Consider the following 72089-nt stretch of genomic DNA (forward strand, 5'->3'; position numbering starts at 1 on the left):
TGAGGACACTGAATGTTGAATGCGGTCCAGAGTTTGCTTATATTAACCCAATAATGCTGGTTAAACAAAAATCACTCCCAGAATGCCGTGTGGCCGATGGGATGAGTAAAAAAAGTACTTCGATTTTTATTTGGAGAGGCAAATGTGGGAAGGAGGCATACAGTCTGCTTATGTATTAGGTTGTGTACAGCGCATTATCATCACCACCATACATTCTAAATTCCTTCGAATCAGAACGAGTAATTCCTCGACGAAAAATGACAGAAAAAATACTCAAGGTATTGCTGCCACTGGCAGACTTACTCACAAATGCACACCCCCCCCCCCGTCAATGTAGATCCCTTAAAAACAACTCTAAAATACCAGAAGGTTCTCTGTGCTCATTCCAGAAGTGACCTCAGCGCTGTGAAAGGCACAGAGGGTGCCCCCCTTCGATTTCCATTGGCAAAGCAGCGGCGAACCAACACCAAACCTCTCCCGCCGACAGCGCCCCTCCCCCCCGCACGCTCTCACTACCTTCACGTGTTTACATTCCTCCTTTGAGCCGCTAATCTGTGGCAGAGTCGCGCCTCCCGCCCCGTCCACCACCCCCCCACTGTGGATGAGTTATGCGGCGTGCGCGCGGGTGGACTCAGGCAGATACGGCGCGCACGGAGCAGCCCCGATGCGCCGAGTTCGTGTTCTGCGTGGTGCCAAACGCGCTGTTGGTGTGGTTGGGAGTCGCACTGTAGATGAGGGTTTGGGGGGGGGGCTCTGGCTTGTGGCTGCGACGACGACGGAAGAATGAGTTGTGGGGGACGGTGCAATAATTGACACCTTCGCATCAGGAGCTGTCGCGGGTTTGGGCAGGGGTGTCATTATAATCGAAACGAGACTCCCATGCGAAATTTTAGTTCTCGGGAGCGGCTGCTGCGTTCGTTGGGATTTGAGCCCCTGTCCAACTATCCGCAGATCTGGGCACCTGCGGGTTTGAGTCTGTTACTTTCTTGGTTGTCCTGTGCTAGAACATCCAGAGCGCAGCAATTATCATGCAAAAAGGAACACAGAGTCAAGGACAACGCCTCTGAAATCAAACGTTACCTTCGATGGAACAACTGGCACTTGTACTTTTATATATATTTTAAAAATTTAACTTACGCTCGTTTACTCAGGAGAGTCTCGCGGAGACTCAAGACTCTTTCTCAGGAGGGTCCTGCGTGGCCCTCTGCTCGACACACAGCGGTTGAACATAGGAATGTGTTTGTAATGGTACGGGCTGACACTCGGGCAGAGCGAGCACCGCAGAATAGCGCATGTTCGCTCTCTCTTGCTGTTTCGCGTAGACTTTGAAGCTGTACAACCCCACGCCATCGTGTAAAACACCAACAGGAAATCCAAATCAGCATTACGTTGAAATGTTGAACTTCTTTCGCACCGTACGTAGCCAACCGTGCTAATCGTAGGTGCGGGGGAAGGACAACACACTAAACACAAAAAAAACAGTTCCAAGTTTCCTGCCATTGTAAAGCGATGTTAGCAAACGTACCCCCACCTCTCTCGATCCAAGTAATCTATAAATTCTGTTTTCCTTGCCGACTCCTGATAATGCCTATCAGCTTCAACGTTGGCCAACTCGTATTTTTATTTCTATTACTCAATCCTAATTTCTCTGTATTTGTGATAGCCATCGCTTGAGCACAACTGGTTACTCGGTGTGTGTGTGTCTGAGCAGCCAACACCACCGCTGCACCTGCTGATGTTAACGCAGCAAAGCAGCACGCGTTTGAAAAACAAAATGCAACGTACACTGCATGAGCGCGTGGTGCAAGTCACACATCGATGCCCGAGAAAGACTTTCATTCGTACTGCGACTCACAGGACCGATTCAAGATCGCGTGGTTCTTGCGCAAATTTTGGGAGTTGACGTCGTTTAAAAAAAATATATAATGTAAGAAACATTCAAAACAACAAAAATGACAACAACCTTCGAAGCCACGGTGATTTTGTTGTTTCATTCTCCATGCGTATAAACGCAAAAGAGTTCGGAATTCTGACTTTAAAACGTTTCTCTCCGCCTGATGACGACCGCTTGTGTCGCGATCGAAACGTGAGTTTTTTGTTTTTTTTCTTATTTTTTTTGTTTATTATTTTAATTTTATTATTTTTCTATCTACGTGACTTTACCGAAAGAGCCGAAGAGTTTGTGAGTTGGGAATTCCTTCGCGTTCGTCGAGGCCGCGTGGCGTGTGCGGACCTGGCTGCACCGCGACCTCACGCTGCCAGGCGCGTAGGCAGGATGGGTACACGCGCAGACAGACGGGCAGACAGCATCCGCTGTTGTTGCTGCTGCTGCTGCTGTTGTTGTTGTTGTTGCTGTTGTTGTTGTTGCTGCTGCTGCGTCGTTTCGTCTTCGCAGTTGCGGACGGAGTTGAGTGGAAGTGCGCGAGGTTTTTGTGGAACGCGTCGGTGGGAGGGGGAGCAGAGAGGGGCGAACCAAAGGAGAGGTGCTGGAGGATGAGGGTTAGGTTGTAACTTAGGACATTAAGTACTGCCAGTCGCACGGTCGTCCGCCACATCGTCTTTGACGAGGCAAAGGCGTGCCGGGCCACGCCGCGGAATTGCGCTCACATCGCCGTCCAAGCCGCACACTCAGTCACTCGTAGCTTGGAGGGAAATGTTTTTGGATGGTGTAGTTTAAAAAAAAAATTTCCCTGCAAAATCCTGGCATGTTGTGAACACCGCGGCACGCTGCGGGCATAAACAACTCATCGGATGTCAATAAAAATCTAGAAGTTTTTTTTTCACGGTCCGTATCTCCTGCATTTTTGAGGGTCGCGTTTGATTAAACGGCGTGATTGTTTGGCGATGTCCAAATAAATATTTAACTACATCGACAAACGAGTTAATTGTTGTTATATGCGCCCGGAGTAGTTTATAAAGGAGCGCCGCATTTATGTATTCATGTACCTGTGGAGTTAGCATCGGGTTATGCAACACAATTTCATATTTAATAATTAAAAAGTTACGGATATAATGTATTCGGTTGTCAGGTCACCCAGCAGGAATTACTGTAAGGTTTGCAAAGCCACTCCATTCAGGGAAACCCGTGGTCACTAGGTTTTAATGACGATTACCAGCATTAAAAGAACACATTGAACGCCGAGGGCATAAACTACTAATCGGATGTCAAAAACAAATCTAGAACGACACGATCCCGTCTCTGTATTGTGCGCCGACCAATTTAGAACAACATCTCAAAGTGGATAAAAAACATCTTAACTCTGCAGCAACATGCGGCTTTTGTGTGTCACCCCTTTCCTGATTTCCCTTGGCCTGTGACTCCCTCCCAAGCTCTATAAGTCCCGTATGTATGCCCGCTGTGTCTGTTACGGCTTCTTGAGATGTCGTCGCATTAAGACAATAACGACCCAAAATGGTTTTACACTTTGGGGGCAGAGCGGTGGCGCAGCGGTTAACGCACTGCGCCATGAAACCCGGCGACGTGAGTTCATACATTTAACGTGCCGCTTATTTTTACCCAGAAAAGCCTCGCTGAGTTTAAAGTCTCTCATTCTGGAAGGTACTGCCAAGTTTTTGCATCGGTGGGGGGGGGGGCGATGTTGCAATGTGTAAATCCGCATTGAGTAGCTGACAGGGATATTGATTGATTCCGGGTCACGGCTAACATCAGTGGCGAGTGACATCTCGCGCAGAGCCGGTTCTGGGACGCCCTTTTCACAAATCCGCACGCACATACCAGCGTGGCAAAGTATGCTAAAACAGCACCCAGTGTGGGGAGGGCTTCATCCAGCAGTGGATTAAACGAAAAAATCGCGAGTATAGTATTCGTGTGGTTATGAATAGTTGCTGCAGTTTCATTCCACTCACCGACAGGTCTCGACGGCCCATGTGACAGGACGTGTGTGTCTTGCTCTCACCTCCGGATAAATCCCATCAGACCACCGTCAGCTTCTGGATGATTTACCTCCATTTCACAGCAGATGAAAGCTTTTCCGTTTAATCCATGTACACCCAGTACCGCAAGTATGATGTATTTATTATATGTGGTTGTCATCTACATCATCAGCAGACGTGATGATCTATCCGATGCAAAATGAAAGCCTCCGATTAATCACGGCCTTGCGACATAACGATCTGTCTAGCTCCGGCACACGAGCCGATCTCATCACTCCATCTCTGGAGTGGAGCTCAATTCCCTCCTTTGCCCATGACCCTGTCGTTAGGTCATGACGACCGGCTATCATCACTTCTGGCAACGTGTCCTGCCCAATTCTACTTGATCTTTTAATTGCCAATGCGATGTCTGTAACTTGACTGATTTAACACTTTCTCCTCGAGGCAAATTGCTACGTTGCTTTTTCACCATCATTATTATGATGATTAATCACTGTCACTATGTGGTCGGTTGGCAGAGTGAGAGGTTGAACAACTTGAGTACAGTAACTTAATCGGAATCGTACGAGAAACTAAAAAACGTCTGTTTGAATTGATATTTACTCTTCAGAATATGTGTATACCCAGGGGAAAATCCCACCGTGCTTTGAACCCTGAACCCTGAATCCGATTCTCGGGCCATGGATGACGTCACTTTGTCGAGCGATATCTGATCAAGTACTGGGTCACCGCTTCACCAACCCACATTGACCAGCGTGGTGAAGTATGGTCAAAGATCCCCGGTCACTCACACGGCATGGGGACGCCTTCATCCAGCAGTGAATTGACAGAGAGCTATCGTCGTGTTATTATTTTTTTAGAACCCAAGTAACACACGCTGCCCCTATTTTTGAGTGCGAGATCTGTGACGCGTACAAGCACAACACAGCATGTTGAGTTCACTGCTAACAAACACGCAGAAACAAAACAAAAACATGCGCTTCGTAACCTTAGTTGCGTTTTTATTTTCAGTGCATTTCCTCGCACATTCCCAATCTATCAATGTACATTTTTTGATAAATTAGCGCCACGCAAGTTACAAACAAAGAAGCTTGATGTTCAGCTGTTTTCCGTGCCGTGCGCCGTTACAGAGCCCCTTGAATGCATTCAGCGCCACGACGTCTCGCTGCCGATAAAGGCAAGTTGCACAAGGCTTCACGTGTTGTTTTTTACGCGAGCATGTTTTCATGTTGTTATTTTTGAACATGTATTTTCATGATACATTTAATTGAACAACTATGCGTGGTGTAGGTTTTCTCAGCGGTGCTGTCCAGCTCGCGAAGTCAGACATCGCGCCACGCAACGTGCGGCGCAGCCGGGAAACACATCACACAAATGTAAAGGGAATCGCACAGCGCAGTAAAAGTATCACTTCAATGTTTTCTAATTACAATAGATAAGGTGTCCGTTGTTTAGCACGTGCAGATAGACGTAAGACATTATGGTAAATGTCTGCTTATTTCGAAAGGGGTACGATGGCATAACAAGTGCCATCACTCCTCTGACCAAGCCGGAGCCGAGGGCCATGTGCTGGAAGAGACCCTGTTAAATAAAACATTTTGGATGCAGTAAAACTTCAAAACAGTGGCAGAGAGGAGTCTCAACTTCCTTAACGATTGTTTCACGAATTTACAATGAAGCGGCTTCAAGAATTTGGCATCGCAGAATCTAAGAGAGGTTTCAAAACTCTGTAGGAAGCTGCGGATAGCCACCCAACGTTACTGCGTTTGTTTATTTTGTGGATGGCCATGCAGTCAGACGCTCAAAAGTAAGGATGGTACCTGACTGCCACGCAGGCATAAGCAGCATTTGCTCTCCCTTTTTAAGAGGGGCCGTATTTGCTGAAGCGTGCCTGCACCTTGCTATTCTGTCATCGCGACGGTGTTTTGGTTTTCCGAAGTCGTGCGGTTTTCGACATGCCATGCGTTGCCAATGCATCTCATTGCTTTGCTGTGCAGCCATACAAAACACTCAGAGAGGAAGAAAACACAATGAAATGCGAGTGGAGTAATGGATAAGTGTGTTGTGAGTGTGGTTCGAGTCGAGTACGGTGTGAATGATGCGCCGGAGGAGTGGCAGTGTGAGTGCAGGGCTTCGTTTCTCACTTGGTGAGGCCCCAGGACCGGTTCAGATTTCCCCCACTGATGTTGACCGTGGCCCGGAATTGAACTAAGGTGGCTGAGTTCCATTCCAAATGTCACTAGAAGCCACATCCAAAGCGAGAAGTAAACTGAATGTGTTGTGCAAGAGTTTCCCAACCCACAGACAGACCCGGCTGAAATTAATCCCTTGATTGGCGTGTTGTGAGTGCCGTTCGAATGACACGTGGGTGCGGCGTGAGCGTGAGTGTCAGTCTAAATGTGGGCGTGGGTGCCAGCGTGGCCAGGCCGGCTTCACTAGACCTTGGTGGACTCGGAGTCCCGGCGGTTCTGCACATGCTCCAGGTGTCCCTCCAGATCGGTGATGTCGTAACTGATCTTGTACTTGGCCAGGATCTTGAGCATGGGGCGCAGTTTCAGCCACCACTGCTCCTTGGGAATGCGGCGTCTGTTGGGACACACACATTCACAAACCAGCTCCTGTACGGCTGTCCGTATATCTATCAGTCTATCCATCCATCTGCCTGGCTGCCCATCTGAATAATCACGCATTCCGTTTGTACTTTGATGTCGATATCTTTCCGTGTGTTTGTCCACCTGTCCATCCATACATCCATACATCCATACATCCATACATCCATCCATGCGTCTACCCATATATTTTTTTCCGTCTGTTCGTCTGTCCATCCATCCATCCATTCATCTGCCCGTCCGTCCATCCTGTCCGTCTGTGTGGCAAGCCGCTATCTGCGGTGCGCGACGAGCGGTGGACGTAAACGTGACGAGGTCTGCGCGAGGCGTTGCTGCGCCGTCGGTGCGGCGTCGGTGCGTGGTGCGGCCGAGGCGGGGAGGCTCACACGAAGTCGGCCTGATCCTTGAGCGAGTTGATGGGCTGGAACATGAGCGCGCGGCGGCGCATGCCCAACAGGCACACCGAGTCATCCGAGTTGGCGAAGACGCGGCCTGTCGGGAAACAGCACGGGCAGCGATCGGTCGTGTCACAAACCGCAGCTGCTGCGGGGGATGAACCGTTGAGAGCTGAGGCGTGGCTCCATTCGCTAAGGCGGAGGGCCCCTGATGCTGGAATGCCAAGCTTTGGCCACTTCAAAATGATTTGCAATTGTTTTCCGCTAAACGAACGAAGATCATTTCTGGACGGGCACAGCTGGAATCGTACGTACTCCTAGAATTGGCGTTGAAGGCGGACTGCGGGGGATTATAATGCTGACTATAAAAAGGAAAGAAATGTGCGGTTGGAGTGCTGTTGCATAATTGGAACGTGATAGTGAAAAATAAGGGGGTCTCATATTTTTTTAGTTTGAGCTTCAGATATTACTCGCAAATGATATTTGCTGTTTGCTGCGAATCGAACCCAGGTTGCCAGGCTAATAATGCACTGTTACAACCAACCACTGCCCAACACCGCTAAGTGTATCGTGATGCTGAATGACTTACTACATTTGCAGGTGGTGCAGTCTTTAGTGCTCTCCACTATAAATCCGGCAAGCGAAGTTTAATTCTCGGCCGAGGCTCCTCTGTTCACCAACCAGCACTGACCAGCGTGGTGAAGTATGGTTGGACAAACCCACGATGCCCGACACAGCACGGGGAGGCTTCCATCTCTGCAGTTATTATTAATGACTTGAGAATTTAAATAATTGAGGTGAATGATGACTGGCATTACCAGTTCTCTGTAAATGTTTTGATTGTGTGGAGTGTTTTGATTTGGCTGGTATTTTGACCTTCCTTGAGCCTGCAAGTGAGGCTTCGCTGAGGAATGTGGAGATAGGGGTTCGGTGTAAGATCTCATGCGGTTATATATATCCATCCATCCATCACACCATCCATTTAAAGGGAAATGAGGAACCCACAGAAATACAATATCTTTTCTCTCTTCTGCACAAAGCCTATAACCAAATCACTTGACATCAGAAGCCAAGCAGGCGTGAGCCTGGATTGTGCTTCTGTGGGTGACCACCATGCACAACACAGATGGTATAGACTGCTGTAGGGCAATGCTCTTGGCAGCCGAGGGCGGAATAGCAAAATCCATTGGTGGACTGTACTTCTATGTCCCCACGGTGTACGCTCCCCACATTCAACTCCCCATACTACACAGCGTGCGGAATTGCAGACAAATTGCCTCCACGAACTGCATGGCACGGAGGCCCTCATCCAGCAGTGGATTGACAAAGGCCTGTACATGTACTGCACTCAGGGTATGGGATGCATGAATGCAGGGTGTGATTTGATGAATAACGTCTGCTTCATCCCCTGGAATTGCACCTTCAGGGTAGATCATTATTTATCCCCCTGGATAAATGCATGCACCCTCATAATAAGTTTTGAATTTACAACGGCAGGCTTGAGGCAGGTGAGTGTTTTATTGAGGGATGGCTTGGGATTAGTAGCAAGGGGCCTGAACACGCAAAATCTGACCTTTCTGTATCCGTCTTCACTCCTCTCCAACAGACACAAAATGCCTCGGCCTGTTTAAAACCTTCCCCCACAATTCCGCTCGACTTTCCCAACTCCACTGACTCCCTGTCTACTATCGCTGTCTTTTTTTGAAACTCATCACTCTCGTCTACAAATGTCCTCCCCCCCCCCACCTCCCATTGCCTTGACCCACCATATCTTGCTTCTCTCATCTTTTACTTAGTCTGTCCCCCATCCCGTCCTCTACGCTCCCAGTCTCTAGCGTCCCTCTCTGTGCCTCCCTCGCACTGTGCCCAGCCTCGCTCTCTCGTTCATGCTCCCTTCCCGCTCCGCTTCCACGGGAACAACCTCCCACTGCAGCACATCAAACATTCATCTTCACCATAACCTGCTTCCGTCCCTCCCTAAACACATTCCTGCGGAGGGAGCTGGTAGGAACGTTGGGTTGCTCGGTCAATGGCCAGGGTCAACGGCGGCGTGGTGTATTCCGCAAATATGCCTGACTGTGAGGGCGGGCACAAGCCGGCGTGAGTAGGTTAAACGTTGAGTTTTATAAGGGCACCACGGGGTGACCAGCCCCTCCCCACCCAGCCCCACCCCTCCCACCCAGCCCCTCCCCACCCTCACCACCCAGCCCCTCCCCACCCTCCCCACCCAGCCCCTCCCCACCCTCCCCTCCCCACCCACCCAGCCCCTCCCTCCCCTCCCCACCCAGCCCCTCCCTGCACGACGGACGGACGGACACAATAATCCCCTGTGGGCTGATGTAACCAGGAGGTTCCAACCAGTAACAACCCCCATCTCTTATCCTCTTGCCAAATCCTACGGCTGCTACTCCCTGACCTGGCCCCCAGCTATGATCAGGCCTTCCCCAACCACTGTCACTACTCCTATCATTACTGTCACTATAACTACACCACCACTTTTTAACTCTTTATGTTCACTACTAGCATCGAATGTACAACTTTAGAATTAATGTATTGTAAAGCGCTGCATGAATCTATATAAGACGAGATAGTAATATCGTAAATGTCGCAAGAGAAAACGTAAACACATTCAAACGAAATTCAGGCGTCGTCGTGTGATTGCAATGCTGTGGGCATGGCATGGTTGCGACGGATTACGTCATCACTCCCCACTGCACCGGCCAATCAGCTGCCAGGAACACCTCCCCCCACCCTATGACGTCACAAAAGCAATATTGCCGTCATGACGTCACAAAGCAGCCGTGACATCACCCCCCCCCCCCACTCTGCGTTTTAGCCAGTCTAGGGCAAGTAGATACATTTTGAATGCTAATTATATTTGTTATTAATGGTATTACTTTTAGAAATCTTAGTGATGTTAATGTTGTCATCAATGATGTTATATTAGTAGTATTCGGTTGATGTTTTTTGACTAACAAATGACCATCCCTAAGTTCCGTTTAAACAAGATGAGGTGTGTCTTAATGTCTTTATCGGATGTGAGTTACGACGAGTCTCAAATCATGCCGTTTCTAGCATTTGCACGCGTTGTTCTGGACTCAGACCCGAGGTGTCGTAGGGTTGAGGCTGGCTGCGAGAACACCAGCAATGGATTCTTGAATCTATCTGTACGGATCTTTGAGTGTCACCCCCTCCTATGCGTGTGGGGTTTCCCCAGGTTCTGTTTTTTTTCCCACAAGAAGCCAAACACTAATTTCTGGAGTTGGCCACATATCCCAATGTAAACTATTAAGCTATGAACAATTAAAAAAAAATGTACATGGCAATTCCCACTGAACTATATCGCTATTTTTCAGAAGCGACCTGGCCACAATTGATATCTCAATAAAGTGGCTTATCACGTGGAATTTGTTTCACAACCAAATACTCTAAACGCATGTTTCTAAATGTGGAGGGAAACCCCCGAGAACCCGGATAAAAATCCACGCGACCACGGGGAGAACACGCAACCTCCAAATATACAGCAGGCATCGTCAGGGTCGAGATCGAACCCACGACCTCCTGTATACCAGGCGAGGTCGTTAACATCTCCTAGCCACCGTGGCGCTCTGGCAGCAGGAACCTCCTGAAAAATAGTCACTGGACTCCGCGAAGCTTCCCAAGGTAACACTCGTAATAATTATTAACATAATTATTTCAAAGTGCATGTCACACATTCAGGCAATACCGCCTCTCCACGTGTTCACGTGATATTATTTTCAGTTAAATGTCAATAGAAAAATATTGGATGAAGACATCATGCTGTGTCGGTCATGGGGATTGTTTGACCATACTTCACCACACTGGTCAGTGTGGGCAAGTGAACATTCTATTTCACCCTCCGTACTAGAAAGTTGATCGCACCCTGTGCGAGTCGAACCCGATCAGTTCGCGGTCATCGCCACTAGAGGTCGCTATTGGCGAAGCGTCCATCTACTTACGTAACAATTCCATTCAAATGTCAATTTAAAATGTTGGCATTGCGATGACCGTAGCGGTCTCTAGCGGCTGAAGAGCTCACGCGAACTGCAAATGATTTGGTGGCACTGCGCGTTGGCAGTTGCAAACAATTAACCAAAATCGTATCACATTCGTCAATAGCAGTGAATGGGGAGGCCTGCATCATCCAGCAATGTATTGATGTGAGCGATGATTTTGCGTGTGTGCGAATGCGTGAGACTTGACGGCTCTACTCGGCTTGAGGGATAATGTAAGTCATTGGTTATATTATCGAGCGAGCCCGCCCTCTGGTGTCTTCTGTCCCTGTGTCGTGCCTTCAGAGACACGCCAGGGAATTCACTGCCACCTGCAGTTCGTCTCATCGATGTGCACCGTCACATTCGGTCTAGAGTTGCAATATTAGTTTCGCCTTGCATGGTTAATGTACTCGATGCCGCTGGATCAGGGCCTCACAATACCCCCACCGTGTTCTTAATTTCCACTCTGGCCTGTGGCATGCTTTTCCTCTTTGACTGCTCAAACAAAACCCAACCAAATGGTTGTCAACATCTCTGCACATGCACGAGACGGCGTGTAGAATAAGGGACACGAGGGTGACGAAGAAACACAAACTTGATTGATAAACATCAAGGAGCGGAGAGGTGTCAAGACAGAAGAGAATGTTTGAGGACGGCGGAGGACAAAGATGGAGATCTGTGGGCACAAAAACTCTCACTCCGAGACGGCACGATCTGTTCAATACCATCAGGCACGATAGCAGGCTGCTGCTGTGCCTAAGGTGAAAGAGGAGAGCGGTGGTGGGTCACGTGGGTGGGTGGGTGGGGGGACAGTTGCTGTCATTCACCTTGTCTGAAGGTTTCATCCAGCTTCTTGGAGATCCACATCACCGCCTTGGCAGACAACTTGGTAGCAAAGTTCCTGTCGAAGGGGGTTGGGCGGCCACCCTGTGGGCACGCAAACAGCGGTGCAGCAGAAGGTTAACGATCGCCCAGGTCGCTTCTGACAATAAAAACCCCCAATAGCTCAGTGGGCTTGACCTGGTAAAATAAACATATTTTTTGTGATGTGTTTTCCTTTCCTACACTTTACACTCCGATCGTGTTTTCGTATTGATTTGTTGTTGTACATTTCTGACTCGCCCCTACTGGGCATCTGTGAAAAAGAGCTGTATATATGTATATATATAAAAGGAAAATGTGTGAATGTGTGTGTCTGTTCGAAATGTTTAGCATACTTCCCGACATGCAACAAACTTGAAATTTGACATGTGGGTAGCTTCCAGACTGTATACATTTTGTATTGGGGGGGGGGGGGCGCAAAAATGGATATATTTTGCACGGCAAGTGAGCGGTGACGTCACATCTGTGATGTCACTCGCATGCGGCAGCGTCATGCAGTGTGCCTGCTGACGTCACGCATACCCCCCCCCCCAACCCTCCGCGTAGGCCGTGTATTAATCCAAGACAAAACTCCAAGTCTCGGGCGAAGCCGGGTAGTAAAGCTAGTAGCTCATATTATTCCCCCCAGTATTCTGATTGTGTTTACTCCAGCGAATAAATCATGTTACGGATGAAGCGGTACTTTTACTGAGCAATGGCGATGCACTGACTGACTTCCGTCACGATGTAGTGAATTGTCATGGTGTCAGGGTCATGATTCTATCAATCCATAATTTTTTCAAGCAAGATAGGGAAATGAATAAAAAGCACACGGCCATATGTGCGTAGGCAAAAAAAAAATAATCATCATCATCATCAGCACTTCAGGATGGAATAGACTTCAGGAAATGCTGATGGGTATTTTGTTTCTCCCCATGTGCACAAACGGCCGCGTGCTTTTCACGCACACTTTGTGTGTTGTCTGAAACGTATGGCTTTCCGGCCTGCGCTGTTATTACGAAAAGATTGTTTCATAATTGTTTATCCACGGCCCAGTGCAAGCAGAATATGTAGTGGCCACACAGTTTCCACGAAGCAATGGCGATACACTGTTAACATGACTCGATAAATCTATTTTACGTGCGTATTCTGAGCATGAAGTGTAGTTTTCAATTTGCATACCGCGGTAATTGAGAAGTAATCATTCAAACGAGGCTTTCCTGAATAAATCAATTACATTGCTGCTATTGTTATGTCAAGGGTAGCAAAATGCAATTAGGTTCAGTTCGTAGATAACTTAATGATAAAGAGCAGTATGACCTTGCGCGCTTGGCATGAGCCCTCTGTACGACGAGTGAAAATGGGACCTTCTTTCAAATGTCCTCTCCTTCGCATTCCGGCGCTTGGACCATTCTGGCCCCGAGGGCTCCTTGTTCAGTTGCACCGCCTGCACGCTTGATAGCTATGCCACTGATAAATAGGTAAGTGGACAGTGGACCGCTCTCAACTGTGTCCGAACTACACGTGCAAGGTGTCGATATTTTCTCCATAACCGTAACGATCAGGGACCCTACCAAACTTGCGAATGTGGTGAGGTGCAAACCATCAGGCGCACATCACTGATGGCTGCCCAAGATAACCACGTGCTCTCTGGTTGAACTACTCCACTCAGCTACCGCAATACAACCACGCGTACTTTGGTGTAACGAGCAGACGACTCCACTCAGCTTTTCCAATATAATCACATACTCTGGTGTAACTAGAGTGGATTACTCCACTCAGCCACCACCCCGGATGCCGTGAAATGGCTTACAACATTAAAAATACAATTGTAGCCTCTTGCTTTTTTCAAGCGCTAAAAAGTCTAAATTGTAAACTAAAAACTCCATTCTATTTTATTTCACCAGGTAAGGCCCACTGAGCTGTGTAGCTCTTTTTCAGAAGCGACCTGGCCACCAATGGTAGCTCAACGAAGTGGCTCATCGTGGGAACATTTATATCAGCCAAACACTCTAAACACATGCTTCTAAATGTGGAGGAAAAAACCGCAGGACCGGAGAAAAATCCACGCGACGGCAGGGAAAGAGAGAGAGAGAGAGACACGCAAACTCCAAATATACAGCAGCAGGCGTCAGGGTCGGGATCGAACCCACGACCTCCTGTACACCAGACAAGGCAGTTCACGTCTCGCCACAGGAGGAGAAGTCCCCCGCGCACCTGCTGCATATGGCCCAGCACGTTCTTGCGGCAGTCGAAGACGCCCTTGCCCTCCTCCGAGTAGAGGTTGTAGATGAAGTCCGTGGTGTAGTTGGCGTTGCACTTCTCGTTGCTGTCGTGACGAGAGCGCGGGGAGTCAAACGGCGCCAAGGCGACGGCAAAACGCCCCAGCCAAATCCGCGACGCGCGATTGTAACGGCGTTGTGCTCTCGAGAGCGCCACTCACCGGATGATGAGACCGCGACGGACCGAGCCCTTCATTTTATCCGTCAGATGTTGCACGTTGGCCTGAACGCAAAGATAGCAGAGAGGGCCACGTCATGATCGTGGCGTTGATTACTAGCAATGCACCAATTAGTGTCACGTTAAAGTGATGTTCTGTTACAAGTTCATGGCTACAATAACAAGCATCTAATTAAATTTACAGATTGGATTTGAAAATATTTTTTATTGTACCGCTGCAATTGTGCCGTTGCAGTGAACGCCAGATTTATTAAGCATCGAATTTCTCCAGGGTCGTATAAAGCCTCCATTGCGATATCTCCACAGTGGATTTATCGGTTATGAAGAAGAGCCGTTGCCACAAAAGTCACCTAGTAATAAAATGTTTCTATCGCTGTCGTCATTTGCGGAGAGTTACATACAATCAAATGGACTCCAACATTGCCCAAAACATCGCCCATTATACATTTTTCCTTTAAAGTTCCACGGCGTTATCGAGGAATGTGTTGATTTTTTGTTTTTATCAACTACAACATGCGGTACGCGAAAAGAAAAATAACTATTGATCGGTGCACACGCAATTCGATCCGTTTTTTTCTGTGAGATCAAGAACCAATGTCAAGTGGTTTCTGTAATACACCCTGAGTGTTGTTTGCCCTGTACCACTGTCATCGATGCCACGACAGATGTTTTACATCACCGAGCACAGATTCAAGTATGCCATCAGTTGGTACCACATAAGGTTCGTCGTACCAATTGATTAATACGACAAATTTAAGTGAATTACATTGCAGTATAATAAAATGGGGAATTATCATTCTGCGACCGCATCTCAAAAAAAGCTGCACAAATTGCCAGGCCTGTACATAAGGGGTAATTTCAAGGAGGATTTAAAAATTTAATTACGTGTTAGCCTTCTGAAACGAGTCGGTTATCGCATAATTCACTCAATTATAACCACTTTTATTGGTCATAAAAAAAAATTGGTATCACTTAAAAGTTTTGCGACCTCATGTGGTACCAGTTTCTGCTCTGCTGCGTAAGGCTGTTGCAGATGTGCAGCTTTTTCTCTCCAACATTCAGTTCCTGAAGAAGCTGTCCAGGCAGGTGGAGTGAAACGTCGGACGTCGTGCCGAACAACACGCCGAGAGCTAAACCCTACTCTGGAAAATGGATGAACGTAACGGCCTCTCTGAAATCGGGTGGCAGCTTGCACCTGCAGGTCTAGGAGATTTTACGATAAATAAACGTACCATGCTGCGTCCGTGGTGGTGCACAAGCACAATTAACAAAAACCCAACTTGCTCGTCAATAGGTGGAAAGGCAAAATGGTGAAAATCTGGAATTGCCACATTTAGTATGAACGTGCGTTTAGGATATTTGGCTGCGATGCATTTCCACGTGATAAGCCACTTCGGTGAGCTCTCATTTGTGAGAGCCAGATCACTTTGGAAAAGAGCTATATAGCTCGATGGGCCTTATCTGGTGAAATAAAACATAGCTTTTGGTTTTGCTTGCTCAGACTACTGCTGGTGGAAGGGCCTCCTCGAACTAGAGGGAACTCTGGCGGGTATTTGGCCTGCTCTTCCAGGATGGCCAGGTGTCTTTTGAAGACAGCTGGTCGATAACGTTGCCCCCCCCCCCCCCCCCCCCCCCCTTAAGGGAAATGCGCCGTTATCGACGAGAACGGTTCTGGGCTTTTCGTTACCTGCAGGTCGTGGATCGTCAGGGTCTCCTCAAAGATGTACGCGGCGTCGGCCCCAGCGGCCAGGCCGCTCATGGTTGCCAGGTACCCGCAATGGCCGCCCATGGTCTCGATGACGAACACGCGGTGCTTGGTCCCGCTGGCCGACTGCTTGATGCGGTCGCAGGTCTGGAAGCGCGGGGCAGGCGCGGAGATTTCACAGAGATCATGCATTGTCGGCACCACTGTGGGTGGGTGAAAGAATAAGTGCGAGTGGGTTGGGTTGGGTAGGTGGGTGGATGGGTGGATGGGTGGGTTCGTGGATGGGTCGCGGTTGTGTCAGCGGTTGGCGCGCTTGCACTACGAACCCGCCGGCCCGAGTTCGATTCCCGCTCGTGGCCAACACTCGTGACGATTATCTGAACCAGTCCTGGGCCTCAAATGAGTACCTGGTGCTGCGTGTAAACATTGATACTCGGGAGACAAAGGCAGTCGGGCGTGGTGCTGGCCACCCACCCCCTCGTGTGCCGCTTTCGCCTTCGTAGGTGCTGACTATATGGGAGATCTTTGTCTTTGAAAACTCATTTGTTTAAAATAGCTTTTCGTGTTTAGTTTGTTGTCCTTCCCCCGCATTTCCGATCAGCACGGTTGGCTACATACGGTGTGAAAGAAGTTCAACATACATACTTACATGGGTGGATAGGTGCGTGAGTTCATGAGTGAGTGGCTGAGTGGCTGGCACTTCCTTCTGTAAGGTGCCACACCCCTCGCACGTTCCAATGTGACACTCAATCTCCAAGGTCCACTTGGATGGTCTCATCGTTACCATTTGCCATTATTAGGTCCCCCCCCCCTGCTCATTTATATTTAGGGTGTATAGTAAGTAACATGATCTCACCTTTACAGCGCTTCTGTGACCAGATGTATAAAATACGTGAAGCCCCCCCCCCTTAAAATTATACTGCAGCTAATAAGGGGCCGTCCATAAATGACGTCACGCACCTTAGGGGGGGGTCAGACATTTGTGACGATGTGCGACGAGGGGGGGGTGGGGTTTGAGAAATGTGACGTCACATCAAAATGCGCAACTTTAAATAAATATAGAATTGTTATAACAACACTAATTGTTATAACAACACTCCTACAACATCAAAGTACAGCGCCACATTAAATACGCACTCAATGAAAATAGTTTAAAGCGATTTGAAGCATGTGTTATTTTCAAAATGGAAATATGGTTGGGGGGGGGGGCAGATCTTTGTGACGTCATATTTGAGGGGGGGTCTGACTGTTTGTGACGCCGTGTGACGAGGTGGGGTGGGGTCAAAAATCGTTCAAAATCGCGTGACGTCATTTAAGGACGGCCCCTAATGATACAAGCGAAATTCCATTTTAGGTGATTCTTGCAACGAGCCACTGATTTTGCTCTCATATTCTGCGTAGCTTTACCGAACATGAGCAGGCCACACGTTTTCCCGTAGAGTTACCTCTCGATTCCCCGTGCGTGGATTATCTGGGCTGCTGATGAACCGTGCCCCTTCGCACCTTTACGGACCACTCCTCACTCGCCGACGGTTAGTGCCACAATACACTTCGGCGGCTGATCTAAATACTCATCCACATCATTCCAGAATTACCACGAAATTAATGGGCAGTTGCCTCTCTTAAGCTTTTGTGGCATCAGTAACCGGGAGATTGAATGAACACACGGAAGGAGAGGGTGCTTTTTACCTCGACGATGGTGTTGAGGGCGGTGTCGGCTCCGATGGAGAAGTCCGTGCCGGGCACGTTGTTGCTGATGGTGGCGGGGATGACGCACATGGGGATACACAGCTCCTCGTGCTGCCCGCGCCCGCTCGCCAGCTGCATGGCGCCCTCCATGGCCTGGCGGGGACGCCTGCGAGATTAATATCTCGCCGAGCCAGGCGACACTGGCCCACGTGGTGTTCAAGGACATTGACCTCGAAGTTCAAATGAGGCCCCACTTCGACCGGCCACTCAACCAACGCCAGCGCCACTCTCCGTCACGGAGCAGTGGTCAGCAGTGGCTCAAGTGACCGGCATGGCGACACCTCCCATCAAAGTGGACCCTGCCTAATTTGCCTAATGCGTCGACAGCCCCTGACCCAGCTGGAGGCTCGTGAGCCGCCATTCGTCCATAAGTTCCGGCGACATCACCGCAGTGCGTGCGCCAGTCTAGCTGCGCTTAGGAGGTCACGCGTGTCAGAGGCTCGCTGGCAAGTTCAATGGACAGACCCAGGAGGTCATGGGTTCACTGACTGAGATGATGGGCACATGCACCGCCGACGGTGCTCCCCACTCTGCCAGTGCGGGAAACATGCACACACTTGTGCTGTGCGACACACACACACGCACCCATAACACGTGACCCCAGCGTCTTCCACTGCTGTTCTGAGCGTACGACCCGGACGCCAGGAACGACACGGGCGGCCGCTTACGTCGCTCAGCAACGATTTCCAGGGCGCAAGCCAGACGATGCGTCAGCAGGGTGCAGTGGCGCATGTCAGTGACCCAGTGGCTCCCGAAGTTAATTTTGATTTGTTTTGCACGAATGATGGTCCCGTTGAGCCAGTTGCCCGGCTGTCTTACACGGGAGATGCGTGGTGCTGCATGGGCACAGCAGCAACAACAACGAACAAAACGTCAATATTGCTGAAAATGGGTACAAGGGTTGGCAGCGGTGGCAACGGTTGGTAGATCAAGATTTGTGAGAGTCCTGAGTCCACCGAGCTGGGAGTCTGCCAGATGTCGGTGCAGCAAGAGGTGTTCATACACCCATCTGTGTGGACCTTTGAGTCTTGTACTTTTGTAGGCTACTCCAGTTTCCACCCCACACGCAGTACACTCCTGAAAGGCCAAACGTAATTGTCTGGATAATTATTATTAAAAGCATCGGCAAAAAAAGTGCAAATGGCACGCCAAACATGATGGGACGTGACAGCTCACCTCGAATCCACCGATAATGAGGAGGGCTGATATCTTGTGCTTTTTAATCTGCTCCACGATTCCGGCCATACATGTGTTTGGTAGGGTCCTGAAAAAATTACGTAAGATACTTGATTTTTTTTAAAATACATATATATTTATATATAGATTCTTAAACGAATATTCAGGTACCCTTCATAAGAGAAGGCCGGGCAAACAAGCAGTCAGTTTGGTGTGTATATACAAACCTAGCCAGTGCTCTGGGTACACACAGGGTGAATATTCAGCTGGGTCTGTCCCAGGTTAGCCACCCAAAATATATGGATGCATCTGGAACACTTCATCCAGTATACTTCTCACTATGGCTCTCACTATTAGTCACAGCTCCGATAAACGTGGTAGGTTATGTATGGTGCGAAAGAAGATCATTGTGCGTACTCCAGTTCACCAGTCACATAAAAAATATTCAGTGATGATTTTAAAAAAGCCCTGGAAATACTTAAAATATGAATGCAAGTATTATAGAGACGTGCACGCATGCGTATAAACAGCTGCCTTTGTCCGCTAATTGGCGGCGATTTCACCGTGGCATCTGCGCCAAGCCACGCGAACTCGAGGCACGGAGACCACGCGAGAAGGCACAAAAAACAGGCACAACGTACAGAGAGGCACACACAGGCATCGCGCGATCCCTCTTGCATCTCGTGTGGCCATTTGTGAGAGCAATGGACGGGTTTTATTATTACACGCTTTCTATTAACTCACTCTGTCTGTTGTTGTTGTCGCATCCTCAAATCTTGTAACTCAATTTTAATCCACTTCCCAATGTGGTATCGACTGCAAACTTGGTATACTTATTTCACACTGATGACAATACTATATTCTATCATTAAAAATAACAAAACATATTTTTAAACCATGTTTTTTATATGTTATGTTTCGGCTTGGGTCTAATTGTCCACGCTCAACTCACGTTGGCTGTAAATCACCACGGCCCCTTACGTGATGGCAAGCTTCGGGGACACTTTTTGAAGTTCGGCCATTACTCGTACGGTACATTTCATTAAAGCGTGGTTTAAAAAAACTTTTTTTCAATATTACTTATTCACTGCGTACTTGTACAGAGTTAGTAGGAAAGCCATTCGGTGGCGTCTGGGGCGGGGGGGGGTCACCACGTTGATTCCGCAAGCGACACGGCCGCTCACCGCTTAGTCCCAAGGTTGGCGCCACCTTTCCCCGTCCAGCCACCGACGTCTCCCCAGGTGAACTCCTCAATCTAGGGCACGCGTGAGGAGAAAGGGGCGCCGCCCATCGGCAAGGCACCTGTGTGACTTGCGTTTGTCGTGGTCAAATCTTGTAATCAAAAGTTAGTCTACTTCCTGTTGTCCAATCAATTCCAAACTTTGCACACGTGCTCAGATCCCGTGACAATGCATGCCCGAATCAATTGGCTCTTTTAAAGCAATGAACATTTTGTATGGACGGCGTATTAATAAAATATTTATTTGTGTAGGTCAAAAAACGCCGCGGTCCATAAACTCTCGAATCGCCTCGCCCAAGAAGCCGGCGCCACGTGTCTCAGGCGCGCTTGCTCCGTGTGAACGAGTTACAGAAGTAATCAGTTAATTCAAGTGTTGATGTGGGAGCAGGTGTCACATCATTGACGTACTTCTCGACCGTGAGTTAAACGCAGTTTTGATTTAAAGCTTTCGTGACTGCAGGGATTCATATTATTGGTTCTTTCGGTAAAGTCACGTAGAAGGGAAATAATAAAATGATATAAATATAAAGCAATAAAAATTCTCACGACGTTTCGACCGACTGCTTGTGTTGCAGTCGATACGTCGTGAGAATTTGTATTGCTTTATATTTATATTATCTTATTATTTCCCTTCTACGTGACTTTACCGAAAGAACCAAGAATATTTTAAACGAAGTTGTTAATAAATCCGTTGTTTAAAAAAAATTAACTTTTTTTTAAGCAGTTTTTTTTTTGTCAATCCACTGCCTGGATACGGAGACGCAATACGAACGAGTCGAGATTTGACGAGGAGGGCGTGGATGAGGCATCTCATCGACAGCTGGGGGGAAGTGTTGCGCAGATGGCGGCCCCGATTGCCGCGGTTGGGCTACGTATGGCGCGAAAGAAGTTCAACGATACATGAAGACGTGGCGCTGGGGTTCCTGCAGAGTTGAGGTGTGCGGGAAGAGAACGGGAGCTCGGGACCAATGACAACTCAGAATCAGGAATCCGATGGCCTACACAGCTCTCTTTTAACAGAGGTCCAGTGGGGGCAAGTCAGCAGCTACAGAGTTTAGAAGGTGCACGCTCAAACTGGAGTCCTAGTTCAGAGTGGGATTCTTGTCGCTAAACACATTTTCAGCCACAGAGAGATTCACAGCGGTAAATGGCGAGAAACAGGAGAGAGAGAGAGAGTTGTTACTGCCAGTGTTCTATCGTACCACGTGTAGAGATGTTAACTGTCTCGTCTGGTATACAGGAGGTCGTGGGTTCGATCCCGACCCTGACGCCTGTATATTTGGAGTTTGTGTGCTCTGCCCGTGGTTGCGTGGATTTTTCTCTGGGTTCTCAGGTTTTTCCCTCCATTTAGAAACATGCGTTTAGAGTATTTGGCTGCTATACATTTCCACGTGATAAGCCACTTCGTTGAGCTATCATATGTGGCCAGGTCGCTTTTGCAAAAGAGCTGTACAGCTCAGTGGGCCTTACCCGGCAAAATAAAAATAGTTTATAGCCTTATATAAACTCTGAATAGTTGAGAGTTTATCGACCTACGACAGCTGTGCAAACTTCCCTGGTTGATGGGAACGGGCTGTGCTGAATGAAAGGAAGGTCTGGCACCTGGACTTGAACAGGAGCAGGGTGTCAACAGCACGGACGGGGGGGGGGGGGGCCAGGCTATGAAGGCAGCGGTGAGGAGTGGGGAGGGGGGGAGGAATGAGCGACCGCTTGAGCCACGTCTGCTGTGCAAACGGTGTCGGTGAGCCGGGTCGGACCTCGCCCTTGCCGAGCCCCTCGAAGCCGTCGTGCACCACGTAGACCTTGTGCCCCTCCATGATGCCGACCCTCACGGCTGAGCGCACCGCCGCGTTCATGCCGGCCGCCGGGGCGCCAACGCACAGCACGCCGAGCGCGAAGTTCGTCTTGGGATGGGACAGAGACGGACGGACAGACGAGCCGCGGGCAATCGGGCAGGAAAGATAGGCAGACACTCAGGGTCAGCGGGGAGAGGATGGTGAGACAGGCAGACACGAGGGCGGGCGGGCGGGCATGTGCATCAGCCGGTCAAATTGATAAAACGGGTAAGACGACAAGACGGAACAATAGACAGGCAGCGAGACAGAGAGACGGAGCAATAGACAGACAATAATACAAGTAAACAATGAGACAGACATGCAGACAGACAGATATACAGACAGACAATAAACATTTAAATTGTGAGCAAGGACATCATGAGAAATGGAGCGTTTCTGCATCGGGATGGGATAAACATTCGTGTCTTCTTAGTGATATCGAGCTGTCCAGCATCAGCCAGTGTTTCTCAAACTGTTTGAGCCCGCGGACCGATGCAAACATTGCCGCTGGCCACACAACCCCCCTACTCCTGGTGGCAAAATTAATTGACTTCTCTCTAAATACCACTCACACAAAGTGATTCATATTACCAGAACATATATTTTTTTGTAAACACAACTGTATGGTTTTTTTTTAGGGGGGAGAGCATTTAGATATTAGGGTTAGGGGTAGTTTCACCAGGTTAGTTTACCTAATTTAGTTTTCTTTAATTAGATATCATGAATAAAAAAAAAAAACTAATGTCATTATTTCCGTATCAACCTGCATTTGCATCACAGCCCAGCGGGCCCCACCTGGAGGAACGTCGCGGATCTACTGGCACTGGAACCCGGGGTCTACACTTTGAAAACCACCGGCGAAAATGATGTGTTACAAAGGGCTTCAACTGAACGGTTGGCTATGGGAAAACAAAGAAAGTAAAAATCCGAAATCGATTATTACCGTTGAAAATCATAAATTGTTCAAGTGTAAAATTGTGTGTGCACTTGGACTTTCGATAGAATTCGTTCCTGGTACTGGCTTATCGTTTCTCCAGCTAATCCCACCCCCCCCCCCCCCATGGGAGGCGATTCGATCAATCTTACGCGTTACCAGCGGTATCCCATAGTCAATAAACAGACAAGGGTCTGTGGTTCATCGTCTGAAAACAACGCAGCATTCAAATACGTCAACATATTGGCACTCCAGTCCAACTTTGTCCCGCAACATTTGTTGAATCAGGAAAATCACTGGAATCAGTTTTGACTCTTTGAGTCTCATCATAAACAAACGCTGCTGGCTTGCCTGATGAATGTTGGTGGTGTGTTCTATAAAACATGCGAGGCAACATGTTTCCAGACGCACAATTTCCTGGAAAAACTTTTCCTCGTGTATGTTGGATGTGTCCGTGTTTCCAGAGGCAGGGAAACAATGCAACACATGAGTAAAACTAAGCTAATACCTCAGTGGGCTTTGTCTGGTAGGATGGTTAAGTTTTATTTGTGTGTGTTTGGGTGATTTATTTACCTTTCTTGTACTTTGAACTCCTATCGTGTTTTTGGATTGTTTGTTGTTGTAATGTTCTTACCCGCGCCTACTGGACATCTGTGAAATAGAGCTTTAAAGTAACGTAGAAGGGAAATAATAAAATAATATAAATAAAACATAATAAAAGAAAAAAATTCTCACGACGTTTCGGCCACAACACAAGCAGCCGTCCTCATGTGAAGAAACAGAGCTGTCGGAAAGACAGCACCTGAGGACGGCTGCTTGCGTTGTGGCCGAAACGTCGTGATAATTTTTGATTTTATTATGTTTTATTTTTATTATTTTATAATTTCCCTTCTACGTGACTTTACCGAAAGAACCAAGAAGATGAATCCCTGCAGTCACGAAAGCTTTAAATCGAAATATAAGAGCTTTAAAGCTTATCGGATTCCTCCAGTATAAATACATATTCTGACCCTGATTGATTCTGATGTGTCCCGGAGTAAACCTGGGCTCTAATTTGAGAAACATAAAAACAATACTTTTCCCTTGACCAATCAGGGGAGACTTAATTGTGAGCATCAATCATTGATCACATGATTGCTTGAACAGTTTTCCTGACAATGTACTACACAGTACGATAAAAAAAAAGTTTTGCTAGCTGGCTGCAAGCACACCTGGCCAATGACGTCACGCCCCCCTCCGACTACCCTCCACCCCAGCCTTGGATCCCGTGCAAACACGTGGGTCGCGTTAGTTTCCGAAAAAAATATTTCTGGGTAAGCGATTCTGGACGCGTTTCCTCATTTATACTCGTTCTATGAGGCTAACATGACTTCAGAAAAGGGCAGTCTTAATCTGGCCGCACAGAGCTCGCGCACGCAAACGATCCGCTCAGGTTTCTCTTGCGAGGCAAGCAGGCAGCAGCCGTGGCTCTCGGCTGCTAAAAATATCAAGGACGACCACCCGCCTGCATCTCAGTGCCCTCTCGTGCCAAAGGAAGGAGAACGCCCTTTACAAGTCCCAGGAGGTCAGGATTCTTCAGACGTGAGACATCGCGTCCTTGACAAAATGCATGTGCGGCCGTTATCCAAACGTGTGAACGGCGAAACGATCGTCCGGCGCGATGTTTTCGGGTTGTACCGCGCGTTGTTTGGCACGATGACCGACGTCCACGATTGAGTTGCTGAAGAAGCTCCCAGGACGTGGAGTGACATTTCAGGCATCGTGCCGAACAACAGGCGGTCCGACCCGAAGGCACAGAGGAGAGATGTCTGCTGAACATTTCATGAAAATCGCCTTCACTGCTGGATGAACGCCCTTGGCGAAGGCACGTGGGATGTGCCCGATGCTCGGAAAACGTGTTCAAAGGCCTTGTGAGCGCCACTGTGAGTTGTATGGTGGACAATCGACTGCCGTTGTTTTCTTACAAGAAGGGAACGTGTCCGGGGAGATGACGGAGCTCGATGGATTGTTACATCGCAGAACCGTGAGAGGTGGCGACGACTCAGAGAGGACTTCATCCATCAGCAGCTGGACCATAGCTTGTGATGATGATGATGATGACAGAAGGCAGAGAACTGTGGCTACGAGCACTTTCTGTCTGCTGGCCGTGACCTCGGTGAGGCGTGGCGTCATCACAACAACACCACCGTCAAATATAGAAACAGCCGCTCCTAACTATAAAATTGAATGAACGCAAACTGTAAATCAAACTGTCAGAATCGCCTGGCGCTGAGAATCCCTGTAATGCCTGACGTCGGCACTTTTGGGTAAGCGAACCCCCCTCGAATGCGACAGCTCGGTTGCACAGTGGGCACCCTGCCAACAAGCGCTGATGTGGTACCAGGAGAATGCCCGTTTGGACAGTCATCATGTATGTTACATGTGTTGTTCAACTTCTTTTGTACTGTACGTAGCCAACTGTGCTACTCAGAGGTGCTATGGTGAAATTGTGAAAGATGGCTGGTTGGAGGATAGGGGTGATTGTCTGCTGAAAACAAGGCATGATATTTTTATTCAACAATGCCATATTATCTTACCACGTTGCCTATAAGTGCAGGTTTTTGTTTTTTGGTACTCTCTGTGTAGATTGAAAGGCAAAAGCGAGCGGTGTAGGGTTGCATGCAGGTTGCGTGTGTGGATGGGTGGATTTGTTTGGCACAATATTTGTGGTGTCAAAAACGAGTGCGATGTACCTTTTTTCTGTCCGACGTTTTGTGGGCCAACATCAGGTACGTGTTGAGGTTGTTCTCGAAACTCCTGCGGAGGGCGAAGCGTTAGTTGCAACGACGTGCGGATATTTTACCCAACGGTAAAAGTAACAGAAAAAAAGTAAACATCACTTCATATCTCCCACGTGACCTCCTTGAACGCCCCCCCCACTCACGGCGTTCTGTACGCGGTGCCGTTTGGTGTAAACTTGCCTGCCACGGAGTTCAACTGCTTCATTGAATTGACCCTTGTCCATGGCATTCTGCACATCTTTAGTCTATGTTAAAAGAAGCAACAAAGCACACAAGCACACGCACACACACACGCGTGCACACACGCACATTGCAACATTTTTACAAATAAATGTAACTTAAGTGGCAGTGTGTGATGTACGTATGTAGCAGTTGCCGAGTCAAGATGTTGGTAATTTCACTTAACGAAGCAGTTTGTGGCTCTTAGGAATAAATAGTAAAAATATATAAGATTTAAGCTTCATGTTTTCATTCACTGCCAAAAATTGCCCGCAGTGGCTAAGCTGAATACAGCTTACAGGGCATATGACAAGTGTTTGACAAACGTGGATAAAGAGGCCAATGGAAAGAAGACTTCATAAGTGGTCACATGACATCATCTTACGGGACCATTCTCTTGATACACTAGGCCATGCCACGCTGCTTACTGCAAGAGCTCCAAATGGAGATGTCTCATTGGTGTCTTGGCACGACACCAATATCACAATTGCAATAACTTTTGAATGAAAAAAAAACGTAGGCAGGATCCAGGGACAACCAATTATTATTTGTATTATCAGAACCAGCTCTGTAGCTCACTCATGCTGTGCCATCGTTTAATCTGGGCAATGTGACATCGGCGCTCGCGCCGCACTGGCCGCTCACCATCTGCACGCACTCCATGAGCGGGAGGCGCACGGCCTGGTTCCCCGAGAGCGACACCACACACGCCGGGGTCTCGGGCGACGCGTCCAGAAGAGCGAGCACGGCCTCCACCCCCATGCGGCTCGCCTGCGTAACGCATAGCAGGGTGGCACAAATATCACGGAGACATCATACGCACGGCAGGGTGGCACAACCACCACGGAGACATCACACGCATGGCAGGGTGGCACAACCACCACGGAGACATCATACTCATGGCAGGGTGGCACAAATACCACGGAGACATCACATGCATGGCAGGGTGACACAACCACCACGGAGACATCACACGCATGGCAGGGTGGCACAACCACCACGGAGACATCATACTCATGGCAGGGTGGCACAAATACCACGGAGACATCACACACACGGCAGGGTGACACAACCACCACGGAGACATCACAGGCATGGCAGGGTGACACAAATACCACGGAGACATCACACGCATGGCAGGGTGGCACAACCACCACGGAGACATCATACTCATGGCAGGGTGGCACAAATACCACGGAGACATCACACACACGGCAGGGTGACACAACCACCATGGAGACATCACACGCATGGCAGGGTGGCACAAATACCACGGAGACATCACATGCATGGCAGGGTGGCACAACCACCACGGAGACATCATACGCATGGCAGGGTGACACAACCACCACGGAGACATCATACGCATGGCAGGGTGACACAACCACCACGGAGACATCATACGCATGGCAGGGTGACACAACCACCACGGAGACATCACATGCATGGCAGGGTGACACAACCACCACGGAGACATCATACGCATGGCAGGGTGACACAACCACCACGGAGACATCGCACGCATGGCAGGGTGACACAACCACCACGGAGACATCATACGCATGGCAGGGTGACACAACCACCACGGAGACATCATACGCATGGCAGGGTGACACAACCACCACGGAGACATCACATGCATGGCAGGGTGACACAACCACCACGGAGACATCATACGCATGGCAGGGTGACACAACCACCACGGAGACATCGCACGCATGGCAGGGTGACACAACCACCACGGAGACATCACACACATGGCAGGGTGACACAACCACCACGGAGACATCATACGCATGGCAGGGTGACACAACCACCACGGAGACATCACACACATGGCAGGGTGACACAACCACCACGGAGACATCACACACATGGCAGAGCGGCACAAATACCACGGAGACATCGCACGCATGGCAGGGTGATACAACCACCACGGAGACATCGCACGCATGGCAGGGTGACACAAATACCACGGAGACATCACACGCATGGCAGGGTGGCACAACCACCACGGAAACATCACACGCATGGCAGGGTGGCACAACCACCACGGATACATCACATGTATGGCAGGGTGGCACAACCACCACTGAGACATCACACGCATGGCAGGGCGGTATAGCCACCATGGTTGCCCATCTGCCAGAAAGCCGCAGTGCAGCGTGGTCTTTCCCGTCATCTTTATATTTCTCGACGGTTCGGTTTTTCTACCATTAATGGAATGGGCTCAACCAGGACTGTGGCAGTAAACACGATGCTTCTTGATGACGACGACGGCAGGTAATGAGCACGACGTTGAAGACCGTGGTGATGTTGACGATAGCGACGGTGGTGGCGGTCACGGCGGCGGTGGGGGCTCACGAGGATGCGGTCGAAGGCGCTGGGGGTGCCTCCTCTCTGCACGTGTCCCAGGACGGTGACGCGCGTGTCGAAGCCCAGCCGCTTGGTGACCATCTGCAAAAACAAACGAGCAGCGCATGGATCGCTCGCAACAGCAGGAAGGTGAGTGCGCTTTCATTATTCCTCGTCGTTTACAGCGCGGCGTCGCTCACTTCTTTGATTCCATCCGATGTGATGGCCTTCCCGTGCCGGTCGATGGCTCCTTCCGCCACGATGATGATGTTCAGCCTCACCCCTCGGCTGCGCGTCTGCAGGCGTCACGGAGACAACAAAGAAGAAGGGTCGGTGTATGCATGCATGTATGCATACATACATATATGTATGTATGCTGAACTTCTTTCGCACCGTGCGTAGCCAACCGTGCAAATCGGAGGTGCGGGGGAAGGACAGCAAACTGCTGGGCAAGGATAGCTTGCTCACGCTGTGGAGGCAGTCAGCGTTCTTTGAGCAGGCTTCACCATGCCGGTGAGGGCAGGTTGGTGAGGAAGGGGGGTGCAGAACAACAGCAGATGCCCTCCCCCGCCCTCTTCACACCTATCCCGCCTGATTTGTGTGCTCGCTGGTCAGGCACGGCCCTGCTGAGCTCCCGTGGCCCGATGGGATCATGGCGCATTCCAGCTGATTTGGTCTTTTCATTAAATTTTCAAATTAGCCAGCCGTCTATTATTCGTAGGCAGATTGTCCGGGTTCCATGTGAACCGTGCTCATTCGTACCTTGGTTTTACGCATCGGCTGCTCCTCACTCATCGAGGGTCAATGACGCGGGTGTTACAAGTGACTGCAATCCGGTTACTCTTAAGATAATTAAAGCGGACGTTGCTTTTTTACATCTACATCCCCCATTCCAGGTAGGTACACAATGCATATGTTTTGCATTGTCCGTGTTTTTTTGTTTTATCGCAACCACCCCTTCCCCATTACCCCGAGTAATCAAGAGTGGACTGCAGTATTACAATGCCGAGATCACACAGGGGGTCTCTCAAGTTTCTAGCAGGTACCAAAAATAGCCACCACGGGCAACCGCTGCGTTGTCGCGAGCGGGTGAACGATCGCACCGTCCCACTCCCACCTCGGTGAGGGTGGCACAGAGCTGATCCTCCCAGCCGTCGGCGGGCGGCATCTCCGGCAGGAACACGTAGTCGGCGCCGCACGTGAGCCCCGTGACCAGCGCCAAGTATCTGTCGGGGGGGTGGGGGGGGCGTGAGACGATGCCGTCGGCACTTCCTCCCGTGGCATGGGGTGCGTGCGTCCACGTGTGCGTGCGCGCGTGCAAGCGTCACAGGTCCACTCAGCTCCGGACGAGTATGTGAACGAGTGTGTTTGTGTTGCCAATGTCAGCACTGGGGGAGACAAAGTCGGTCGGGTGTTTGGTTCCGGCACGCCAAAACCACGTCCTCCTGCCGCCGTGCCCAGCCCTTCGTAGGCACTTGCCCCGACGGTCTATGTGAAGCTATATTGAGGGGGAGGAAGCTTTGTCTCTGTGTGTGCAACCGCAAGAGCAACGCAGGCACGGGGTGGAGGGTTGAATGGGGATAGAGGGTCGAAGCAGCGAGCGAGAAAACAATATTATCAACAATAAATAAGCAATGAAAAGTAGAATTTTACTTGTAACGAGGAGCGACACATTTGTGAACGATGATTTGATTGAGAATAAAAACTGGGATCAGTGATGTCATTCACGATGTGGGAAACAAAATAGACAGCACATCTCGCAGGGGGCATCATGTGGCAGACGGGCAGAGCTCACGATGGAATGGCGGCCAATGGAGGGAGGGAGGAGAGAGGTTTGCAATGATAACATGAGTTTGAAATTCTAATATTTTGAGCAGTACACTGGACGGAGTTGGTAAGTGTATGGATGTCGAACTTCTTTAGCACCGTACGTAGCCGACCTGTGCTAATGTGAGGCGTGTGATCGTGCAGAGCGGAAGACTTTGGAGGCGAACGTTGCTCGGCAGTGGAATGTTCACGAATAAGAAAGAAGAGGAAAGAAAGTCACGCGGGTGAAGTGGCGGTCCTTACCCACAGTGTCTTCCCATGACCTCCAAAACGAAGGAGCGTTGGTGGCTGCCAAAGGGAGAGAGAGCGCGTCACACGTTGGGTTCCGCTGTCCGGCGCTAAGTGATTTTCCATTCGCGTCCTTCAACGCGTTCGCGTGCATGGGATGTGTCGTATATTAAGAAACATACACGATTTCGTTCACGCGTATTTGCCCGTTAAAAAGTTTCAATTCGTTGCGTCTTGTGAAATCTGTTCGACGGGCGTACGGTTGTCAAGTTCAAGTTCATTTATTAGGTATAGCCCTGTGAGCCATTCGGCTCTTGAATCGGGTGCAACCGCAACAAACAAAAAACAAAAACATGAACAAGAATAAATCTTAAAGTGACTATGTGCAAACAGAAACTCCAAGAAAATACAGCTAAATATTGCAGAAAAATCACCGTACACCAACACTCGAGCGAACGCTCACCTCTGCGCCGTGGTGGTGATGGCGTCCACCACCTCCATGATGCGGTGCAGCGCCGAGTCGGTGCCGATGGTCATGTCCGTGCCGCAGAAGTCGTTGTCGATGGAGCCCACCATGCCCACGATGTTGAGGTGGGAATTCTTCTTGGCGACCTCCGCCGTGATCTTGCCTGTGGACGTGAGACACCGTTTGGGACGCGTGACGAACGTCGCCTACCGCGAACAAAACGATCGCCCGTCTTACCACGACTGGCCCGAGGGGTTTCCATCCATCCAACATTCATCAGTTGTGAGCTTTGGGTTCGCAGACGTGGACGCCTGCATTCCCGTCGGCGCATTCTTCTCGCGGTGTTCGCAGTGCCGGATTAAGCTAGTGCGGGGCCTGTAGCATATGTTATAAAGGGGCCCTAAATAAAAACACGTAAATTATTAAAACACAAATATTTTACTTGCATAGTAAAGTAATTGTATCTTTTCATTTGCTATACAGCCAGATAATACAACAAATCGCTAATCTTAAACACCCAGTCGTTCATAAAAGTTGAAGGCAGTATAGTACTATAGTAATAGAGCATGTGCAGAATCACCGAATCGGAATTGATAGCTTGAAAGCATTTAGCGCGGGGCCCTTGAAAGTGCGGGGCCCGTGGCATATGTAGCTACTGCATACGTAGCTACTACATGTGTAGCTACTACATGTATAGCTACTACATGTGTAGCTACTACATGTGTAGCTACTACATGTGTAGCTACTTTGCTACAATGATAATCCGGCACTGGATGTTCACCATGCCCAGCTGGGTCCGCTCATCGATGCCATTCCCCCACTGTGACCCTCTCCCGTCTAACCCCTTGCCAGTTGATGATGAGGGGCTACATTTGTTCGGCGCCAAAATGCTGCTGCTGCAGCTCGAGGCGTCCGACAAGACAAGGGACAGCCGGACCGGGGAAGTTTGTGGGGTGATACATTACAATGCGCAGCAACGAAGAGAGCAACGTTGATCGGAGCACACGGACAACACAGGCTTCACCCGGCGGTTGGCATGTTGCCCTGACGCAAGGAATTCAATGAAGCTCTCCCCTACCCCCCCTGGCCATCCCTCCTATCCAACCCCCCCCCCTGCTCTTCGGTAGCTCGCCACATTGGGGCCCCCCCTCTTCTCCCCACGCTCGACTCTCACCGGCCTTGACCAGCTCCGCGAGCAGGCCGCTCCACTCCTCTCGGAACAGGTTGGCGCCCGTGAGGCTGCCGTCGCCGCCGATGACGCACAGGTTGGTGATGTTGCACTTGAGCAGGTTGTGGGCCGCCTTCAGACGGCCCGCGTGCTCGCGGAAGTCCATGCACCGCGCGCTGCCGATGGCCGTGCCACCCTAGGGGAGGGAGGACGCGAGAGGTCAAACTGCGCGTGAATCCGTAGGGGTCAAGCGGACGCGTCGTTCGGAACGCTCGATTGTGCCGTTGGAACATCCCAAAGTCTACTGCTGCTTCTAGATTTGAAGCTTTCGTGACCGCAAGGATTCATACTCTTAGGTTTTTTTTCGGTAAAGTCACGTAGGTAAAAGTAAAATTAAAAATTACTAAAAGTAATAATAGAAATAAAATACAATAATAAATCACTGATATAAAATCACTGATTTATTATTTTATTTATATTATTACTTTTAGTAAATTTTTATTTTATTTTTTATCTACTGCTGCTGACGGCCGTGCCCACGCCCCAGGGTCACGTGAGGGGGAACGGTGAAGATTCATGAGCGGCAAGTGTAGAGGGAGACCGTGTCGTCTGGACGCTGGATATTGAGCTTTAACGGCTGGGTCAGGTAGAGTGAGTGGCTGTCTGTGGCTATGACGTGTTTTCAAGCTCTCCGACGTGATGTCAGATCGTGACGCACGCTATGAAAGCACATGGGTGAGCTATGCAGCAAATGCCGCGAAGACCTACGCAGTAGCACTTTGGTTCTGCCTTGCAAGTGCCCTTCTGCAACTGGTATAATCCTGAAAAGTGCAGCACTTGAGTTGGACACAAGCACCGTACTCATTTAACAGTGGATAGATTCTGCTCACAATGAAGACAATTAGTGTTCTGATAGTGGCCATTTACGCATCTCAAAATGTCAGCTGAGAAGCAGGCAATGCCCTAAGCCTCCAAAATCCCCCTCCTGGGATCTCCTTGACTCACCGTTGCCATAGCAGGACATTCCCAAAAGGTCATCCTTTAATAGCACAAACCCGAAGTGCGTGTTTCTTCTGCTGGTTATCCCTTTTGATCAAGTATCATAGTGCGTGTGATGTGCGGTAGAAGGCTGGCATGACGTGTGAGTTCTCCACAGACTCACCCCTGCCAACTTTCTCTACTCTCACTTCACTCGACTCTCCTCCCCTCCAATGCACACTTCGTTCCTTAAACTCCCAGGGCCTTCTGTCGAAGTGCCCAGTCAATCGTTGCTCAGTGGGGCGAGGACGCTCTTTCTCCTCTGCTGCTCCAACAGACATCCATGCTGTCGACTTCCTGTCCCTGTTCAAATCCAGGTTCGAGTCCTTCCTTTGGCTATAACTGACTGCATCTTTCTCTGCCTCTTTACCCCAGGATGCGCCACGTCCCACCAACTCTCTACAGCATCGTGCGATATACGGTTACATTTAGACTCTGTGCAAATCCAAGTAGTATTACATTTAATCAAGAATTAAATAGTTTAACACGTAGGCTTTCGCGACCAATAGTATTCATAATAAACGTTTTTGGGTTAGATCGCGTTATTTATCAATAAACTGTAAATGTTGTGGATTCACTCTTCAACACACCGGTGGGCTAAAGTAGTGAACTATTTGTCTTTTGTCAATGTGACACTTTTTTGTTGATTGACCGTGTCGGGTAGTGGAGGGTTACGACACATTTATAATTAACGCGATCTAACCCAAAAACGTTAATTATGAAGAATTAAATGTCAACATTTAACTTTTTTGGCTTGTGACACTACCTGCACACTTAACTGAATTTCGAATAGTTGCGTCCGAAGTTATCACGTATTTGGTAATTTCATTCAAACTTTGATTGCTTTCTAGATTGAAAACTCATTTCTTTAGAACTGACTTTTGTGTTTAGTGTGTTGTCCTTCCCCCGCACTTCCGATTAGCACGGTTGGCTACGTACGGTGCAAAAAAATTTCAACATACGTGCATACATAATAGTGCGTTTGGACATTTGTTTTTGGGAAAGGGTATAGGATATCAACATTATTGTTATGATTGTGGCTATGTAACAGAAACTTCACAAACTGTCTACTGAAGCCTTCTCGTGGCTAAGCAGAGCCCGACTTTGGCATTCAGCTCGTGAACACATTTCCATTCACAATAATATGGAATGATTGCACGTGAATGGTGTGAGCGCGCACTCGTTTCGTACCAGCTGCAGAATGCTGGAGACGTCATCCCAGGTGGCCTCCTTGATGTGATCGCCGCCATCGACCATCCCCTGGTATCCCTGAGTGAAAAGCAGCCAGTCAAGAAATGACCAAAGCCATCCAGATGTGTCTCACCCTGAATGCATCACAAGTCTCACTGCCAGAAATTATATCCCACATTTGGAAAATACCCACCAAAGTAGAAATACAACTTAAGTACACAAACATCGCGTAATAGCGTGATACTTAAGCAAATAGTTGCGTAGGGTGAGGTAAGAGGCCCAAGTGGGTTAAAGGGCATTTTTTTGTCCTGGTGCTCGCATCTGATTTGTCTGTTTAGCTACAAAAACTAGCAGCGGATCCTCCAGGGGAGGACACCAGTCTGCACCGCAAGCCTGGTGATGACTGATGGCATCATTCCTGTTAGCACCAGGAAAACAAAAGACCCAGAGCACCAGGACACAAAAGGCCTTTTATATTCTTAGGTTTTTTCCGGTAAAGTCACGTAGGTAAAAAATTAAAATTAATAAAAGTAAAATAAAAATAAAAATCACGTATCGGAGGCAACACAAGCTTCCGAAACGTCGTGATTTTTTATTTTATTTGTATTTTATTTTTTATTAATTTTATTTTTTTACCTACGTGACTTTACCGAAAAAACCTAAGAATATGAATCCTTGCAGTCACGAAAGCTTCAAATCTAAAAGGCCTTTTACCTCACGAAGGCCTCCTTACCCCACCCAACCCTCCTAAGAATGTTCAACTCATTTTCATTAAGTGCGTACAAAAAATGAACATTCGACAATGCTTTAAAAAAATTACAGTCATAATGATAACAACAATGATGTAAATCCCGACGTTCGTGTTGGTCAGGGGGGTTGTTTGATCCTAAATCACTGAGCTGGTCAGTGCGATGTTGGTGAAGGTTGGGGGTGGACATTCCACGTGTGACTCAAATATCACTCAACCCACTCACATTGGCCTTGGCCTGGAACTCAACTCGGGGGGCATAGGTTCATCCTCGCTGCGGTGGGACAACATTTCACTAACCACTGCACCACCACTTCGCCCCTAGAGACAATGTAAAAATTATATATTGTAGAGTATTATTGTCAAAACGAGAACATGTGAGTGGATAAGGGGCCGTCCATTAATGACGTCACGCGATTTTGGACGATTTTTCCCCCCTCCCCTCGTCACACGGCGTCACAAAAAGTCAGACCCCCCTTAAATATTACGTCACAAAGCTATGCCCCCCCCCCCCAAACCATATTTCCATTTTGAAAATAAAACATGCTTAAAATCGCTTTAAACTATTGTCGTGCGTATTTAATGTGGCGCTGCACTCTGATGTTGTAGGAGAAACATTTATTAAAAAGTATATTTAATTAAGTAGAACGTGTTGTCTATATTTATTTAAAGTTGCGCATTGATGTGATGCCACATTTCTCAACCCCCCCCCTCGTCACACATCGTCACAAATGTCTGACCCCCCCCCCCCCTAGGTGCGTGACGTCATTTATGGATGGCCCCTAAGTGTAGTTATCAAACTCTCGGGACAGATTATTTCTAGAATAGCGATTGCGTTGACTGGTCCAGGAATCGAACCTATTTACTATTTCCAATGTGAGCGTTACATCAGCTCAGCACCGACTGGTTTGTGAGAAGGCTTGACACTGAGAGAGAGCCTTGTTACGATAAGTCAATTAAGTGAATGAATTGATTCAAATGCATAAACTACTTTTTCTTGTGAATTAATCGGGCCCCATAATGCCCCCCCCCCTTACACCGCGCTTCCCGAAGGAGGGAAACCCTCTCCCGCCAAGCCACGCCCATCGTCACGTGGCTAATGATGCTGAAATACATCACCATACCTCCACCTATACCACCTCCCGTCCAGCGTCACACATGGGAACAGAGGCGATACCTTTTTTTATATCTAAAAATGTTCGCGTTATCTGATTAATCCATCGATCGAACCAATTATTACTATACCGATTATAATCTATTATAATCGTTATAGTAATGATATAGTAATAGATTCCTTGAGAGAGCGCCGTATGGTTTTTGTGTCAAACTAGGAACCCATATTTTAACGAGAGGGTTCTTAATTGACTATATCGTCTGGCACCAAATTGGTTCAAGTGTGCCTGACTGCTGACTAGACCGGTTCCAGAGTTTCGCTTGTGTACGAGGTTTGTGCGCTCTCGGGGGACCTTGTGGCTGATGTGTTGTTCATAATCAACGTTTTTGGGTTGTGTAACAAAAATAATCTACTTGTGGGGTGCGAGCGGGTGGGGGTGACGATTGTCCGCTGACTAAATGTGTTACTCTAACAGCCGGGCAGCACCCTGCGTTTGTGTCACTCGTCTCTTGCCAGAGTTGACGGTGCCAGGGGGTGGTGGCTGGAGGCAAAACGGCCATGCGAAGGCCCTCCTCCCCCTCCTCCCGCACGCTATATAAAGATTGAACACGATCTGCCCGCACCCAGACACAGTCTGCAGCAGCTCGACTTTCCCGAGTGACCTTTAAGTTCAGATCGAGTTTCCGAAAGCAGTGGGTGGCCAACCGACTATACAAGGCCCTTTCGTCGTTTTTCTTTTTAAAAGTGGGCACTCAACATTAAAAAAATATACTCTCGATATGTGTGTGTATTTATAGTAAAACGTCGTATATCTGACCGACACGTATTATCCACCTCGTCAAATTAACTGCCCAACAAACACCCAGTTAAGTATTTCTGCGTGGCTCAACTCTGGCGTGTGCCGAACTAACCCCGCGTATATTGGCTTCTAAATCACAGTGCAAGCACTTCACCGATGTCTAAGCAGTTTGCACTGCACCTATGTCCGGTCATAACTGAGTGTTGCACGCAGGGCAGGATTAAGGTTATCGTAGGCCCGGGGCGCTTCTGTTTTGTCGGCCTTCGGTGATAAACTTTTGCAAGAGTTGTTGCTGCTGCTGCTGCTCCACGTTTCTGCTACCGCCGCTGTCACTCCGCTGGGATCTCAACATCGTCTAGCCAATTAAAGATTTCGTGACTGCAGGGATTCATCTTCTTGGTTCTTTCGGTATAGTCACGTAGAAGGAAATAATAAAACAATAAAAATAAAACATAATAAAATAATTCTCACGTTTCGGCCACAACGCAAGTAGCCTTCCTACTTGCGTTGTGGCCGAAACGTGAGAATTATTTTATTCTGTTTTATTTTTATTATTTTATTATTTCCTTCTACGTGACTATACCGAAAGAACCAAGAAGATCGTCTAGCCGCTTGGACAGACGTCGCTACCGCTGACGCCGTTCATCATTTAGTCTGGGCCCTCGTTCGCCGTGTGGCGCAGATTAGCCGATTGAATTTGAAACGCTGCGACTATCCTTACTATATAAATAGATTTATTGAAGAAGATATCTTGGTAAACAAAAATGTGTTTATCATACAAATATGAAAATAACATGGTCATTTTTCTCTTCTTGGTTCTTTCGGTAAAGTCACGTAGAAGGGAAATAATAAAATAATAAAAATAAAACATAATAAAATAATTCTCACGACGTTTCGGCCACAACGCAAGCAGCCGTCTTCAGGTGGAAAACAGGTCTGTCGAGAAGGCAGAGTCTGAAACTAAACTTAAAAATGGTCATTTTTGTTTGTTTATACGTGGGCCCTATTATATGGCCCCGGTTTTGCACGGTGATATTCACAGATCAGCCGACACATCAGTCCCCAGTGAGTCGGATATGCGACGTTGCATGCACGTTTGTTGAACTTCTTTCGCACCGCACGTAGCCAACCGTGCTAATCGGAGGTGCACGTTGTGTGTTAAAAACTACGAACAAGTCCGTTACTGCTCGTAGGACGACTTTAATAAGAACCGGCGAATTTTGAAAATGTAATGAGCCGTGCTCCACTGCAGTGGTGTGGAGGTAGCTGTTGGCGCAAAGTGTCTGGTTGAGTTGTCATGAAAATGAGTTTGTTGTTGAATGTGATTCACCGTCACACGTTGGCAAAGGTAAAAATCCGGGGTTCTTTGGAGAAAAAAAAAATCTACCCACTCAACTGCTATTGTACAGAGTTATTGTATTGAGTTATTGTATTTAGTTATTGTACAGAGTTATTGTATTGAGTTATTATACAGAGTTATTGTATTGAGTTATTATACAGAGTTAATGTACAGAGTTATTGTATTGAGTTATTGTACAGAGTTATTGTATTGAATTATTGTACAGAGTTGTTGTATTGAGTTATTGTACAGAGTTATTGTATTGAATTATTGTACAGAGTTATTGTATTGAGTTATTGTACAGAGTTATTGTATTGAGTTATTATACAGAGTTAATGTACAGAGTTATTGTATTGAGTTATTGTACAGAGTTATTGTATTGAATTATTGTACAGAGTTATTGTATTGAGTTATTATACAGAGTTAATGTACAGAGTTATTGTATTGAGTTATTGTACAGAGTTATTGTATTGAGTTATTGTACAAAGTTATTGTATTGCACGCGGCGAGCAGTTTAATCTCCACCGGGGGGAGGTATAAATAAAACAAACAAAAACGAAAGCCCCCCCATTCCCCCCCCCCCCCTTCTCAAGCTGTCACTGCAACAAAGTCCCGGTGAACGTGACACCGACAGTGGAGTCACGGGGCCGCAACGTCCTCTGGATCGCGCCTGGGACCCCCCCCCCCCCCGGAGAGACCCCCCCCAAGAGAGGCCCCCCCCCCGTAGAGACCCCCCCCCCAGAGAGACCCCCCCAAGAGAGGCCCCCCCCGGAGAGACCCCCCCCCCGTAGAGACCCCCCCCCCCTCCCGGAGATGCGCAATTGCAGGCGCGGCGCACTGCCCGCATAAACTAGCCTGTCTCCAACCTCCGAGGTGGTTTTAATTTGCAGAGATGCGGTGCTCTTCAAAAGCACGTTTCAATCAGCAACACGGTATCCGTTCGGAGCGGCGACTCGCGCTGCCGATTACAGGCCTTGTCGACTTCAATACAGGCACACCGTGACGGCTGCATGATAATTATATTGTGACATTTCTGATTGTGGTTAAACAAAAAACCGACTGCTTTTTTTTCATGTTTAAAAGGAAAATAAATAATGTTCAGAATACAGATGTATCGATGGTGCAGACTCGTCCTGATTTTAAAGTCCCGTATTCTCTTCACAAGCATGTACAGTGAAGGAAAAAAGTATTTGATCCCCTGATAATTTTGTACGTTTGCCCACTGACAAAAAAAATGATCAGTCTATAATTTTAATGGTAGGTTTATTTGAACAGTGAGAGGGAAATAAGTATTTGACCCCCTCTCAAACAGAAAGATTTCTGGCTCCCAGGTGTCTTTTATACAGGTAACGAGCTGAGATTAGGAGCACACTCTTAAAGGGAGTGCTCCTAATCTCAGCTTGTTACCTGTATAAAAGAGCTGAGATTAGGAGCACACTCTTAAAGGGAGTGCTCCTAATGTCAGCTTGTTACCTGTATAAAAGACACCTGTTCACAGAAGCAATCAATCAGATTCCAAACTCTCCACCATGGCCAAGACCAAAGAGCTCTCCAAGGATGTCAGGGACAAGATTGTAGACCTACACAAGGCTGGAATGAGCTACAAGACCATCGCCAAGCAGCTTGGTGAGAAGGTGACAACAGTTGGTGCGATTATTCGCAAATGGAAGAAACACAAAAGTAGTGTCAATCTCCCTCGGCTTGGGGCTCCATGCAAGATCTCACCTCGTGGAGTTGCAATTATCATGAGAATGGTGAGAAATCAGCCCAGAACTACACAGGAGGATCTTGTCAATGATCTCAAGGCAGCTGGGACCATAATAACCAAGAAAACAGTTGGTAACACACTACGTCGTGAAGGACTGAAATCCTGCAGCGCCCGCAAGGTCCCCCTGCTCAAGAAAGCACATATACATGTCCGTCTGAAGTTTGCCAATGAACATCTGAATGATCCAGAGGACAACTGGATGAAAGTGTTGTGGTCAGATGAGACCAAAATGGAGCTCTTTGGCATCAACTCAACTCGCCGTGTTTGGAGGAGGAGGAATGCTGCCTATGACCCCAAGAACACCATCCCCACCGTCAAACATGGAGGTGGAAACATTATGCTTTGGGGTGTTTTTCTGCTAAGGTGACAGGACAACTTCACCACATCAAAGGGACGATGGACGGGGCCATGTACCGTCAAATCTTGGGTGAGAACCTCCTTCTCTCAGCCAGGGCATTGAAAATGGGTCGTGGATGGGTATTCCAGCATGACAATGACCCAAAACACACGGCCAAGGCAACAAAGGAGTGGCTCAAGAAGAAGCATATTAAGGTCCTGGAGTGGCCTAGCCAGTCTCCATACCTTAATCCCATAGAAAATCTGTGGAGGGAGCCGAAGGTTCGAGTTGCCAAACGTCAGCCTCGAAACCTTAATGGCTTGGAGAAGATCTGCAAAGAGGAGTGGGACAAAATCCCTCCTGAGATGTGTGCAAACCTGGTGGCCAACTACAAGAAACGTCTGACCTCTGTGATTGCCAACAAGGGTTTTGCCACCAAGTACTAAGTCATGTTTTGCAGAGGGGTTAAATACTTATTTCCCTCATTAAAATGCCAATCAATTTATAACATTTTTGACATGCGGTTTTCTGGATTTCTTTGTTGTTATTCTGTCTCTCACTGTTCAAATAAACTTACCATTAAAATTATAGACTGATGATTTCTTTGTCAGTGGACAAACGTACAAAATCAGCAAGGGATCAAATACTTTTTTCCCTCACTGTATTTAACCCAGGAGAAGCGTCACTGAATCTGATGACTATTTTTCAGGAAGCGTTCTTGTGTTGGGATCTTTGGCCAATTCCGTTTGTGTAAAGTCTTGTTCTGTTAACTTTTTAAAGTTTTTTTTACTGTGACATTGACCGAGTCAATTGCTTTCGCGACGCGGGTTCTTGTGCCAATTAGCTGCTACTGCTGATGCTGCCTGTCTGCATCTTTGGTGCTCACCTTTGTGGCCAGGAATGCTCACCCGCTCACCTCGTATATGAAGTACACCTTGGCTCCCACGTAGATGCCCATCCGCACCACGGCGCGCACAGCCGCGTTCATACCTGATGGACGCAAACGGGCGCGCGCACAAACCTCCATGCAGCGATCATCTCAGTAAATTCACATTGGAGATTCACGTTCCCTCTGCCACAGCTTCCTCTCGAATCAGCGCTTCTCAAATTGTTTGGTCCAAGGGACCACTCAGCCAATGCAAACAGATGTGCGGACCACCCAGCTCCCCATCTCCCTGGTGACAAAACGCATTAACTTCTCTTCATAAATACTTTACTAGTAATAAAAATAAATCCTATTACCGGAACAGAAAAAGTTTTTTTAAAACGCAGCTATACATGTTTTTAAAGGAAGGGGGGCATTAAGATTTTAGAGTTAGGGTAGTTAACCAAACAAATTTTTGTTAATTAAATAAGCAAAATATTAATATCCAAAATAAAAGTGATAAACATTGTCATTATTTCCGCATCAACCTGCGTTAGAGCACCGTTTCAATATCTCAACCCCATTTCTCCTGTTATTTATAAGCATCTTAGCCCGCTGCGGTAGTCCACCCAGCCCTGGCACAAACGCGACACACGGGCGCTTCTGAACCCCGCTCTCACCCTGCGCATCTCCACCGCTGGTCAGGACTCCGATGGAGCGTCCCGACGCGGAAATATTCTCCAGGAGCTTCTTGTCCATGGTGGCCATGGCGATGGGACACGTGGACGACAAAAGACGAGTTCGCTGCTTCGAAGAGGTGGACACAGCAATGAAGGACACGCGGGGCACGAGCGTCTCGGTCGAGTGTGTGGCCCGCGCTGTGGACACGGCAAGGTTGGCTGCAGACCCCCACCCCACCACCTCTGCTGCCCGGGGACTACGGGGATATATATAGCGGAGAATGTGTCCGCGAGCAGGATCCCGTTGGATGGCAAGGACTCACGACGCTGCTGCGGTCACGCAGCTGATGGGAGATGGGGGGGAAGCGGGTCGGAACTGGGAAACGTCTGGGGCCAGTTCTGTGCGGTCAGGAGTCGGAGGTTTCATTACTCTTTGGATATTTCAGAAAAGTGACGTAGGTATAAATACAATTGTATTTTATACCTACGTGACTTTACCGAAATATTTATTTATTTTCTACCTACGTGACTTTTTCCGAAATAACCAAAGAAGACGGATTCCTGCAGTCACGAAAGCTTCAAATCAGGAGGTTTCTTGTTGACGCCACGGAACGGTGAGATATTTGGGTCGGGCAAGATGCGAGTGCTGGCGAGTGTCAGTGACGGAGGAACCCGATGAGAACAACATGACCCGAAACGTTCGGGTAAACGTAAACAATTTTGATTTGCGCAGGAAGCATGCACTGTACACGGTATGCGTCTTTAAAATGGTCACCAGTGAAAATTTATTGAAAAACAGTAACAGAAAATGCTCTCTCCAGGACCACACGTGCATAGAAAGTGACGTATTTTTTTGACGCAGTACGTGCAGTGAAAACTAGCTTAAAATCACATCACATCCTGGATTCGCTTTAACTCACAATAATCTCACACACAAATGTGGTAAATAATGCTCCAAGAATACAATTACACATGCAATTAACAGAAAACCATTTAGTCTTGCGCAATTATGCACGATAAAAAAAGCAGCACCCAACGCATGAATTAGCCAGTCTTGAATCAAAAAGAGCAGATATGCTGCAAACTTTATAAAGTGACCTCCAGCAGTTTGCTTATCCTCCTATTGCATAGTTTTCTGCCTCATCCTGTAGCTCTCCCTGATGCATTATTTAGGCTGTACCTGAAGCTCCTAAAAAGTGAAACTAAACGTCGGGCATCGCGCCGAACAACACGCGGTGCGACCCGAGACACAGGGTGGACACAGCTGGATTGCGTGTCCTCTTAAAAACACTACCCCTCTGTAAACAACTGTCGTCCTAAATACGTTGGCAATATTTTTGCCTGCAAAGAGGCGCTACCGGATTTGCAGCAGCCTCCAGGGGGCCTAAAGCAGTTGACAAACTCAACCTAAACGTGCCCTATCGGTAGCTAAGGTGTATTTCACAGTCTGATCCGTACACGAATGGGAGTCTGCCTGGGAATACCAGTCCATGTAGGTTCGGGCTCCGAGGTGGAACAATGGTCATCGCAGATTTCTCACGTTAGATTAAACCAGGGGTGGGGAACCTGTTTTCTGCCAAGGGCCATTTGGATATTTACAACATCATTCGCGGGCCATACAAAATTATCAACTTAAAAATTATCCCGTTATATTTGGTCAAACATTTAATTAACTCACCCCTAATGTGATGGCTGGAACTGCATCTCTTTGGCGAGGCCTGTGATGTTCGCTGGTATTGATGATGTTGCTACTCGAAACTGCTTTTCCAGGTTTGCTCCTAGATTTATTGAATTTCGAGTCCCGCCTGCGGTTGCCTTGGCAGGGCCACACCAAATGACTTCTCGGGCCTTATACGGCCCGCGGGCCGGACGTTCCCCTCCCCTGGAGGATTAAACAACTACAACTACTGCTTACAACTTTTACGAAAAAATAACGTGGAAATCTTGAACGATCTGTCCAACAAATTCAAGTGACTAGGTGTCGACGATGATTATTGGTCAGTACTAATGAGCCAGAGAGAAAGGGGGGGGTCATTAGTAGAGTTTTGGCAGCCACGACTTCATGTGGATAGGCACGGGATGAGTCACATTCGCTCCGCAGTCGAAGTAGCGGAAGTCGTCGACGGTCGACTTCTGTTGGTGGTTGTTCAACACATCCATGACAGCCGTCGTGCTACACAGGGTCAAGCAAAGAGAAAGACAAAGATCCGCCATATAGCCTTGAAAAAAACAGAGCGAGCACCTATGAAGGCCGGCACAACACACGATGGGGGCTAGGTGGCTAACAACATGCCCGGGCCACCTTTGTCTCCCTCGTGGTGATGTTTCCATGTGGCACCAGATACTCATTTAAGGCTGAACACACTGAGAGGAGGCACAGTGCTGGTCCGGGATAATCGTCACTGGCGTTAGTCACGAGTGGGAACTGAACTTGGATTGCGGGATTTCGCAGTGCAGCGTGCTAACCTTACATTACTGCCTCCACTTACCATGCACCAAAGATCCCCCGTGTAGCCTGTAACAGACTGTTGGGGCAAGTGCTGTTCACGAGCACCTATGAAGGCCGACACGGCACACGAGGGGGTGGGTGGCCAGCACCATGCCCTACCGCCTTTGTCTTCCAAGTGGCGATGTTTACACACCGCACCAGGTACTCATTTGAGGCCGAGTCGGCCTAGGGGTGGCCTAGGACCGGTTCAGATAATCGTCACCCGTGTTGGCCGTGAGCACTGAGCGCTAACCACGACACCACTGCTCCCCACCTCACTCACTCGAATCGGCGCACGCACTTATATTCAAGGCGAACACTGAGGAGTAATTTTAAACGGGTGACATTTCCACTTACTGCAGTTTGAAGAACACGTTGTGGACCTTGATTGTTGGCTTGGAGCAGTATTCACTGAAACGCAAGAATGGTGACGATCACACTCTCAGTATAGGTGTGCGTTTTGTGTACATAGGGCTACGAGGTTGCTCTAGGAGATGGCAGTATGGCAATGGATTATTGAATCCATCCGTGCTAAGCGCAGTGGTGGTGAGATGTTAACTACCTGGCCTAGTATACAGGAGGTTGTGGGTCCGATCCCAACCCTGATTCCCGCTGTATAAATTTGGAGTTTACACGTTCTCCCTCCGTGTTCGCGTGGATTTCTATCCGGGTCCTCCAGTTTTTCCCTCCACATTTAGAAACGCGCATTTAAGAGTATTTGGCTGCTATAAATGTCCACGTGGATAAGCCACTTCGTTGAGCTATTTCGTTGTGGCCAGGTCGCTACTGAAAAAGAGCTACAAGGTTTGGTTTAGTATGCGTGGTGGGGTTTCTCTGGACACTCTGCTGTCCTGCCACATGAAGCCAAACAACACTCGTTCATGAAATTGTGTAAACATCCCAAAGGTAGCAAGACCTTCCCGAAAAGAAGTCTTTAGATACTCGGCGATGCTCTGTTATGCATGATGGATTATATCATCCGTATTGTGTGCAAACAAAATATCAAAATATACTTACTATATCCCAAATATCGACAGAATAATGGATAGTCTTACCTAAACAAAAGAAACCAAGAGGTTAAGAGAAACAAAACAAAATCATACATTTGGTAAGCTACATTAGAACAATACCACACAGCCCTTGTTCCCGAAACAGTGTTTCGAAGCGAGTGTTGGAAATGTTGCGTGCGCTTCTTACTTGACCCTGGCTATGAGGCTTCACCACAAGGCCCTCGTCGAAGCAGGTTTTGTTCAGCACATTGTGACCAAACTCAATTTGAATGCACGTGCTGTAAAGGTCGATGGGGTAGTAGTTGCTGTTCTCAATGACGATGCTGGTCTGTGTGGGAAACAAAAGTTCCAATTCATCATCAACATCACCACCACCACCACCACAAATCACCAAATATCTCAATGCAAGTCCCTCCTGAATAAGCAATATTTCAAGAAACTTCTTTTAAAACCACGCTTTAATGAAAAGTACCATACTAGTAATGGAAGAACTCCACGACTCCAGGAAATGGCCCTGAAGCTTGCCATAACGTAAGGGACCGTTGTCAATTACAGCCAACGTGAGTTGAGCGTGGACAATTAGAGGCAAGCCGAAACATAACATATTAAAACATTTTTTTAAAATGTTTTATATTTTTTATGATAGAATATAGTATTGTCATCAGTATGACATAAGTATACCAAGTTTGCAGTCGATACCACATTGGGAAGTGGGTTAAAATTGAGTTACAAGATTTGAGGATACGACAACAACGACAACAACAACAGACAGAGTGAGTTAATAAAAAGCGAGTAAAAATGAGTCTGGAAAATGTGAGGCTTTCCAGGGTAAATAAAGGTAATTTTTCATACGAAGTTACATTTCTTATTTATGCTTACATACAGAACAAGATGAGAAAAAGTTCATTCCTTGCCCCCTTAGTAGCGTGTCTTCTAGACCAGTGTTTCTCAAATCCAAATTGTTAGGAAGTCACTGAAGCTATGCACTTTTCAATCTAGATGGAAAACGAATTTGTTCAGAATTGCATTTTGTGTTTAGTTTGTCCTTCCCCAGTACCTCCGATGTGCACGGTTGGCTACGTACGATGCGGTCTTCCATAACCCTCCGCCTTTTCGTGATTACCAATCTTTACTAGTCTTTACACCGACAGTCGTGCAATATTTTGCACGTCTATCCAAAACACGTTTATGTAAACAAAAGCACTGCCGAGGACACTCTCTGTAACCGAGAGACGACGGGGCAACGTACCGTTACGTTCATGATGACGGCATTGCCGTTCTCGCTGAAGAAGACATAGACAGACTCGATGTCCCCATTGCTCACGAGCACCGAGCGGGGAAACATGAAGAAGATGACCAGCCCCGACATCAAGAGGCAAGTGAGCATGGAGAGTAGGACGTACCGCAACCTGCAGGGCACGGGGATACATTCTCGTACGGCTGCCATCGCGCGCACGACTTGCCGCGGGACACCCCCCCCCCCCCCCCACCGAGCAGAAAAGAACCCGTGACGTGACCAGATCGATGGTAACGCGTTCGCAGATTGTCGCAAAAGTTTATTTTGCAGTTCGAATCCAACAGGTTGCCCCTGGTTAATACCGTGGGAGCATTCACCGTAAAATTGGTGCCATCTTCTTCACAGTGGATGTTAAAGATCCCGTGACTTCGTTCGAAAAGAGTATGCCAATGCATGCGTGGGGGCACCCGTGTTCAAATTTGAAAAACAATTACTTTCAAATTATTCAATTCAGATTCTATGTTGCAACCATCACCCCCTATTGGCAGATTTAATGCTCACTTGTTTGCCAATGCTGACAAGCGAGTCATCTCGTGCCACACAGGGACAGCTGCCACGTGGTGTAGGGTGCTTTGATATGTATGCCAAGACATTTAAGCACAACGTAAATGAAAAGATTGTATTTCAATATTGCATATTGCTTGAGTGTTTCCCCCCAGTTTATATCCTGATTTTGCAATCGGCCCCGCAGACGCGAATATAATATCCCTCTGAGATTCCTTCAAGTGACCTCTGAAACACGCGAAAGGGGGCAGCACTCTCGCACCTGCCCCGAAATGGAGAATAAATTTAATGTCAGTGAAATTTATATTTTTAATTCTCAAGAGCAAAATTTCTTGCCAAATTAAGCAATTGGTGACCAGGCTGAGGCTACCAACGCTCTCGCCTCTTAAGATCCTGGTTTAAGCACAGGCGGCTTCCTGGCACTGAACTCTGAGCCACCTCCGAATGCTTATAACACATTCCTGCGGAGGGAGCTGGTAGGAACGTTGGGTTGCTCGGTCAATGGCCAGGGTCAACGGCGGCGTGGTGTATTCCGCAAATATGCACGACTGTGAGGGCGGGCACAAGCCGGCGTGAGTAGGTTAAACGTTGAGTTATATAAGGGCACTACGGGGTGACCAGCCCCTCCCCACCCAGCCCCACCCCTCCCAACCCCCACCCAGCCCCTCCCTCCCCACCCAGCCCCTCCCCACCCTCCCCACCCAGCCCCTCCCCACCCTCCCCACCCAGCCCCTCCCTCCCCACCCAGCCCCTCCCTCCCTCCCCACCCAGCCCCTCCCTGCGTGGCGGACGGACACAATAATTCCCTGTGGGCTAGTGGAACCAGGTGGTTCCTACCAGTAAATTCAGACTTGGTCAACAATGCACCCGACTCGCGCGAGTGCGTGCAGAGTAGAATGTACATGCATTGAAGAAACATTCAGAGGCCCCACTGCTTAGAGAGAGAGCTGCTCGGTTGCGGCGGAGAAAGTATGCGATGCCGTGATGAGCAGGACTGAAAAGTGAACAAAAACATGAAAAACTAAACGATGAAGCTATTTTTTTATTTTACCATAAGGCCCACTGAGCTATATAGCTCTTTTTCAGAAGCGACATGGCCACAAATGATAGCCCAATGAAGTGGCTTATCACGTGGAAATGTATCACAGCCAAATAACTCGAAACGCACGTTTATAAATGTGGAGGGGAAAAAAAACGGAGGACCCGGATAAAAATCCACCTGACCACAGGGAGAACATGCAAACTCCAAATATACAGCAGGCGTCAAGGGTCACGATCGAACCCACGACCTCCTCTATACCAGACGAGGTAGTTAACATCAACCACCAGTCAATGTGCTGGACGTGAGGTTAGGGTTAGAGTAATGGCAAGTGAGCATTAGCGGACGATTGGCTAGTTTGTTAGAGTTAGGGATCACACTTATTGCCAAATTTGGATTTTTATGGGTTAGCTTCTTCGTCTTGGGAGGTCCGGCGCTCTTACGTTTTGCTTGGCGTCAAGCGATGGTCATTGAGTGGAATCAGTGCCACCAGCCTGTTCGCCTCGTCTGCCATTGCACAGGGGACACGGGAGAGATGGGAGAGACATACAGGGGGGATATTGCGTAGTGCACCATAGGGCACTGTCAATGCACTTTTAATGCAACTCACTCGTACACATGATAGACGGAAAATGCCCCGACGCTTGAGAGCTCAAAAGAACCTTTGGTCTTTTAAAATAAATATTCAGTCTTTTCCCCCCCAAATTTGATCAGAATTGTGCTATCAGAGTCATGGAATGATACGGAGAATCCATTTGGATATCTCACGCAGCAGTGCGACCCTTTGTGATAGTACGGCCCACGGAGGTGGACATCACAGAGCTATTTCTGATGTCCCTTTAAGTGGCATCTGGTCCAAACAGGAAGGACGAAGCACTTTCAACCACAGGGAGAAATATTTGTTGCATTAGAGTCAAACTGATATTTAAAAATTTTAAATTGTTTAAATTTTCTGAACGAAGTGCAAAACCAAATGTAATGTGACCGAAGTGTTTTTTTTCTTCTTCGTACGTGCAATCATTGGTGACCAGGCTGAGGCCATCAATTCGCTACACTTTGTCATACTTGTTGTACCCTGATGACAACAAAACCCATCAAAAGAGAATAAAATATAGCGCAGGCCGGAAAACCACGAGTATCAAACAACACACAGAAACGAGTACCAAAATCATTCATCCTTTGTCACATTGTGCAAAAAACCATGAGCAGTTGCCAAAGTACTGGACTGTTATCCAACAGGCAGGAATCTCACCTCTGGGAACGCGGCCAGTGCCTCGGCACGTGGGGCAGTTGTTAATGCACGCGTAGCTGTGCCTGGGCAATCTGCCCAGCAGCGCCGACTTCTCACTAGCATGAGCGTTGCCCTCCTCGACCTCCATCCTTTTCCCGGGGAAGTACTACGCCCTCAGCGAGACGCGGCCGATAGAGGGGCACCACCCCCACCGCTGGGCTTCACGCAGGTTCAATTTGCTGACCTGGATGTACACGCAGGAGCGGTGGGTGCAGTGGTTAGCGCACTGCGACTCGAGTTTGATTCATAGCCATGGCCGACAGGTGCGGAAAGTGATGCAAGATTCAGTCCTGCTGCCTCGCTCCTTACCCTTCACACAATCCACACTTACCAGTGGCCCGAGTTCGATACCTGGCCAAGATACGTATCAGTGGTGATTTCTGAAGCAGTCCTAGCCCTGCACTAACTCACACTGGCGAGCATTGTGAAGTAAGTGTGTTTGTAGCTAAACACAACATATTTAAACTACGGGCGTGTCTCACTTAACGAGCATGATACGTTCCGCGAAAATTGGTCAGCAAGCGAAAACTCGACAAACGACCGTCGTTTTCCCGGTGACTGCCGTGTTGAAAGCTGGGCTCCGTGTCACGCCCAAAATGTTCTGCTCTTGGTAATTTTTTTACGTAAGAAATAAACAGCGCTATGATTTTAAAATAAAGTAATACATCAAATGTAACCCCAAACATCAAGAACCACAGTGCAAGATCCCCTGTGCAGCCTCAACAGACTTATGGCAAGTGCTGTTAGCGAGCACCTATTAAGGCCGGTACGGCACACGAGGGGGTGGGTGGCCAGCACCACGCCCGGCCGCCTTTGTCTCCCCAGTGGCGATGTTTAACACACCACACAAAAGTACTCATTTGAGGCAGAGTCGTCCTAGGGGAGGCCCAGAACCGGTACAGTTAATCGTCACTGGTGTTGGCCGCGAGCGGGAATCGAACCCGAGTCGCCGGGTTCGTAGCGCAGCGTAGCGCTAACCACTGCACCACCGCTCCCGGCACCCACCCAGCCACCCATGATAAGAAGCCATGGAGGGGGGGTTAACCCAAATGCGTAGTTTGCGTATGGGGGTCTACTGACAACGTACGCATAGGAAACGGGGGGGGGGGGGGGTGAAGCCTCGATAATAATTTGTCTACATTGGCCTTCAAATGAGTTAGTCTGGCGGTGGACTATCTGTTTTCTTAAACACGTCAATATTATTAATCCTTGATCGTTTCTGCGTGGATAAAATATCGGCCGTTCTATAGAATTCGGGGGGGGGGGGGGGCGTCAAGTGTACGTACGTAGGTAGGGGGGGGGTCAAGTTGACAGATTTTTTGCGTTCGTACTCAATGGATGGCCCCTGACACGCGCTTCATGCAGCACAGCTGGTAAACAAACTGGCGGGCCGCAGTGCGCCCCCTGCCGTCAGGGGAAGCATATGTATGGGTCGATCTCCGCTCGATAAGCGAACATTTTGCTCGTTTAGCAAACAAATTGGCTATAAATTTAAATTGCTCGTTCTAGAGAATTCTCGTATAAAAGAACGCTGGTTAGACGAGACACGTCTGTATTGTGTTTACCAGGTGAAGCCCACTGAGCTACGGTGTCTCTCTCTATAGGCCTCTAAACTACGTGTCTCTTGCGTCTCTCCGTGTCTCGACCTTGTTCACGTATCACAAACATCACCGCACTGGGTTAACATTTGTGCGTCTCCGACCTTCAACTACTGCCTCGCATCCGCGAGGCCAAAGCAGACTACAGGAGGAGGATTGAGGAACGCCTGGACAGTAACGACAGCAGGCAGGTGTGGCAGGGAGTCCAGCACCTCACCAACTACAGGGCCAACCGCGGAGCTGCTGATGGTGACACCGCTCTGGCAGAGGAGTTGAACCTCTTCTTTGCCCGCTTTGAGGTGACACCACAAGGGACAGCATCACCAAACCTCACGGTCCACAGCAGCTTAAACCTCACAGTAGAGGAGCATGAGGTGAGGCGCACGCTGCGGGCCGTCAACCCGAGGAAGGCTGCGGGACCTGATGGCGTCCCGGGACGTGTGCTGAGGGACTGTGCTGACGAGCTGGCTGGAGTCTGCACAAGGATTTTCAACCTGTCTCTGGAACAGTCCACTGTACCACCCTGCCTAAAGTCCTCCACCATAGTCCCCCTGCCCAAAAAAACCCACATTTCCAGCTACAACGACTACCGGCCAGTAGCACTCACGCCAGTGGTGATGAAGTGCTTTGAAAAACTGGTCCGGAGTCACATCATAGGAAGCTTGCCCCGAAACCGTAACCCCCACCAGTTTGCCTACAGAGCGAACCGATCCACGGAGGACGCCGTGGCCACAGCAGCACTACATGCTGCACTGTCACACCTGGAGCAGCAGGGGAGCTGTGTGCGGATGCTCTTCGTGGATTACAGTTCTGCGTTCAACACCATCCTCCCACACAAACTGGTGGAAAAACTGGGCGACCTGGGGATTCCACATTCCACCTGCATGTGGATACATAGTTTCCTCTCGGGCCGCAGACAGAGGGTCAGAGTGGGCCGTCATACATCCACAGCCCTGAGCCTCAGTACCGGCTCCCCCCAGGGCTGTGTACTGAGCCCCCTGCTCTACTCCCTCTACACACATGACTGTGCCGCCGTCCACCATAGCAACACCATTGTGAAGTTTGCTGATGACACCACAGTGGTGGGGCTCATCTCTGGGGGGGATGAGTCTGCCTACAGGGACGAGGTGGAGCGGCTGACAGCATACTGCAGGGGCAACAACCTGCTCCTTAACACCGCAAAGACCAAGGAGCTCATAATAGACTACAGGAGAAAGAAAACGGACACTCCACCACTAATCATCAGCGGGGACTGTGTGGAGAGGGTGGCAGACTTCTGCTTCCTGGGAGTCCACATTGGGGAGGGCCTGACCTGGAGCGCCAACAGCACTGAGCTTCTGAAAAAGGCCCAGCAGAGACTTTACTTCCTGAGAATCCTCAGGAATAATAACATCACACAGAAACTGCTGGTGTCCTTCTACCGAGCCTCCATCGAGAGTATTCTTACATACTGCATCTGTGTATGGTACACCAGCTGCACAGTGGCTCAGAGGAAAGCGCTCCAGAGGGTCATCAACACAGCCCAAAAGATCGCTGGCTGCCATCTCCCCACACTGGAAGAACTACACAGTTCACGTTGCATCAAAAAAGCACAGAACATTATAAAGGACTCTTCTCACCCTGGACACTCACTGTTTGAGCTGTTGCCATCAGGCAGACGATTCAGATCAGTCAAAACAAGGACAAACAGATTCAAACAGAGCTTTTATCCTACAGCGATCACCACACTCAATAATGCTAATTAATTATTAAGTAATAGTGTTTACAATTGAATGTGAAATAGAGATGTGCAATGACAAAATGTAACCTTATGTGGGTATGTGGGTATACTTGGGCTGTTTTTATATATAGTATAAATTGATTATCTTTCATTTAATTTTTATTTTTATTTTCTTGTTTTATTTAATTTAAATTTATGAATGATGCCCTGACTGGTGAGCATTTTAAATTTCGTTGTACTGGTGACAATGACACTAAACGATCTATCTATCTATCTACTTTTCACACGCTTTCTTTTAATTTACTCTGCCTGTTGTTGTTGTCGTTGTTGTTGTATCCTCAAATCTTGTAACTCATTTTAACCCACTTCCCAATGTGGTATCGACTGCAAACTTGGTATAGTAGTAGGGGTTTACCCTATAAACTGGTACAAAACTGACACCTTTATACAAGGCATCATGTTTGCAATAACAGCAACACAAGCAGTCAAAATGCAAACAAAAAGAAACAACTCTGATAATGGTAATGATGCACTGTCCTTGAAGTTGATTGGTCCACACCCGAGACAGCTTTCCTTAGAGTCTAGTCTCCATTGGTGTTGGACCAGATGACGCCATAAGGCGTCATCTGGTCTTTTCGCGTCATCTGGTCCAACATCAATGGAAACTAGGCTCTAAGGAAAGCTGTCTCGGGTGTGGACCAATCAACTTCAAGGACAGTGCATATCATTAACATTATCAGAGTTGTTTCTTTTTGTTTGCATTTTGACTGCTTGTGTTGCGGTTATTGCAAACATGATGCCTTGTATAAAGGTGTCAGTTTTGTACCAGTTTAAAGGGTAAAAACCTACTACTATATTTTGCCACTGGTAAAGGAGGTCTCATAGTGTAAACTTGGTATACTTATGTCATACTGATGACAATACTATTTTCTATCATAAACAATATATTTTTTTTTATATGTTATGTTTCTGCTTGGGTCAAATTGTACACAATCAACTGACGTTGGCTGTAATTGGCCATGGTCCCTTACGTTATAGCAAGCTTCGGGGCCACTTCCTGAAGTTCTGCCATTACTAGTACATTTAATAAAAGCGTGTTTTTTTTAAAGTTGTTTTAAATATTACTTATTGTCGAGACAGCTCTGCGAGTGTGCATCAACAATGTAACATTATACCATGTGTTACGTACACCTGCCCAGCATGTGCAGGGTTCATGTCTACTTCAGTATCACAAATATTAGGCCAGTGTCAACTCAATCGGCGGTAGCTTCTGTCCGAACATAACCCATGTGGTGGAGGAACGTGTTGCAGCTGTGTGGTGTTCATGTTCACAAGTTCTCCAGAGTAGAATGAGGAACGCCTTCAATGGGATTGCAACAAATGTTTTTTTTTGTACCAAACAGAGTTTGACCTTTAAAGCAGCATGTACATATTTGCTGTCTGAATTCCTTTTTTTAAGAGCAAGGCAGGGGGTGTGTGTTTGAGTCAGGTTTTCAAGACTGGCAACTGAGTAACATAAGGCAACCACGAAATCCACTAAAAATGAATCTATAATGGAATTGGCAAAAACATGACTCTAAAGTGGAAACATCGTTGGAAGAAGACTCAGTGAAGTCCTCATCGATAAAAAAAATGTTCCCTTTTATATTACCATTATTGCCTACGATTATGCATGACAGCGAGGGATGGTAACAGCTTTGAGAGACTTTTACCCAACAATAGATGGATCGTGGCTTCTATTGTTGTGGAGAAACAGCATTCTCTGGGAAGCCTTGGCGAGTCGCGAACGAGACCAGTTAAATGTGATGACAATACTGATGTATATCTACTTCTAAATACACATACTCTTGTATATTTATGGGGACCCCTTTTGCCAGGAATGTATCTAAAATGATGCAAATTTAAGAATAGGTTGTTTACCATACTCTTTGGTTCTTTCGGTAAAGTCACGTAGGCAGAAAATAAAATAAATAAACTAATTTGCACGAAACATTCTTAAAATGTTTTGTTTATTTTATTTTTTTACCCACATGACTTTACCGAAAAAACCAACCAGTATGGATTCCTGCAGGTCACGAAAGCTTCAAATCAAGGTTGTTTACCCTTTCTGGAATAAAAGAGGTTACTAAGTTCAAACACCAAACAGGAACCTTTTTCAAGGCATCAAGTCTGCATTAACCATACAGAGTACATGTGGCGAAACATGCAATCAAACATGCTCTGATAATTATCAGGACATGTTTATAATATATGCATTGTTTTGCCACAAGTATGTGTGGTTAACGCAGACTTGAAGCCTTGTAAAAGGTATACATACTTGTAATTATTCACATGTAAGTGATCTGCGAGCCATCCTCACGCACTCGCACCACGCAGACATGAAATCTTCGCACTCAGCATAGCACGCACCCATCACACGCACGGGTTAAAGGGCACTGACGTCACACGGACCCGGCGTGCTGTAGATGCTACGAGACGCATGTTCGTGGTTGGTTTTGGGACCGAGTGTGGCTGTGGGTTGAAGAATAAACCAGTGCGTAAACTAGTATCCGACTCCTCTTCACACACATGATGCTGTGAAGAAGGGCTATTGCCAGAAACGTCTCCCGATTTTTTTTGCTTCTTGAAAGGCAATGTTGTTGACGAGTGTGTCGAGACACGATGGGTATGACGAAGCATCATCACATGTGTTTGTGTAGCAGTGCGGCACGACACGTGGAAGGAGAATGAAGATTGACCCTTGCCCATTACGGGGCACACTCTTTGACCGTGTGCGTGTGTACCTGTGTGTCTGTGTGTGATTATCTGAACCGGTCCCGGGCCTCCCCTAGGTCAACTCAGCCTCAAATGAGTACCTGGTGCGGTGTGTAAACATCGCCACTAGGGAGACAAAGACGCTCGGGCGTGGAGCTGGCCACCCACCCCCTCGTGTACCGTTCCGGCCTTCATAGGTGCTCGCTAACAGCACTTGCCCCTACAGTCTGTTAAGACTATACGGGGGATCTTAGTATTTGTGGTGCTGGTCTCTGTAATACATAACCAGTACACGGTGCATTCGATACCGATGTGCAGATAAAAAAGCAAGCTCACGCGGTGCTCACAAAAACACAGCGAAAGACAAAACAAAAATACATCTATAGAGTTGATTTTTTCATGATACACAAAAAAATATATTACCAATTATTCGTCTTAAAAAAAAACGTGCCTGCCCACTATCCTGTTCTTGTGTACGGCAGTGTGTTTCGGGAGATACATGCCAATGCCGAGGTATCATAGCCACCACGACAAGAGGGCTTGAGCAGAGAAATTAAGAAGGCTTCGTGTAGTTTTGCCAATTCCTCATCTTCCTCGGCGTTGGCGGAGCGTAAAACTACGGTAGAGTTAAGAGCCTTCCAAACACGAGTCTCCCACTGGGTTGGTGATGACAGGGCATCTGAAATAATCCGAAGAGTCATTTATTTGGTGGCAGTAAAATTGGCTCCGACTACCATTTTCTCGCAGTCCTGGCCAGCAGGACCTGCCTGACTCGACACGTTTTCCAACTCTTTGCATTACAAGTTTCATTTTCGTGCATACATTTTCGATCACAGTCTCGGCATGATGTCAATGATTAAGATAACCCTCCAATACCCGACAGAGCCGTCATAAAACAAACTCATAAAACACTGGGGAAGGTTAAAGCAAACATCTCAACAGCATCGTCCTAAACAAAAACACGTAATGAGACGTTGTGAGGCTTTCTTGGACACGTTTGTTTTATTCTATGTAACGCTTCGCAGATAAATAAACACGCTCGTTTGGCTCCGTAATTAGTGGATTGTGCTTTTGTTTTAACAAGTCACTTGGAACACACCTAACCATTATCGCGGCGAGTGATGTCTGAACCCCTAACGCGCCCTTCTTAACCCTTCCCCCACAACATCTTCACCAAATCCGCCCTGACCGGAATGGCGAACTCTGCTCGAGGTCAAACAAAGAGGGCCCCGTGGCCATCAACCGGCGCGTAACAATTGGAGAGCGAACAACACGCCGACCGCCGCTGCGCGGCTTAGGGAGTTTCATGCGACGGAGCTAACGATCTTATTCTGCACCGGCAAAACGGAGATATTGTCTCGACAACAACAAAAACGTCGCGATAGCAAAACGGCAAATACAAAAGGGGTGGTGGCCTCGCGAGCCAATGTTTAAAGCCATACACAAACATTCGCCGTGGAGTGAATACTTACATGGCGTTGGTTAGCCGCTTCCTCGGCTCACCAGCTATGCTTGCTGCCGCTTGAATCTCCCAAATGTTCAGCTATCTTGGCACGCCGAGGTTGCGTGTGTGTACCTCTGTGTGACCCCCACACAAAGAACGCTGGGGGAGTGTTACTAACGTCCAGGCAGGCGCGCGTGCGCGCAGGAATAACGCCAACTCACAAACACGAAAGGCAAAGGTCCCCGGATAGCTCACGAAGAGGGATGGAGGAGGAGGAGGGGTGGGACAACAACGCTCACGCCGTGCGCAACTCTGGGACTGTACTCGTGAACCATTTCCTGTGAACCGAAGCGGAAATGTAACCCGCGGCCTCGAAGCCACCGATCTTATCACGTGCCGAGCGGCGCTTTGTTGGTGTGTGTGCCAACATCATCGAACCCCACCCCCGTGCCGAGCGGTGACTTAGTGTCAGCACTTCAACTGCGGAAGAATTTTCTTCTGCTCACTCAGAGATCACAGAGGGGCTCGGTGATATTGCTGCTCAGGCTGCATGCAAACGTGAGGGCTCAATCCAGTAGCTCAGTTCTAAGTAATTTAAAGGGCCAATTGAGGAACTCGGTTCTAAGTAATTTAAAGGGTCTCACAAGGAAGCCCATTGAAGTGTTAAGCACGCTTTCGTTTAAAGAAGTGAATGCGTTATTTTCAGTCACGTTGGGCAACCTTTAAGTAATGGCCGGGCATCTTTGCTATATCCGCTTTGCAACACATACATAAAACAATGTATTCTGGCTAACCATGTAGAATTATCATTTACTGTAGTGTGTGGGTAGCCAACACTCCAGAAATAATAAAATAATAAAAACAACACTCCACCACACGGTGGCCTTGTTCATGCGGTGCTGTATTTTTAAACGTGGAACCGGAGAGAGAACTGTTACACACAGAACACAGTTAGTCGTGTGACCCAAAGCAGACGCCCAATACAATGTTAACGTTGTGTCTTCAGTGGCTATTACGGAGCCATCCGTTCGTAAGCCTTTAGTTTCGACACCATAGAAGCAATATTCTTGGTTCTTTCGGTAAAGTCACGTAGAAGAGAAATAATAAAATAAAAATACATAGAACATACACCATAGAAGCTTATTAAGACAATACGAAACCTGTTGCAAGATCCGTTGTTAAATATCTTGTATTTCATCTTGACAAAGTCACTTATGTGCATACCTTTTTTGCCAATTCACTGCTGGAGGAGATCCTATCCATGCAGTTATTTGACCCATTCAATTTGGAAGGCCAATGGAAGTGATATTGTATGTTTATAAACATTAACTAATCGGCAGATTGCACCTTAATATGTATTGGGGACCGCAAAGCTTGTCAGAATGATACGCCACTTAGTTGAGCTATCATTTGTGGCCAGGTCGCTTTTGAACAAGAAGTTAACGCCACGGTGGGCGTTGTCTGGTATGATGGGGATGGATTAGTTTTATTTGTATCTGTTTGGGTGATTTGTTTACCATTTTTGTACTTTGAACTCCTACCATGTTTTTGTTTGTATTGTCGTAACGTTCTTACCCTGTGCCCCTGTGGAAAAGAGCGTTATAGCTCATCGGATTCCTCCTCCTGAAGTATTATAAGACAGATTCTGATTTGCTGGCGCGCAAGCTCACACTGTGCGGCTGCCTTCCTGCTCGGCCGTGGCTCCTGCTGGCTCCTAGATGTGGTCCTCTCTGTCGACGGCAGTGAGCAAATACTGCGGCAAGCTGATAGTTGAACATTATTAGTTTAAAGAAAATATATATACCAATTTGGTTCATTTACTGCTTTTCAATCAACCAACTTCAGGCGCAGTGGTGCACAAATAATGCACGCAGCAATGTGATGAAAAGCCATCCTTGACGGCACCAATGAGAGACAGCTTGAGATGTCGCTTGTCACCACCTCAAACACAACTGAGACACGTTCCGTGCCACGATCGTTTTGCTGATTCAATTCAATGACCCATCCGGAATTACCATGCACTGCGTAACGAAACTCCAAGGTGCTTTGCCATCACGTGACATTAGCATTCAGCTGCAGCGGTCTCTCCACGGTAACGCGAAACGATCTACAAACTTGAAAATCAATCCAATGCAGAGCAATTCAGAGTCTTCAAACCGAGATTCCAACGAATGTCAACACTGCCAATATCGACACGCGTGTGGAAAAGTACAGTAAAACCTTGGATTGCGACTACTGTAACTTGGTCTGCGAGTGTTTTGCAAGACGAGCAAAAATTGTAATTAAATAATAATTTGATAAACGAGCGAGGTTTTGCAATACGAGTAGTACGTGTATACGCTTTGTCTGCCGAGCGTCACGTGATCACAACTGATATACGAGTGCTTTGATATAAGAGTGCTTTGGATTACAAGCACGTTTCCGGGAACGATTTATGCTCGCAATCCAAGGTTTTACTGTACATGTTTTTACGGTGTGAAATGAGACCCACCTGTTTGCCATGATAGAAGACACAGCATCAGGAATAGCTGTGTACATATTCGTGTTACCAGACGTTCACTGTAATTGCTAACCTTGTTTATACTGCATTCGACGTATGTCCAAGGAAATTATATTGCCATCGCCATGATAATTTAATGTAATAATACTACTACCGTATAGTATTCTTGGTTCTTTCGGTAAAGTGACGTAGAAGGGAAATAATAAAATAATACAAATATAAAACAATAAAATTCTCGCGATTTTTTTTCTAATTTTCTTGATGTGGATTTCAAACCTGATGATGATTGCTTGTGTTGCAGTCGAAACGTCGTGAGAATTTGATTGTTTTATATTTTTATTATTTTATTATTTCCCTTCTACGTGACTTTACCGAAAGGCCAAGAATATGAATCCCTGCAGTCACGAAAGCTTTAAATCTAAAATTTACTGTATAGTAGTAGTTGAATAATTATTTCCAGAGCAAGTAGCCAGAAACTATCCTCAGCCCGGGCCTTATCCAGATGATTCCGTCCTTAAACCGTAGGTGGCGCTGCAAAAGTTCAGATGATGGGATCATCATCCCCCCTTGCAACTGCACACGACCCGGAGCCATGAAGGTAAACATAGCATGAAGACAGCGTTCAGGCTGGCGTAACAACAATGCTTGAATACAATCCCCTTTGTCAATCTACTGCTGGATGAAAGCCCCCACCCCGTGCCGATCGCGACGGGGTTGTTTGGCCATTCTTCACTGCGGGGGTCAACGCGTTTTGGAGAAGAGGGAACCGAGAAAAGATGTGCTTCTGTAGTATACAACTCGCCGAACTGATGCTTAAAAGGGCCGTCCATAAATGACGTCACGCAATTTTGGACTATTTTGCCCCCCCCCCCTCGTCACACGGCGTCACAAAAAGCTCTGCACCCCCGCCCCAAATAAAACATCCTTCAAATCGCTTTGAACTATTGTCATTGTAGTGCGTATTTAATGTGGCGTTGCACTCTGATGATGTAGGAGAACAGGTCCCTGCGGGGTGGGCTGGTAGGAACGAATAACCAAATAATATAAACATCATGTATTATTACACTTGTTTAGACAGGAAAGCCTCACTGAGTGTAAAGGTTTTTGTAGTGTCCTGCCAAGTGTTTGCAGTAGGGGGCGATGTTGCTACACCTAATCGGACGATACGAAGGGAGAGTTTGAGGCCTAGTTCTAGGCTTTAGGCCTAGCTGTAGGCTTTAGGCTGATGTGAGTTAATTTTTAATTTAAATGTTTTAATTATTAATGTCAAAGCTTTAAATGTAAATGTTTCTATTTAAAAACATCAGGGAATGTAACATTGTTAAACATTAACTCCCTTTCACACACGCGGGGGTACGATACGGAGGGAAAGTTTGAGGCCTAGTTCTAGGCTTTAGGCCTAGCTGTAGGCTTTAGGCCGCTGTGAGTTAATTTTTAATTTAAATGTTTTAATTAAAAACTATCTCAGGGAATGAGTTAATTTTTAATTTAAATGTTTTAATTAAAAACTATCTCAGGGAATAAAAAAACTATCTCAGGGAATTACACACACGCGGGGGTACGATACGGAGGGAAAGTTTGAGGCCTAATTCTAGGCTTTAGGCCTAGCTGTAGGCTTTAGGCCGCTGTGAGTTAATTTTTAATTTAAATGTTTTAATTAAAAACTATCTCAGGGAATGAGTTAATTTTTAATTTAAATGTTTTAATTAAAAACTATCTCAGGGAATAAAAAAACTATCTCAGGGAATTACACACACGCGGGGGTACGATACGAAGGGAGAGTTTGAGGCCTAGTTCTAGGCTTTAGGCCTAGCTGTAGGCTTTAGGCCGCTGTGAGTTAATTTTTAATTTAAATGTTTTAATTAAAAACTATCTCAGGGAATGAGTTAATTTTTAATTTAAATGTTTTAATTAAAAACTATCTCAGGGAATAAAAAAACTATCTCAGGGAATTATAAGGGAATGTTACACTTGGTTAGCCAGGAAAGCCTCACTGAGTCTAAAGGTTTTTGTAGGGTCCTGCCAAGTGTTTGCAGTAGGGGGCGATGTTGCTACACCTAATCGGACATCGGACGGACAGACGGACGATATAATCTATTGTAGGCTGGTTCACTTCGTTCCTACCAGTAAAACATGTATTAAAAAGTCTATTTAATTAAGCAGAACGTGTTGTCTATCTATATATATAAAATCGCAAATCTGTCTGTCTGTCTGTGTGTGTGTCTGTGTGTCGCCGGACCATACGCAGTTTCATTGGACGAAATGTGAGGGATTTGCGAGACACGATTGGTCCGTTTGGTTTTCCACGGCGGTTGCCCCTGGCAAAGGCTAGCGACGCATTCGCTGCGGGGTGGACGCCATTTTTAATTCCCGTTAAAAATATGCGCACGCATTAACACGCGACTCTGAGGTAAATTCATCAAAGTTTCACGTCCTCTTCACTCCCCCCCCCACCCCAATGTGTGCAATTACTATTATAGGGTCGGTAGATAATACAATTATAGCGATTAGACAGTATTATTGTAGCACGGGGGGGGGTAACGGCCCCAGTACCCAGCCTCAGCCGGGTGGGCAATTTAGGCGAGGCCGGAGGCTCTGCACGGTACTAGGCCTCGACACCCCACCACACTATAGGCCGTACATATTACTGCACAGCGGCCCAGGAGATCGTGGCTGGGGGGGGGGCAGGGGTAGCAGCCCATCTGTGTATATATGTAAGGTTATTAAGAAATATATTTTTCACCCGGGCAACGCCGGGTACTTCTGCTAGTATTTATTTAAAGTTGCGCATTTTGATGTGACGTCACATTTCTCAAACCCTCCCCCCTCGTCACACATCGTGACGAATGTCTGACCCCCCACCCCCCTAGGTGCGTGACGTCATTTATGGACGGCCCCGATAGCCGTGACACAGAACGCTACTTGGAGTGGCCGGGCTCAGACGCCAGTGGGCTGACTGTCGTACCAAATGGATTTCTCTCTTTCGTCATTTTCAACCGTCTTTCTGACTTCATCTTTGCTTCATTGTTTAACTATTTCCCGCCTTGTTATGCATAGCGCCATGAGAACGATCGCTGAAGGGCGCCTTTAAACATTTCAGTTATTATTATTATTCACCTCGTACGTAACGAGAGCGCTGAAATGAATGACCACGCGTTCAAATAAAGCATTTTGTTGTCATTCAAGAAGCCTCTTCCAACTCGTGTCGGACAGGCCCGGAACACACAACCCTGGGTTGCACTTATACCTCAAGACTCAGGGTGGGGAACCTTTTTTCTGCCAAGGGACATTTGGATTTTTATACAAATTTATTTATACAAAATTATCAACTTAAAAATTAGCCCGTTATATTTGGTCAAACATTTAATTAACTCACCCCTAATGTGATGGCTGGAACTGCTTCTCTTTGGCGAGGCGTGTGATGTTCGCTGGTATTGATGATGTTGCTGCTACTCGCAACTGCTTTTCCAGGTTTGCTCCTAGATTGATTGAATTTCGAGTCCCGCCTGCGGTTGCCTTGGCAGGGCCACACCAAATGACTTCGCGGGCCTCATACGGCTCGCGGGCCGGACGTTCCCCACCCAGTATAGTCCAGAACATGTGTTTGGGTGTTTTTAAATCCTTTATATTAAGTTCACTTGCTTGCTTGCTTGCGCGCTTACGACCGTGCAAATCTTTCGGTCGTTTTTTAACCAACTTCCCGTGATCCTATCGAGCTGACATTTTGCACACTGACTCGTTGTGCGTGACAATTTATTTTCGTAAAAAAAAAATTCCAAAATTTTTTAGGAAAAAAAAAATTCACTAACACAATCATATATTTTTCCTAAACACAGAAAATTATTCAAGAAAACAACAAAAATGTACAATATAAACAATCATACAAAAACTGATAACCTTATAATCCTTATACACGACTTTCCTTATATTTAATTTAAAATACCAATGTGATAAAAATGAAACTCTTACTCAAGAAAAACAGAAATGAATAATAAAATAAAACCGATGCCACGCATATAAAGGATTTATAGTGAAAAACTTTGTTTTTACGGGTTACAATTTTTTCTTCTTATTCTTCTTCTCCTGTCGTGTTCTGCTTCTGGCTCGCCACAAGAGTGCGCTGCAGGGCCTCTTTCTCGCGCTCAAAGCGCTGCGCTTGAGACGCGTTCAGGCCAACTCACAATGCTGCGTTACCACGACCACTTAAAAAGCGGGCCAGTCTGATTGGCAACACCCGTGCCAATTTGATGGTTCGGCCCGGATATCAGTCGCCCTCACGCGGCCAAGTCATCTCCTACCGAGCCGGGCAGGCCAATTGTTGTTGGCCACCACGGTTCGCTTTGTCGCTAGGGGCTACACCACCACCCCCCCACCTCCCGTCTGTCCGGAGAGAGAACGCCACTGACTGTGCGCCTGGGGTTGCATTTGACACGGACTCGCAGCCGTGACCAGCGGCATCGCGTGTCGGTCAGATGTCAAATGCTGCTGGCGCGGCAAGGCCTGTGTTCTTCCGTATGTAACAGCTCCTAATTGTATCGGGGGCGCAACGCTTGAGCGACTTCTATTGTAGCCACAATGTCCTTTATACGGGTTGGAGCGGTGGTGCAGTGGCCAGCGCACTGTGCTTTGGACCTGTCGACTCGACTATTGGATTGTTTATCCAGGTCCTACTGCATTGGGATGCTTAGCGCCAAACTGTTGAGCAAGTTTTGAAGGTTCTTAAACAACGTGATCCACAAAAGCCTAGCGTTCAAAGTTCAGAATCACGTGTTCATAAACCAATAATTTACAGCCCTTTGTTATGGGGGTTGTTTGACCATACTTCACCACGATGGTGAGTGTGGGTTTGGTAACGGTGCGAACCTAGGACTGGCACAGACATCACTCGCCGCTGTTGTTGTTTGCGACCGGGACTCGAACTCATTTCACGTGGTTCAAGCAAAGTTGAGCCAACCGCTGTGCCACCGCTCCGCACACACACACACACAACGTCTCTTTTGTATTGAGCCACAAAATAATACAACGCAAGAATGCGAAAAAATAATATCGACCACGGTCGTAACCGTCTGTGTTTCGGCACGATGTCCGACGTTTCGCTCCAAGCGACGAAGCTCCCAGCACACGGAGCGCACCGTCGGTCATCAATTCCGGACGGCACGCGGCACGACTCGACAACGCATCGCCGGGGCTCGAGCTCAACACGGCAGCGCGACCGCCGTTAAACCCACGCGCAGCGGTGCGGTCAATGAATGTCACCGTCACCACGGCGGTGAGACGCGTTCGGCTCGCCACAGCGCGCTGGCGCAAATCGCGGCGTGGATGATGCGGATTGGCGCTCGGTCGTGCGGTGCCTTGGCGGAGTGGACGTGGGCTGGGGGGGAGGGGCTTTAAATGTATATTTACGAGGATACAATTGCCGCCGCGATGAGAGGATACGCGTCTATACGACTGCCGAACACGCACGCGCCTCCAGGCAGGGGGCGCGCCTCGTTTAAACGAAGCAGGCGAGCGCAAGGGAGCTGATGATGATGATGGTGGTGCCGGTCGTGGTAGTGGCGGCGGCAACGCGTGGGGCGCGCGGTAATAAATCAGCCGCGCTGATGAATGGGCCTAATCTGGGCAATTTAACAGCAAATGACAAACACGCGTTCTCGCTTTGTGCGATGATAGATTATTAACACTCAGCCGTTATGGCACGGTATTGTTAAACGCCCAAAGTGGCATTGGCACGGGGCGTGCAAGATATGCGTAACGTGAGAAGCTGCGTTGCTTGCCCGGCACAAATCGCGTTACGGCATCGCTTAAGCAATCGGACTTTTTTTTTCCTCTTCAGTATTTTCTGGATTGAAACGAGACACCGTCACTTAATCAGCAGCCGCTGCACCTTGCCTGCCGCATGGTCAATTTCAGTGACAAACGACTGAGAAATAAGAGCCCATTGGGCGGGTCGCGTGCGCCTGGACGAAGGCACGGACAGTTTTGCGCATTTTTTATCCGTTCACAAACAACGGCCAGCGGGGGCCACTTAGCAGTCCCGACCGCTACGTGGGATGGAGAAAAAAACATTCAGTTTTGCCGAGTACGTACTTTGCCCAAAAGGTATAATGGATGAGGATGAATACATCTCCTGCAGTGAGCAATATTCTAATAACCTGGTAATCTGGTCGCCCTGGCAATGGCCTGGGTGTGGTGCCAGGTTCGTCCAGGGGCGACTGCTGTGAATCACTGCACTTGAGACCACTCCACTCCATCCACCGCTCATTCTAATCTCTGCACCATTGATGTTCGTCAACACACGGTGTTCCATCGCCGGCAGTACTCTATAAATAATATTCTCCTCCGAGCCTATTGTGTGAAACGACGACGCGCCAAACGCACTCGGCTGCGCGCTGACATGTCGGCTGAACGTCGCGTTCCAGTGCCCTTTAAATCAGCGCGTGGGTCACCGTTTCAAAGCGGGAGCTGAGTGTCTCCGTTGCAGCCAGCAGCTGGCTGGAGGCGCGTTAGCGGCGTGATGTATGGAGCGGGCAGGCGACGCCCTTGCCGATTAACCTCGGCGCGCATCGGTACGCCCAATTACCCCACTCGTCCTTGCGTCGCGTCCCCGTCCACGTGCCCGCTAACGCGCGCGTGCGAACGCGGTGAGATCGGCACCGCATCGGTGAGGCCGGTGAGGGCAGTACCGTCCCCCTCCCCCCGCCGCCTTCCCGGGTGTACCAGCAGCAGCTCTGCAATTGCTTGCGCACGCCACTGCTGGTGAACACGGCCACCGCACGAGAGGGTGCCCGAGAGAGCTCTTCCAGAGTTCCGGAGCAGGAGTCGGCGACCCAACATCACAGGGACAATTTTTGATTTAAAGCTTTCGTGACTGCAGGGATTCATGTTCTTGGTTCTTTCGGTAAAGTCACGTAGAAGGGAAACAATAAAATAATAAATTTTTTAAAAATAAAATTCTCACGACGTTTAAATTGCAACACAAGCAATCATCATCAGGTGTGAAAAACACGGCAAGAAAATTTAAAAAATTATTACAGGGACAATTTTTGTTGTTCGAATTTCGATACAAAACTCAATCATTCGAGAGAGAGAGAGAGCCGCAATGCATGCGAATACATCCATACATTACGTCACGAAGCGGTCCGCAGAGAGCCGTGTGTGGCTCTGGAGCCGCAGATTGCCGACCCCTGGTCGAGAGGCAGGGCCGGATTAAGGCGTGGGGGCTTTAGGAGCTGCAAGACAGAGGCCTCCGCCAGTTTGGAGGACCTCCAGAGATTAAGTTAAAAGTTATTTCAGTTGTAAATGCTGAATTTTATTTGTTGTTAGCCTTGTAAAAATACATCTTATTTTTCTTTAACTTTTTTCCTTTTGAAAATATTACTGGGGGCCTCACAGTAGTTGTAGCCCAGGTGCCTACACAATCTTAATCCGGCCCTGTCTAGAGGGTAACGTTTGGCCTACACTCCCATGCCAGATGCGCCAGATGTCGTGGAAGAAGTGTGAATGCCTCCATATTTTTACTCCACCACACGCGACATTAAGTCTGTCGACTTACTGTGGTGTACCCAGTTATATTGCTGCGTGGACAGAGGCGATAGGGGGGGGGGGGTCACTTAGGAGCCGTACCCATTGATTCAACTACAGCACTGTTATTGAGGGTCCGCTGGTCCCGGGAAATGCGTTTCGGAACGAATAGACGCATGACCCAAAGATACGTTTTTTAAAATATTTGTAACCTCCGTGCATTCCATCTTCGAACACGGCATGCGGTGTGACCCTGGGCTAAACGGTGGGGTGCATTGATGAAGGGCATAAGCCTACATCCATTACGTGTCGTAGCCACTAAGGCACACGTTTTACCTTGGCCATGATGTGTAAAGGCAAACGATTATCATTGAAAAAATAATGAGAAAGTGACTGATGATAATAATGATCAGTATCGTCCCTACGCACGTGTAGGGACGATGCGTATGTGCGGGTGACCCCACAGTAAGTAGGGCCCCATCCTCTGTGTGTGTCTCTCTCCGTGTCTATTCGGGAGTCTCTGTCTTTTCGTGTGTCTCTCCGTGTGGATGTCTCTCCCTCTCATTGCATCTCTGTCTCATAATCTCCGTGACTCTCCGTCTCTCCCTACCTCCGTGTGTGTCTCCGTGTCTGACCAGGTGCTCCAACTTAGCTGCCCTCTTCCCCTTGTCTGCATAGGGCCCACTTATTGTTGAGACAGCTCTGATGACGACGACGACGACAATGATAAGGATGATGATATGGAGTTTATTTTAGGCACCGGCAGGTAAAACTAAACACGGTTGGGAATAGCAATGAGCAAAAAAAACCACATGACTGATGGAGTCAAAAGTGATTAATCTTTCTTGCTCTGTATTTCAGATTCTACCAACCCATGCGTGGCCAACTTTCCTACCCCGTCCCCGCAATTAAAGGGAAGTGGTGGGCACGATGACGCAGCAGGAACAGAGAGAGCGTGGGTGCGAGTGGGTGAGCAGTTAGCCGTGCTGCCAGACTCATGCTGTGGTGGTTTCCCATTAATGTACCTGGCCCCCTTTCAATGTAGACACTTCTTCTTTCGTATGGCTGATGTAGATGGAGAGCAACGACTACACTTTCACATTCAGGTGTCAAGCCAGATAACTGCGTCAGAAGCAGCGGAGTGTGAGATGCTAGAAGAGATATAGACACAATGTAGAGAACAAGCAAGATGAGAGTAGAGAGCTGAAGACAATATAAAGTCTATAATTATTAATTGGTTTTTGCTAATTGTTGAAAGTGTATGTTTATTATCATCTGAATTCTAGCAGATTTTTCGGTGCATCTATATTTTCATGATTCCAGGTTCCCTTGGGCTACTTGAGGCCCTGAGATTTAAGTATGTTGCTCGTGCCACCACTGTGGTGTGTTCTTTTTTACTTCCATGATTGTGATTGCGGTTGTCAATGTGGGCGTTGGCGGTGAGCGTGGCGCCTGCCTTGGAAATGGAGCACCACAGCGGCGAGATATTGACTCCCTCGCCTGGTATACAGATGGCCGTGGGTTCCATCCTGACCCTGACGTCCGGAAATTTGGAATTTGCACGTTCTCCACGTGGCTGCGTGGATTTTTCTCCGGGTCCTCCGGGTTTTCCCTCCACATTTAGATTCAACGTGCGTTCAGAGTATGTGGCTGTTTTAAACGTTCCACACGATTGCAAGCCACCTCGTTGAGTCGTCGTTTGTGGCCCAGGTCGCTTCTGATAAAGAGCTATATAGCTCAGTGGGCCTTACCTGGTTAAAATAAAAAAAATCGTTTACTCTTAGTTTAGTTTAGAGCGCGTCATGCACGCCTCAATGTGGGACTTGTCCGGGCATCGTCGCTTTGCTGAGCCCGTGAATGCGAATGTGTATCAGTGTATGGCAGCGTGGTCGCGGATGAATGATTGCAGGCCGCCACGCGTTGCAATTACCTTGGAGGATGATGAGCCGAAAATACTCCCAGATTCATCATCATCCCCCCCCCCCTGCCCCCTCCCCCCGGTGGGGCGGCAACACGGCTCAGCGGTAGCGCGTTCGCAGATTGTTGTAGAGGTTCACGGTTCAAATACAGCGGCCGCCGTGATTAATACTGTCGGCGCGTATAGCCCCTCGTATGCTTGAGAGTTTCTCCGGGCACTGCAGTGTCATTATCTACACAAATGCTTAGTTAACAAATACGATTGTTCAAGCATCCAAAATATGCAAAACTTTTTCTGCTAAAATAGTATTGATGCTGGGATAAATGACATTATATTTGTTGTTGAAACTAAATTCTTAGATTATGTCATCAGACCCCCATCACGCTCGATGCACTGATTGTCCGGCTCTTGTTCCGATCCGATTTGTTTCCGATCTGACTCTGTCCATTCCGATCCGATTACCACCCGCGGTCCATCCATCACTAACGCGCGTAACTCCACATCCCATGTCCAATTACAATCAGCGTTTTTTTTTTATGACTCTGCTCACACGGCCCTAATGTGATAATGAATACCAATTAAGAGTCGACGTGGTAAGCTATGATGAATTCATTCATGGCTTGCAATTGCCAGTTCGGGCATGATTACACGAGCGGTGTTTGCACGCCGTGTGAGCTTAACGCACAATCTTTTTTTGAAATACTGCAGACTGTAAAATAAAAAAAAACTGCAAACGGTTGCAATGTTACCGGGAGTTAAAATTTGCTCCTTCTTAATGTTCCTAAACGGAATTAAATGCGGTATGAGTACGTTATAGCTGTTAATCACAACGACGTCTGTTGTGATTAATATTCAGCGTAATGATGCTTGAAATCAGGAGGTCTTCGGCCCAATTGTGTCTCCCGGTATGCGAGTTGAATGGGTGGTTTGCGTTTAGTGGGGTGCTACTTAACGAAACTCATTTCTCGCCTGTGATTACTTTGTTGCGTTTGTGCCTTTTGCCGTTTCTTGATTTGACGATTCATTTTTTATGGGGGGGGGGTTATCTGCTTGGTAGTTCCCATACGTAAGATTCGGCCCTTATATATACATAACTAGCTGTACTACTCGGCTTCGCCAGGGACTTGGATTCACCACACCCGGCCTCCTTTGTCTCTCCAGTGGCGATGTTCATACACCACACCAGTTATTAGTTACTAGTTTAAGGCTGAGACGACCTAGGGGAGGCCCAGGACCGGTTCAAATAATCGTCACCTGTGGTGGCCGTGAGCGGGAATCGAACTCGAGTCGCCGGGTTCGTAGCTTGGCGCGCAAACCGCTACACTACACGGCGTGACGCTTCGACATGCGCGGGTCACGTGACAGATTTGACGTCACAGCTCAATTGCCGTGCAAAAATATATGCATTATTGAGCTACCCCCCCCCCCCCCCCCCAAAAAAAAAATAATATAAAGTGTATTTTTATAATTTTTGCATGGTGTACAGTCTGGAAAGTACTCACATGGCAAATTTCAAGTTTGTTGCATGTCGGGAAGTACGCTAAACATTTTGAACAGACACACATAATCACAACTTTGCCTTTTATATATATGGAGATGTACAGCCTTGTGGGACGTAATTAGCATGAATGACCCTATATAAAATGAAATTATCATTAAAGTGGGGTCAAGTGTGAGTGCTTCCACCTCTTTCATGATTCTGGCAAGCATGGAAGAGTAGGCCAAAACACCCTCCGTGGAGGTGGCTCGATCGTGAGAGCTTCCTCTCGTGGAAGCCCTTCCGGCAGATGTGACGTGAGCAGCCATTTGCAAAGGCTGCACCTTTATAGTGGAGCTCGACCTTTTGACCTCCATCATAGTTCATGGGTAAATTCCATCGCGGGCGACGGTCCACTTGACGTGCATGTGACGCGCTGCGGTTGCGTTGATGGCACACGTGCGCGCTAGAATAAGTAAGCGCTTGTCCCTCCTGAAGGTCTCCTGGTGCCTGTGAACCCACTGCCCAGTACGTATGTACTGCATGTACGTTGGACTTCTTTTGCACCGTGCGTAGCCAGCCGTGCCAATCGGAGGTGAGCACTCCACTTCCTCTTCTCTCTCAGATTCTAGAGCTTCACAGCTTCACAGCTTCACAGCTCGCTGGAACATCGCGAGACGCAGCTGTAACGAGAAGTAACACGCTCATGTAGGAACGAAAATTGTGGGTATTCCCGCAAGTAGGCTTTCTCCACTGCTGGATGAGGGCCTTCCCATGACGTGTAAGTCGTCGAGGGGCTACTGGACCGCACAGTGCCACGCTGGTCAGTGCGGGTTGGAGATGGATGTCTGGCAGCTTATTCGTGGGCGCGTAGAGGCACAACGCAGCAATCCGTTGTCATCAACTGCTGTGTCGTGCATGCAACATATCAGCCCTGGGGAGACGAAGGCGGCCGGGCCACCCACCGCATCGTGTGATCGTGTCGTGCTTACTAACAGCACTTGCCCCAACAGCCTGGTGATATCTATACGGGGGATCTCTGTCTTTGGTTAAGGAGGTCGGTGGGCGCCCCCTATAACCGTGCACTTTGTGACCACACTGCGGGTATTTTACAGCGACACAAAGCTCCAGTTTGAGCCAAAGTGGCCTCGACTGCGCGCATCACGTCAGATGAACTGCGTGGATGCGGCAGAGAGACACCCGATCCACGGTTGGTGCATCATGTAGACAAGGTGGCGAGATGTTAACTACCTCTCCTGGTATACAAGAGGTCGTAGGTTCTATCCCGACCCTGAAGCCTGTATATATATGTCTTTAGTTTGCATGTTCTCCCCGTGGTCGCGTGGATTTTTCTCTGCGTTCTCCAGTTTTCCCCTCCGCATTTAGAAATACGCGTTTAGAGTGTTTGCCCGCTATAAATGTCCACGTGATAAGCCACTTGGTTGAGCTATCATTTGTGGCCAGGTCGTTTCTGAAAATGAATGATATAGCTCAATGGGCCTTACACGGTACGATAAAAAAATAGTTTAGACAAGAGGGTGGTTGGCATACACGGGGGAAAAAATAACACGTGTTTAATTGCTCTTGCACACACTCATTTTGCGTCACCGTGGAGCATAATAAGTAAAACTTATAAATAGAAGCAGAACTTTGGTCTTATTAGCAGCCTATTTATTGGCTTTTCCAGACCAATAATATCAAGCTGCACAGCAACGCACAATGGGTGTGTGTG

General features: G+C 47.8%; 2 protein-coding genes across 3 annotated transcripts; both read right to left on the reverse strand.

Moving 5' to 3' along the window:
• Positions 1-4878: 4878 nt before the first annotated feature.
• On the reverse strand, positions 4879-42408 carry LOC144720857 (ATP-dependent 6-phosphofructokinase, muscle type-like). Of its 2 annotated transcripts, none has more exons than XM_078597950.1 (22): positions 41797-42408; positions 41168-41241; positions 34147-34224; positions 31924-32113; positions 30747-30912; positions 30299-30343; positions 29346-29454; positions 28429-28524; positions 28238-28330; positions 26519-26644; positions 25835-25899; positions 25625-25670; positions 21863-22033; positions 20050-20120; positions 18866-18953; positions 17630-17782; positions 15923-16087; positions 14219-14280; positions 13993-14104; positions 11742-11841; positions 6890-6995; positions 4879-6480 (listed from the first exon to the last, which is right to left on the reverse strand). In XM_078597950.1, the coding sequence occupies exons 1-22, from the start codon at positions 41882-41884 to the stop codon at positions 6330-6332; spliced, it is 2355 nt and encodes a 784-aa protein (XP_078454076.1). In that variant the 5' UTR covers positions 41885-42408; the 3' UTR covers positions 4879-6329. The 2 variants fall into 2 exon arrangements, with proteins under 2 accessions (XP_078454076.1, XP_078454075.1); XM_078597949.1 differs by having other exon boundaries at positions 21863-22009; positions 25607-25670.
• Positions 42409-42557: 149 nt separating this feature from the next.
• On the reverse strand, positions 42558-57383 carry LOC144720856 (transmembrane protein 106B-like). Its single transcript, XM_078597948.1, has 8 exons — positions 56970-57383; positions 49387-49609; positions 48578-48641; positions 46544-46703; positions 45482-45622; positions 45302-45339; positions 44642-44695; positions 42558-43969 (listed from the first exon to the last, which is right to left on the reverse strand). Exons 2-8 carry the CDS (start codon positions 49511-49513, stop codon positions 43831-43833), a joined length of 723 nt encoding a protein of 240 aa, XP_078454074.1. The 5' UTR covers positions 49514-49609; positions 56970-57383; the 3' UTR covers positions 42558-43830.
• Positions 57384-72089: the final 14706 nt, after the last annotated feature.

This window comes from Lampetra planeri, chromosome 10 (assembly GCF_965212315.1).
Source record: "Lampetra planeri chromosome 10, kcLamPlan1.2.h2, whole genome shotgun sequence".
Taxonomy (NCBI): Eukaryota; Metazoa; Chordata; class Hyperoartia; order Petromyzontiformes; family Petromyzontidae; genus Lampetra; species Lampetra planeri.

Excerpts from the sequence above, each read along its gene's own strand:
- LOC144720857 (XM_078597950.1), bottom strand. The coding sequence starts at position 41,884 with ATGGCCACCATGGACAAGAAGCTCCTGGAGAATATTTCCGCGTCGGGA. Across the intron at positions 22,034-25,624 it reads ACCTGATGTTGGCCCACAAA|CGTCCGTCTCTGTCCCATCC; the intron begins ACGTCGGACAGA and ends GGCTCGTCTGTC. Across the intron at positions 11,842-13,992 it reads TGCTGGGCCATATGCAGCAG|GGTGGCCGCCCAACCCCCTT; the intron begins GTGCGCGGGGGA and ends GCGTGCCCACAG.
- LOC144720856 (XM_078597948.1), bottom strand. The coding sequence starts at position 49,513 with ATGGAGGTCGAGGAGGGCAACGCTCATGCTAGTGAGAAGTCGGCGCTG. Across the intron at positions 46,704-48,577 it reads CGCTTGACGCCAAGCAAAAC|GTTGCGGTACGTCCTACTCT; the intron begins GTAAGAGCGCCG and ends CGTGCCCTGCAG. Across the intron at positions 44,696-45,301 it reads CTGTCGATATTTGGGATATA|TGAATACTGCTCCAAGCCAA; the intron begins GTAAGTATATTT and ends CTTGCGTTTCAG.